Here is a 72,089-nt window from a genome sequence, read left to right as displayed (position 1 = left end):
TGCTTATAAGTTAATATGCTAGTTTGAATGATTGATCACCATTTAGGCTTGCATGTTAGCTATCTTGGTTTGAATTAAGAGTATACACCATGCTTTAATTCGAATTGAACTATGAATAGGAAGAGTATGTATGGACATTCGACAACAGGGATTAGATACATACTTGGTTGTTTAAAATGTTCTTCTATGCTTAATGGGTTCCTAATGCTTAATTTTAGGTTAGACAACAAATGATCAAATTAGGGAATTAGGAACACAAGGTTATGACCACACACCATGGCTTAATCATACTTTAGCTAGAATCAATCCATTAATCTAATTGAACTTGGGAACTTATTTGCTTGAGTTATTTCTTTTTTTCTTGTTGTATTTATTTCCTTTCTTTTTCATTTCTGTTTTGTGTAGGGAAACTAAATTGGATCATTCAATCACCAATCCCTGTGGAATCGACCTCGCACTTACATACGCTAAACTACCAACGGTTCGTGCACTTGCGAGTATCACAAGTTGAGGATGCAACTGAATCCATTTTGGTGCAGCTGTATAAACACAACAAGTTTTTGGCGCCGTTGCCGGGGATCGGTAACATTGTTTGATTCTATTTGGCTTTCCTACTTTATTTTTTTTCTTAACTGGACAATTTCAAGTTTTAAAGTTAATGACGTTAATGGACAAGTTGTGTTTGTAGTCCAACAGAAAAGGACAATTGCCCAACAAGCAAGAGAACTGGGTTTAAGTCCCAGCTTACACAACCCATTGGTGCTTGTTGCTTTGAAGCATGGAATTGGACGTGTGTTGATTTTTCCTTTTCATTTTTTAGTTTTTTTATATATTTCATAATCCTTTAATTCCGTTTCAAGTTTTTGTGTGTGTTTGTTTTAGCAATGTAAATAGCTCAATAAAAATGGAGAGAGATGGCAACTTCAAAGATAGGAAGTGTGGAGTAGTGGGAGAAGTCGCGACCTCCAAATGCATCACGCTCGACCTAATCGCTTCAAGGGGGAGCATTTCAATCCTTTCTCTTTACTTGTTATTATTTTAAATTTCTGTTTCTTTTTTTTATAAAAAATTAAAAAAATGAAAAATTTAAAAATTTAAAAAGATTTTTCATATGAGCTGACTTATGGTAACTCCAGTGAGCACTTCCGTCAATACAGTGTCTAGGAGTTCTTTAGGCGACACCTTCGGTGTCTAAGAAGTTTGGGTTTTAAGCGGGACCATTGTGACCCCTCCAACCTTCCCGGATCCCCTGGCTGTGTTTTCTGAGGCCCTTAACTGGTCATCCGTGAGTTGCTTATATATTCATTTTTTTTTTCTTTCTAAACCTTCTTCTTAACTTTTCCCCTTATCATTTACATGTTCTCAATCATCTTTACTTTGCTTTAACATTGAGGACAATGCTTTATTTAAGTTTGGGGGTGCTGGAAAGTTTTTAGCTTTTGTGTTTGTGTCTGAAAACGTAGGCTTCTTCATTGCTACAATTTTTTTTTTCTGCTACTGTTTTGAAAGTTTGGTCCACGTTGTGTTCTTCATTTTTTCATGCTGAATCCAACGACGTAAAGAACGTTAAATTTGACCAAGTGGTTTGAAAGTTACATGTCAAAACAGATTATATGTTGAAATTGAGCAGAACAGCAATTTGAAACCTCACGTTTTTCTTTTATGTTTCTTTTCTTTGAATCATTTTCAGTTTTCCTTCCCACACCAATGATAAATCTTGAGTCTAACTTCTAATATGGCTCTCAGGAATTTGATAAGCATTATGTTAGGTCTGAATCTTATTCTTTTGCTAGCTAAGTCTCACATAATTATTCTTGAGCTTTCTATGCACCTAAGCCATGACTATACACCTCTTGCATGTCTTACCCAATTGTATGCATTTTTTTTGCTTGTGTGATTCACTGGAATGTTAAGTTATAACTAAGATATGATTTAGGCCATCTTTGTTAAGCCTCTTTCTTTTTCCTCCATCAACCCATACAATACATATTCCATTGTAAACCCTTTTGTGCCCAAACACTTAGCCATTTCTTTCTATCACCTTATCATCCATTAAACATCCTATCATCTAGGGGACATGTAGGGTATGATTGTATTTGAGATTGTAATGTATTCAAGGCAATAAATGAGCTATAAAAATCAAAAGAAAAAGAGAAAAGAAGTGTGGCCAATGTAGTCACGACCCTAGGGTGATATAAGGAGAAATCAAGGTGATCTAGGGTAAAGAGCCGCAAAATTGGGCCAAATATTATACAAAGTGTGTAAATGTCAAAATCAAATTGTGAAGTGATTCAATTGCAAAATCTGGTGTTGTGAGCTTTTCAATTTATGTGCCTTACATTTCAAATGTCAATGATCTTGTTTATATGACATGCTCTACTTTGTTCCTTAGACTTTGTATTTCAATATCCATTCCTTTTCTAACCATTACATTACATCCATGAGTAAAGTCCTATTGATTTTGGTTTAGCTTGGCAAACTTGTGTTCATTCTTGTAGGAATTCATATCGTTGTTTGAGAAGCATGAGTTGTATCTTCATGGCTATTTCACACACACACCTTGAGCATGATTTTTTGTGAGATTGTGGTAGCACTTGAATAATGTTTGGAACTTCCTTAGTGCTTGTTTTGTTCCTTGTTGAGCCATGTCTATGAAGTTTAAAATTTCTGTTCGGTTGGAAGGTTAACGTTTTTGTTTTTGTTTTGTTTTTGTTTTTTGTTTTTCTTAAGGACTAACAAATCTATTAAGTTTTCTAACCACTTTGTTTTGTAGAGTCAGTAAAACGTTTGTGGGTATCGTATCTGTTAAACCCTCAGGAGACACAACTCCTCCTACTAGGGATGCCTAGAGGTTTAAAGGCTTGTTGCATACGCTCAATGCAATCGAGTTACCTACGAAAGTGGTCTAGTTAACTTCTTATTTTGTTTTATTTTTCTTCGTTTTCCTTTTGTTTTGCTTGAGGACTAGCAAAATCTAGGTTTGGGGGTATTTGATCGGTTCATAATTGTATATCATTTTGTACCCTTCTAGCTTATGATTTGGTTATGTTTTTGAGTTAAACTTGTGCTTTTAATCATTTTTGTGTTTATCTTTCAGTTCATTGAGTTTTAGGTAATAATGATGGATTTAGAGAGCATAATTCATGCAATTCAAGCATGTTAAGGCCTAATTTGGATGAATGGATGAAGAGCTTAAAGACAAACTCATTTTGGCTACAGCCCCCTGCCAGTCCAGTTCCGTAGGTCATATTGCAAGCTTTGTTTCAACAACCTACATAGCTCGAATGAGGCCACATTCTTCATGAAGGTTGTTCCAATTGGTGTGTACTATAACATATCCAAAATTCAGCCCCATTGGATAAATCTGGAGTCCGTTACCTAGCAAACACAGAACCATGCTCAGGATGGATCTTATCAGCGCGCAAAATGAGTTAGCAATTTGTTTTGGCCTTAACTTCCTCCTCCGACCTTGGATTGGCCCAAATGATATATGGCTGGAAAGAAGACATTCTGAACTTCAAGTTTGAGTGCTTAAAGTCTTAATTTGATTAATAGAAGCCCAAGTTGTAAGCCCTTGAAGTTGCTGGTCATGCTGACCTCAGCATGTGCTGGTTGGATGCTTGGTCATGGTGAGCTAGGTATGAGCTATCATTTCTGGTTGGAAGCTTGGTCATGGTGACATGAAGATGAGCTAGGGCTGCTGGTGGGATCTATTGGTGAAGTGCATCAACCAATTCAAGATTTTCTAATACAAGTGCATCACCAAATTTAGATTTTCTAATACAAGTGCATCAACCATTTCAGATTTTATAAAACAAGTGTAGTATGCATTAGCCATATTGAATTCAGATTTTCACTTCCCCTAGGCCTATAAATAGGGAAGTTCTCTAAGCTTGTAAACACACCCCAAGGGGGGGGAGCTCTCAAACACTTCTCTAGAGCTCCCTTCCCTTCTCTCCCTCAAATTCTCTTAGTTTCCTTTCAAGTTGTCAATTGTTGTAACAATAATGTTTTTACTAAATTTTCCTTCAAGTTTTCTTAGTTCCACTCTACTTTTCATTATGTAAATTCTTTTCTTAAGTTTTCAAGTTGAATTAGTTTTCAAGTTTCAATTATGGTTTTTGTTCTTATTCATTATGCTTATAAGTTAATATGCTAGTTTGAATGATTGATCACCATTTAGGCTTGCATGTTAGCTATCTTGGTTTGAATTAAGAGTATACACCATGCTTTAATTCGAATTGAACTATGAATAGGAAGAGTATGTATGGACATTCGACAACAGGGATTAGATACATACTTGGTTGTTTAAAATGTTCTTCTATGCTTAATGGGTTCCTAATGCTTAATTTTAGGTTAGACAACAAATGATCAAATTAGGGAATTAGGAACACAAGGTTATGACCACACACCATGGCTTAATCATACTTTAGCTAGAATCAATCCATTAATCTAATTGAACTTGGGAACTTATTTGCTTGAGTTATTTCTTTTTTTCTTGTTGTATTTATTTCCTTTCTTTTTCATTTCTGTTTTGTGTAGGGAAACTAAATTGGATCATTCAATCACCAATCCCTGTGGAATCGACCTCGCACTTACATACGCTAAACTACCAACGGTTCGTGCACTTGCGAGTATCACAAGTTGAGGATGCAACTGAATCCATTTTGGTGCAGCTGTATAAACACAACAGCCATCTTCTTTGCCTCAAATTTAGTTCCTTCTGGGTGAACAGATACTTCAGGCTCTTATGATCCTTGAAAATCCGGCACATTTCCCTATAAAGATAGTGTCGCTAAATCTTCAGAGTGAACACTACAGTGGCAAGTTCCAAATCATGAGTAGGATAGTTCAACTCATGCTTCTTAAGTTGCTTGGAAGCATAAGCGATTACCCTACCATGCTGCATCAGCACCCAACCTAATCCTTGTCGGGACGCATCATTGTATATTACGAAATTCCCCGTGTCGTCCAGAAGTGTTAATACCGGAGTGGTGGTCAACCTGGTTTTGAGTTCATTGAAACTCTCTTCACGCTCATCTGACCATTCGAACTTGACGCCTTTTCTTGTCAAACAAGTGAGAGGTGCAGCTATGGTGGAGAATCCTTCCACGAAGCGATGATAGTACCCGGCTAACCCAAGGAAACTCCATTTCTCAGTAACACTAGTTGGCCATGGCCAATTCACTACTGCCTCAACTTTCTAGAGATCCACATAAATACCCTCTGCAGAAATCACGTGCCCCAAGAAACTTACTCTGTCCAACCAAAACTGACACTTACTAAACTTGGCATACATATGTTTCCGCCTCAAAGTCTTCAGCACAATTTCCAAGTGCTTCATGTGCGCCCTTTGACTTTTGGAGTATACCAAGATGTCGTCTATGAACACAATCACAAAGCGATCCAAATAACGTTGGAACACTTTGTTCATGAGATCCATAAACGCAGCTGGCGCGTTAGTCAATCCAAATGGCATCACCAGGAACTCATAGTGCCCATACCTCGTCCGAAAAGCTATCTTAGGTACATCTTCCTCTCTAATGCGTAGCTGATGATAACTTGACCTCAAATCAATCTTAGAAAATACCTTGGCACCCTTCAGCTAATCAAATAAGTCGTCTATACATGGCAACGGGTACCTCACACCGTGACCTTATTCAGCTGCCTGTAGTCAATACACAATCTCATGGTGCCATCCTCCTTCTTAACAAACAATACTGGAGCGCCCCATGGTGAGAAACTGAGTCTTTAACTCCCTTAACTTTGCTAGTGCCATTTTGCACGGTGTCTGAGAAATGGGATTCGCACCAGGAACGAGCTCAATAGTGAACTCAATCTCTTGGTGAGGTGGTAAACCTTAAAGATCCTTCGGAAACACATCTGGGAATTCCTGTACCACCGGAATATTCTCCAACCTCAATCCACTATCCCGGGTGTTGATAACATGCACCAAATATCATGAACATCCTTTCCTAAGCAACCGTCTTGCCTTCATAGCTAAAATGAGGCAAGATGGAAGGACTCTGCGCTCACCATAAAATGTCACCTTAGGTCGTCCGGGACTACGGATCACGACCTCTTTCCTGAAACAGTCTACTGAGGCATGATGTTTGGCCAACCAATCCATACCCAGAATTACATCCAAGTCAACCATATCTAGCGGAATCAGATCCGCCTCCAGAAACACGTCTCCTACTAGCACCATACTAACTCTACACACTGAGGACGACCTCTCCTACTAGAACCTTATTGCAACTGTCTCCCAGCACTTCTAGCTATACTACCTCCAAAGCGGTTCCCAAAACTACCACTCTGGTTAGATCCTCCACTAGAACTACCTCCAGGTCAAAAACTTCCGTAACTGCGGCCACTAGATGATCCAGAACTAAAACTGCCTCTCTTGGATGACCCATAACTGGGACCACCCATCTCAAACTGTCGCCTACGAGAATCGCCCTGTCCTCGGACCATCATCTGGCTACTCTCAATCAGGGATGCTGACATGACCAAGTCCTCAAAGTTAGTCAGCCGCTGACTAATCATAATATCTTTAATAGACGCCTTCAACCCTCGGGTGAACAACTGACGTTTCTTTCTTACATCTTGCACCAATGGAATGCAATACTTGGATAACTCGTGAAACTTCTTTTTATACTCTAGTACAGTCATCAACCCCTGTTCCAACTGCAAGAATTCTTCCATCTTCATGTTCTGGTATGCGAGTGGATAGTACTTGGCTATCAAATGCTACTCGAAATACTTGCCATGTGATGGCTGATGGATCCCGACATTGCCTTCTAATTGACTCCCCTTAGTGTCTCGCATTCCTGGCTAAAAAGAAAGTGGCCAGGATCACTCTGCGATCCTGTGGAACAGCCATCAACTCCATGACTCGCTCCATCTTCTTAATCCACTCCTCAACTACTGCTGGGTCACCATCACCATCAAAATCGGTGGCCCCAATCCTCCTAGCCTAATCTGCATAACTCAAGGAGGGGTCTCTGGATTGCCCAGTCCTGGACAGAGCCTGAGTCAACATCTCCAAGGTCCGCTGGAAATTAGGGTCCAAATGTGGGAGAACCGCTGCCGGTGTGGCTCTTGTCTGACCTCCCACCTGAGACTGTTCTACTTGTTCTGGTTTAGGATGGGGATCCTGTCCTCTAAGTCGGGACGACTGTCTAGTCCCTCACCTAGTGCCACCACGTTTAGGGCCCATGATTCGGTCAAAAGAAACAGAAACTCATTAAAACTGGATTGCACCTAAAGTGCAAAGTCTACAGGAATTGAACCAAATGCTCTAATACCAAGTTGATAGGACCCGACCCAAATTCCACTTTGGAATCCGAGACAGACCTTGCGCGTGTCCGACACCTGGCAGGTTCCGAGCACAAAAGACCTAATTGCCCTTCTAGTCAAATTTCTAAGGGAGTTTCACTAAAACACCCAAAATGGGGGCTGAAAATAAAAAAACCCAACACCCAAAACACTTTATAAACACACCCAAAACCCATCATTACACACACTCAAAACCCATTTATAAACACACCCAAAAAATATACAATTGTTGATTTTGGGGTTGATTTTGGGTGTGTTTCTATGTTTAAATAGTGCGTGGGTTTGTTTCTATGTTTAAATACTATGGTTTGACTTCTGCCAAAAATTTGGCAGAGTCTCTCCTATAATTTGACCAATCCCAAAATTTCACCTGTCAACAAGCATACAAATATACACCAACTGCCAGCATGCAAATAATTACATTCCAACAGTTAGACATGCGTTCTAGGGCAATATTAGAGCATCTATATAGAATGGATTATAAGTATAATTTAATTATACAAATCCCTACGATGGAAAAAGACGTGGCAGAAGGTGAACTCGGCCCGGTGGTGGCGCACTAACGCACGACTACTGCCTGGGGGCACAAAACATTAAAAAGGGTGAGTGGACCAAAAACAAAGCTTTAGAAAATAGCATATGAACATACTAACCCCTCTGTAAAAACAGTTATAAGACTAAATCATTTTCTTATTTATACTCGTACTGAAATCAATGCATACATATTTATATTTATAGATTTAATCATACACTTTATCAAACATTAATTCCTTGAAAGCATTAAAACCACTTTAATCTACCACCTAGGTGTACCCATTTACTAGTCCGTCAATTCCCTGTAATCCGTCAATTCCTTTAGTTTCCGTCAATTCCATCCTCGTGCCACCGGAATGACACGTCCTAGCAGACCTCGAGAAACACAAAGTCACCCGAGCCGCAATCCTCGCGGAATTCAGGGGACACTTGGTCCATCTGAGCCGCGTTCCTCGCACCACACGGTTTGGGCGTCCCCGAAACTCGTGGGGCGGTGTCTAGCATGCTGACCTACCCGAAGGCAACTCGATGTCCGTCGACATCAATATAACTGAAGGCAACATAATTTTCATTCCGAAGGCAACCTTATTTTCGAGGCAACATTTATTATACTGAAGGCAACCTTGGGTACCTAAGTGGTTTCGCCTCTTAAGAGCAAACTTTTCTCAATCAATTTGAAGCTTACGTGCAGAAGGTAGTGTGGAGACATAGAGAATAAACAAAATTATTATAAGGATAAGAATATAGTGAAATTAAAAATGATATCAAACTTAATATCATTAATTATTTAACAAACTTACATAGAAGCAGAAAAGCAGTAGTGCTCAACAGAAGCTTCGCATAAGCAGCACTTGAAAAACCCTCAGAACACTCCAAAACACTCAAAAATACAAAGTTTATTTTACTTTAGAGGCGATGTTTTTTGGTGGTTCCCAATTGAGGAGGAGTCCTCCTTTTAAAGCCTCGGGGCTGTCGACGTGTCAATCAGAGACAGAAGATCACAAAGCAGCCTACAGTAGAGCGACATCTTCACTTTGATGATTCTGGCTGAACTTTCATGCAAACGGCCAAAAGAAAAAAGCAAACTTTTACAAAAGGAAAGTAAAAGCATAGTCAAAGCAGGAGCATCTTGCTTTTACCAGAGGAAAAGCAAAAGTAAAAGGCTTTATTGTAAATTACAGTGAGTACAAATTGTCTTCTTATCAGAAAAAGATATTACTGAGGCCTACCATAAAGATCCGGATGAAAGTGGTCAAGCATATCTTCATTAGCAAAAGGGTCCACCTCATCTTGAAGTTGAGTGGCAGAAGCTGATGCCATCGACTCATCATCTAGATCCAGGATCTCGAGGACTTTCTTTTTCAAATCTTCTTTTGATGAAGAAGAGCCTGACTGATCTATCAACATTTGTAACCTTTGTGAAACACATAAACTGGCAAAAGAAGTGGCCAAAGGATGAGCAGCAACAGGTTCAAAAGAGGGAATAATCGTTGGGGAGATCTTGGCAGGGACTAAGTGATCTCTAGTGAATTTATCCCACCAAAAAATTAAGATACTTCATACTAAGTTAGGAATATAAGTCCATTCCTCATCAACATCATCCGAAATAACATATTCCCATTTTAATATCCAAGGTAGTTCATACATCATCATGAATCACATGAACAAAGTCCTTTGATCAGGATGATTTTTATTCCATTTACAAAATTTCATTTGAAAAGACTCCTTAATTTCAGGAGGAAGGTATTCCATAGTAGGACCCTAGATAAGGACAAAGCTCTTGAACCAATTAGGGAGTTCTTTCAGAGCTCGAAGCTTAAACTGGATAAACCAAGTATGAGAATAATTTTGATTTTGAAAACATAATACATATTCCCATGCTTTTCTATAATCCCAGAAATTATATGAATATGGCCTAATTTCAGGATGGATGAATCTTCTGGCCCTTTCAGGGCTGGGACCCCATTCTTCCAAGGAAATGACATTTAGAATTTGGATTTTGGAGAATGCTATAGAGTTGGTATTTTCACCTCTATGGCAATGAACTATATTAACAGATTTAGTTTCAATTAGAAGAGTTTCATAGAATAGATGGGGCTTATTTAAGGGAGGAAGGTTATCCCTTAAATATTTTTCAGCTAGAAAATTCGGGTGTTTGTCCAGATCATTCATTTCAATTATTGCTATAGACATATTAATATATTCACGGAATGGATTCTCAGCAATCTACTTCTCCTTACCCTTATTATATGGAGAAGAAGTCATCAATGGCTTTGGATCATGCGGGGATGACCTAGTAAGGGCTGAAGAGCTCTTACTGGGAGTCATTTGTCCGGAACTTCTGGTTCGCACCCTGCAAGAATTCTCGAGTTAAGAAATCAGGTTGTGCGTTAGTTTCACCTTTAATAAATTCAATATCAAAATCGAAAGCAGAAAGTATTCCTTGCCATCTTGCAAAAATTTGTTTGGATGCTAAATTTTTTACATCTTTGAACAAAATGTCAGCCTTGCAATCCACTCTTATCAAGAATTTTTTATTTCAAAGATCACTTTCGAATTTAAAAACAGCATGGACAATAGCTAGCATTTCTTTCTTAACAGTAGAATAATTCTTTTGAGCTGGTTTCCAAACTCCAAAAGTGAATCTAACCAATTGTGAAGAATTATTAACCTTTTGTTTCAGGATTCCTCCGTACCCAATTTCTGAAGCATCTGTTTCTACTATTTTAAATGCTTCGGGGTTGGCTAAGGCTAAGCAAGGAAGTTCTTTAACTTTAATTTCAACCTCCTAACAGCCTTAGTGTGCTCCTCTGACAAGGGAATTGGGTTCTTTTTCAACCTTTGGTATAACAATTTCGAGTCTTGAGCCAAATCCTTATAAAAATCCTTTATGTAATTGAGACTTCCTAAAAATCCTTATTTCATCAGGGAACTTTTCAGCAAAGGATATTGCTCGATCAATCGGAACTATCAGTCTGTCCCAAAAAATGAATTTTTGAAGAAAATAATTTCATTTTCTTTGCCGAAACCACTAATCCTGCATGCTTTACAACTTTCAAGAAAATATTCAGATGTTTAAAGTGTTGGTCTAAAGAATTAGAATAAACCAGAACATCATCAATATACATAATGGTGAAGGCAGTGTAAGGATTAAATATATCATTCATAATATTTTGAAACTCAGCATGGGCGTTTTTCAATCCAAAAGGTAAAACATTCCATTTGTAATGTCCAAAGGGGACATTAAAGGCTGTTTTGTACCTGTCCTTTTCTACGATTTGAATTTGCCAATATCCTGATTTCATATCAAATTTAGAGAAAATTACTGCCTTATTCAATCTATCCAAAAGGTCCTTTTTATTAGGAATTGGATATCTAACCCATTTTAAGGCTTTATTAAGAGGTTTGTAATTTATTACCAATCTGGGTACCCCTCTTTCTAATTCTGTCGCGTTTTCTACATAAAAGGCAGAGTAGCTCCAAGGAGATGAGCTTTTCCTGATTAACTTTTTATTCAATAAATCTTGAATTTCAGATTTACAAATTTCCATTAGCCTAGGATTCATTTGAATTGGCCTAGCTTTTGTTGGGATTTTCTTTTCATCAAAATCAGGCTCATAGGGCAATTCAACTATGTGTTTTTTCCTATTCCAAAAAGCATTGGGTATTTCAGCACAAACTTGACTCTCGAACATCTTTTGAACTTCTTCTATTTTTTCTTTCATCTTACTGTCTTGCAGTTGCTCTTCTATTCTTTTGTACTGCATTTCTTCTTTCATATGATATAGATAATTCTCTTTCTTCTTTATCTTTTCTTGAATTTCATTAATATACTTATGCTTGGGTGGTTGAGAAAACCTAAAAACTATAGGTTGACCTTCTACCTCAGTTCTTATTCCTTCTTCATAAACAGAGAAAGGATAAAGCATATTAATGAAGGGGGTTCCTAATATCATAGACTAGTTTAAACCTTTCACCAAGACAAAAGGGGTTTCAAAACAAATACCATGATTAAGCACAGCAGCGTTAGATAATTTAAACTGAATTCCCATCCTTTGACTATTGACTGATGTGTGTAGAACCTGAGTAGTTTTCTGAAAATACCTCGTAGGTACAACACCTTCGTTTATACAGTTAAGATCGGCTCCTGTATCTATCAACCCTTCAACTGTAAACTTGTAGGTTTTATTATTCACAATAGTTATCATTGCATACCATTTCTGTGCTATCACTCTATCTATGCTATTGACGAATTTCATGGTATTAACCTATTCTTCATGTAGGGCTTCTCTTCTTACAGGTTCTATTTTTTCTTGAAATTCCTCCATTAGATTTTCAAACTCCAATTGCTTAGACTTTTCTTCTTTTGTTAAGACACAAATTCTAAGATCTTTAAATTGACAGGCGCACTCTTCCTCGCTATCTGAGCTAGTTTCAGTATCAGACTCAAATAATTCTTCGTTTTCTAGTTGAGCTAGTTCGTCATCACTATCTTGCTCAGAACCAGATGAATTAAGCATTATTTGGCAAAGTTGTTGCTTAAGATCTTCACTAATGAACCAGATTTATAATGTCCAACTTTTCCACACTTATAGCATGTTGGGACCGCTCCTTTCTTTCCTTTACTAGCCTTTTTGCTAGTCTCTCCTGGGTATCTTTTTTTCCTAAAAGTTCTGTATGGCTTCTTGGGTTCAGGCTTAGATTCATATTTCTTATATTTCTTAGTCTTATGGCCCCCAAATTTCTTTCCCTTCTTATATGTTTTATGTGAATATGATTTTATTGGTTCAAAACCAAATTGTTCACAAAAGTCACCTAATTCTTTTTTGCCTAGGGCCTTTTGCTTATCAAGCTATTTTCTTAATTTCATATATGTGCAAAGAGCTAATCCTTCTACGCAGATTTCAGACAACAATTCCCCATATGTGTAAGACCCATAAGGAATGACACCACCATTTTTCTCTTTGATTCTGTTCCTAACTTTTTCAGCAAATAGAAGTGGTAATCTTGAAAGAAATTTCTCTTTCCAAAAGTCAGCATTACAGTCTTGCCTAGTGAATACCTTAGAGTAAAACACGTCCTTATACGACCTAAAATGGGACAAGGTCTGACACTTAAGATTCATTAAGAGTTCTCTAGACCCGTCGTGCTGTAATTCTGTAGTTCCTACAAAATGTAGAGTGATTGTGTAAATTAGGGAATTTACTGCATCTTCCTGGTAAACGTTTTCACTTTTGATTAACCCAGTTGCAATTGCCACCTGAGCGTTTAGGATTTGGGTTCTTGCCGAGTCGCTTAGGTGGAAATCCCACCATCCTTTTAATTGATCGACAAAGCCTACGATGATAGCTTCAGCCACCCTCTTATCTCCATTTCCTTTGATCTTAGAGGCTGTAGCGTACATCATCATATGTTTCATTGCATTAATGATTTGATATTCTATCAGACCATCAATATTCCATTCAACTATGGAGCTTCCGTCATACTAAGCGGAACTCCACATTCTATCTTCCTCAAACTGTAAGTCTACTGGCGTGGGTCTAGGGTAGTAATTTTTTGTCTTAGCAATTTGAGTGAATTTCCTTTCATTCGTTAACCTATTAATTTTAGGTTGTTCTTCTTTAAACATAGTTTCAAGGTCATCTAATTCCCCTTCAGCGAGAACCGACACTTGAGAACCCTTTCCTTTGTCTGACAAATTTACTTCTGATAATTTCTCTGCCAGGATGTCAACAAAATTTTCATCTTCTGACAATGTTCTTCCCATCTTAAAGTTTTTATTATCTAAAGAGGGAGGTGGTTTAAAGAACACTTGACTCATTTCCTTGGTCTTTTTAGTTCCTAAGGGTCCCAGATCAAATTTTTGTTCCTTTGTAGAAACAGACATTTCAATCCTAGTGACTTACTTTCCTAGAGACTGCAGGAACAGGTTGGTGTAGTTGTTCTGCTGAATGACAGCACCTATATCTTCTTTACTAGCTGTACGAAAATTATTGGCGCTATCCTCAAGGAAAGTGGTTTCTTTGTAGGGAGCAGCTATCACATCCTTCTGCTTAATCACCATTTCGGGTGGATGTATGGCTTTTACTAACTTCCCATCTTTGGAAATGTAAGTCGAGAATGGGCACACCAATATTCTATATGACTCCTATATTCAGGAATGTTATATTTCTGAGCACACCAATCTAACCACGTAAAGAAGAAACAGTTGAATTTCTTTTCTTTCATAAAGGCGGTATGGGCTTTCCAGAGATGATCTTGCCTATGCTTTTGAAAGGCTGTTTCAAACCAGAGTCTTTTATTAGCATTTTCAATACTCAGATAATTCTTTTTTATCTTTTCGTGTTCTATTTCAAAGGATTTTAACATATTTATTTCGAATTCTACATCTGAAAAGGTAGGTTCAGGTTGAGGTGGATTTCTCCTAATTCCTATGTCTGGAAGGGTTTGTTCAAACCTATAGGCTAGCCTCTGTATTTGTTCTTGGGTTCTCCTAAGACCTGCCAAAACCATTTTGTCATGGTCTAGATCGTAAGCTCTATCAAAGGAGGTACTCGACCTGTGTGGTTCTAGGTTAGATCTAGAGGGTGCTAGATCATTCCTAGTTTTTCTAGCGCTGGAGAATTGTATTTCTACCTCTCCATCAGCTAATTGGGAGATTCAAGTAGGCTCCTGATTTTCAAGGGGCTTCTTTGGGGCTACCTCATCCAAAATCCACTTTTCTAGTAGGGTTATATCACTCCATTTTATCATTTTTGGGATTGGTACATTTGATTTTTCAAGGTTGGTTTGGAAAAAGGTAGTTTCACCTTTACTGTCTAAATCTTTAGCTTTGGGACAGACAATGTTCATAACCTTATATGAAACCCTATAAATGATTGCTAGATTTTGGGATCCTGGGTCCATATCATAACCCTGAGTTTGAATATTCAACATTAGAGCTTTCAAGATATTTATATAAGAAAGTGCAACAGAAAAGTTTGGAAAACAGTTAAAGTATATCGGGCCTTCCCCTAAGGTTGACTCGACTATTCCTAGCAAGGAATCTGTGAACTTTCTATGTCTTCCATCTCTTACACAAAGCACGATTGAACTGGGCAATCCTGTTCTGGTAAGTGGTTTCACCGCTACCAGCACCAATCCTATGTGCAAATAGTTATATTTTCTATCCAGATTCTGGTCGATTTGACGCTGGGTAAATAGCTGGAAACTATCATTTTTATCAATGACAAATATCGTTTTTTCAACAGTTTTTATCGCGTAGTCGGATCTGAACTTGAAAGATCCTTTATAGTATATATCAGTAATGGGTACTCTAGGAATATCCCAGTTGCACAACTCCTTTTCTACGTCCCGCATGGTTATTTCTTGAGAGTTTTTAACTCTTAGGGTTCTATGGCTAGAACTGCTACTAGAGCTTGCTTCTCCAAAAGAACGGGAAGACAAGATTCTCCTAAGGCTTGCCATTTTAATATTCTGGGTTTTATGCTTTCCTTCTGTTCTCCTCCTAATGCAAGGTTGCTAGTCCTTGCCTAGGTCTCTCAACGCCTTAAAGGAACCTATCTGATAACGGCTAAATAGCCTATCTGATAGCTAGACAACTCGATGACTAGTGAGTAAAGGAAACTTGATAGAAAACCCAGAAAATTAAACTTGCAAAACTTAGTTAGAACCTTAAACTTAACAACTCTTCTAGGGACTTTCGGCTCTGATACCAGGTACTGGCCTAGCTTCTTAATGTATATATATATATATATATACATTTTCTGAAAACAAACTAGAATTTTATAAAACTATGTCTTAATAAAACTTAAAGCCTACTGCCACTCAATCTGATAACTATCCCACTTTTTACTTTTCCTATCCTTTAAGGATTCTCAACTCGGTAGCAAATTAATAAATATACTTAAAACCAGCAAAGTCATGCTAGGAAAATATCAATTATTAAATACTTATTCAAGATCAAATAATGGAATTTAGTTGCATAAAATTATTTATAAAACAAACAGTCCACTCACATATGCTCTGAGCTAGTTGGACCCTTTGAAGGTCCCTCCTGCGGGTCACTTGGTGCCCGGGTGCCTGAATAACCATCACAATATTTTATTAATAACTCTGCTCAATAATATAATATTAAATTAAAAACCCTGACCCCTGGCTCCTAAAAGTGCATGTGTCACTTTAAAGAACATTCCTATGCCCACATTAGCTTTTCTCTCAATGGGCATGACTTAGAAGTAACTCGGGACTCAAAAATGATAAAGTCCCAAAAAGACAACCCGAGACCACGTGGGGTCCACGACCTCTAAATTCCGATCTGACAATTCCTAACGTTTCCAATATGTCTAGGACACAAGTCTCGAGAGTTTGATCTCGATCGGACGGTCGGATTGCTCATGATCGCACGATCGGTTGGACGAATGATTACCATAACTCTAGCCCTAGGATTGGCATTTTTGGAGTCTCTGGAACTCCGATTCACGATCCGTCGAATCCTACACGATCCTGAAATTACCTAGATCGACATATTCCAGTTTGACTACAATCCAACAATCTGAACGTATTGAACCCGGAAATCGCACAATATGCGAGATCCGTACGGGGTTCAAACGTTATCCAAATTGAGATCTGTAAATTCCTACACGCTCGTGAGGACACGAGGATCATTCTAGGACTAAGAGTGGTCCCCGACACCAAGGTCATGCGCCGCCCACACGCCGGCAGCGCATGGGTGTGCATAATAAATTCCAGCGGCCGGAAATCTCCAAACTGCCGGCCCAAACTCCTCGCCTAGGTAAAACACCTAATTTGCAACCACTTTTGTTCTTGGACTGTGGCCAAAAAATGACTGGAAGTGGCTGAAACCGAGCTCTCAAAACTAGCAGAATTTCAATTCGAAATTTAACCCTTCAAACCTCAAAATCTCTCAAAACCGACCCATCCATCAACTAGATTGTGAAAAATAGTCGAAAATCCATACCTTACTCTACTGATTTGGTGGCCGGAGGAGAGAGAAACGGACGATGGAAAATCTGTCAAAAATCCTACGGTTTCGCAGTAGATTCTGGTGGCTATTGCAACGGTTGGTGGCGGGGGTTGGCTGGGTTGAGTTGTTGTGGCGGTGGCGCTACTTTCTTGGGCGGTCTGGTGGGTTGGGGTGGGGTGGGGTGGTGGTTTGGAGGTGGCTGGAAGAGAAAAGAATAAAGGGGGGGGGGGGGGGCTAGTCACGTGGAGAAGAAAGGGAGAAGAAGAATCAGATTTTTCAAAAATCTGATCTTGCAAAATTACCAAATTGCCCCTCAACTTGTTTAGCTCGTAATTCCTTCATTACAAGTCCAATTCGAGTCCACTACGTGTCTACGGACTCGTTTCGTCATGCTCTACTCAATGGTACAAGTGGATTTCCAAAATTCCTTTCCGGTCAAAAAAGTCAACTTTGAACCTAATAAAATATTCTAAGGGTATAATTGTCTTTTCCTCTATTAAATTATTAATTAAATATTAATTAAGGTTTGGGTTATTACATAAATTGGTTGACTCTAAGACTGAGGTCTACTTGACTTCATGGACTAGGAGTAGAGAATTGTGTGGAGCCCAATTGTACACTGGCTAGGGTTTCGTTAGAGGTGTACGCAGGAGCGTACAAGCATGGCTACAAAGGAGGGAATGATTGAAGTTGTTCCAAATTTGGGCCAAAGTCGGTGGCCGCTGGATTGTCGTGATGGGAAGCTCCACCTTGTATGGCGGCAGTGCCATGGTGACGGCTAGATCCGGCTGCTAGGCCTTGCGGTTGCAAGGAAGTTCCGACAAAGATGCTGTGAGGTAGGGCGACGTCGGCCACGGGGCTGTGATGGAGATGGCTATAGGTTCGAGGGGTTGCGAAGTGACGACAGTGGCTACAAGGTTGTGTGGCTGCACGGCTGCAGCGCCATGGCGAGGTGCAACGTCAGCTGTGGTGATTCTAGCCACATGGAATTACGGTTGTGGCATGGTTCCAGCCACTGTGCCTTGTGGTTGCGACATGGCTCCAACCGTGGAGCTAGGTGGTGGTGCCACCATGTCAATCACACGATCGTGGTGGGAGTGGCTTTGGGCCATCGGGGATTGAGCCATTCTGGCGGTCTTGCTCCTCGTGTGTTTGCCTTCGACCATGGTTGTTCGGAGGGCTTTGATTGAATGAAAAAAGGAGGAAATAAATTCCTTTGATTCTAGAGCACGCGTTAAGTATAACTCATGCTCTCAATGAAAGCACCAAATTTTTGTGCAAATAATCTCTCGGAAGAATATTCACTTCTAGATCCTCCACCCTTTGAACTTCCTTCTCTCTCTTCCTTGATTCCTGTAAAAAGACTTGAGTAAATAGACCATACTCGGGGGGTGCTGGCCAAAGGCCCTCCGATGCCTAAGTTAGTTCGATTGAATATATGTGAAACAATAGCTCAAACAGAGTACAGAGATTTCTCAAGGGTGAGAACTGGGTGGCCAGAGCCTTGTGTGGTGGCCGGAGCCATGTGGAGAAAATATGGAGAGAGTAGAGCAACATGCCCGGCAGCGATGGAGTTGCCATCGGCTAGGAGAGAGGGGAGAGAGGTCTTGGGTATTTTTGCAAGGTTTCGGAGCTAGGTTTAGAGCTACCTCGAGTGTTGAATGAAATCATCTATATATAGGAGCCTCGGAGGCTAGGGTTTTGTAGAGAATAAAAATCTTATTAGGAAGGAGTTTATTATTTCCCCAAATTGAAGAGATTGAATCCATTAGGGATTTGATTGGGATCAAATCTCCTAATTTGACGATGATGATATCTAAATTAACGGTATTATCTTATTAAATAAAGATAATATCACATAATTAAGATATTATCTCAATTTTTAGAATTAATTAATTGGCCAAATAAATGGGCTCAATTAATTAATCTAAGGGGTATTTTTTTCTCATACACAGTTAATGTTTTTGAATTTGATCTATTTTTCCATCCAAAAATCACGTGACTTACTATTTGATTTTGTTTTTTGGTTCAAAAAAATTAAAATAGTTAGAAAATAGAAAAATGAAAAGAAAAAAAAAAGTGACTTACTGTAATAACCCAAACCTTAATTAATATTTAATTAATAATTAAATAGAGGAAAAGACAATTATACCCTTAGAATATTTTATTAGGTTTTAAGTTGACTTTTTGACCAGGGAAGCATTTCGAAATTTCGATTGTACGATTGCGTAGATCGTGTCGTAACGAGTCCGTTGACACGTAGTGGGCTCGAATCGGAGGTTTAACGAACAAAATAGGAGTAAAATAAGTTGAGGGGCAAATTGTTAATTTGACAGGTCAAATTAAAAAACCTAACTCCTTTTGTCTCTCCTCACTCTCCCTTCTTCCTCGCAAGAAAACCCCCTACTCTGTTATTCTTCCCGCACCCACACCCCACGCCACCACCGCCCGGACCCACCACCATCGACGCCGGCCAGCCCAGATCGGACCAGCAACTCCCCAGCCACCCAACCCGACGCTTCCCCGACCTACTGCTGCCCTGGTTTGGTCGGAAAACCCAAGTTTTCCGTCAGTTTTTTACAGAACTTGGACGGCCGGTTTCTTCCTCCTCTGGCCACCAATTTTGACGAGTAAGGTATGAATTTCTAGCTATTTTCCATGCTTTAGCTACCGGTTTTGCGTTGCTAATTTCAGCCACTTCCAACCATTTTTTGACCCTAGTCCAAGAACAAAAGTGGTTCCAAATTAGGTGTTTTACCTAGGGTAGGAGTTTGGGCCGGTGATTTAGAGGATTTCCTGCCGCCGGAATTTTCTATGCACACCCGGTGTGTGAGAGAGGTGTTGGGGACCATTTTTGGTCCTAGAATGATCCTCGTGTCCTCATGAGTGCATAGGAATTTACGGATCTCAATTCGGATAATGTTTGAACCCCAAACGGATCTCCCATATTGTGCGATTTTCGGGTTCAATACATTTGGACCGTTGGATCGTGGTCAAACTGGAATATGTCGTTCTAGGTAATTTTAGGATCGTGAAGGATTCAAGGGATCGCGAATCGGAGTCTCGGATACTCCGAAACTGCCAACCCTAGGGCTAGGGTTACGAAAATCGTTCGTCTTTCCGGTCGTGCGATCATGAGCAATCCAACCGTCCGATCGAGACCAAACTTTCGGGACATGTGTCCTAAGGATATTGGAACCTCTAGGAACTATCGAATCGGAATTTGGAGGTCGTGGACCCCACGGGGTCCCGGGCTGACTTTTTTTGGGACTTTATCGCTTTTGAGTCCCGAGTTACTTCTAAATCATGCCCCTTAAGAGAAAAGCTAATGTGGGCATAGGAATGACCTTTAAAAGGATGCACACACTTTTAGGAGCCGGGGGGCAGGGTTTTTAATTTAATATTATATTATTGAGCAGATTTATTAATAAAATATTGTGATGGTTATTCAGGCACTCGGGCACCAGTTGACCCGCAGAAGGGACCTTCAAAGGGTCCAGCTAGCTCAGATCATCAGTGAGTGGACTGTTTGTTTTCATAAATGGATTTATGCAATTTAATCTCATTATTTGATTGAATGAATTTATTCATCGATAAGAGTTTTAATAGCTTGATTTATTGCTTTTATATGTTTTATTTTATATGATGACCATTTGAGAGTGCCTAGAGATTATGGCATACCAGAATTTTAGATAATTAACAAATAAAATGGCAGCAGAGTTCAGGGATAAGTAAGAATTCATTTCATTTCTCATTAATTTTTTTGGAATTATATTATCTTAGAAACTACTATAGGTACCCAAGAATAATAAGGTTGCCTTCGGTCTATATGTGTTGCCTACGGATTAAATTGTTGCCTTCTGTTTTATCAGTTGCCTTCACATATGTCAGCATGCTTGACTTATGCCCCACGAGTCCTAGAGGTACATGGACCATGGGAGCGAGGTATGCGGGTCAGGTCGAATAAATGTCCCCTGAATCTTACGAGGATTGCTGCTCGGGTGACTTTGTGTTTCCTGAGGTCTGCGAGGACATGTCACTCTAGTGGCACGAGGATGGAATTGACGGAATAATAAATGGGTACACCTAGGTGGTAGATTAAAGTGATTTCAATGCTTTCAAGGAATTAATGTTTGATCAAGTGTAAGATTAATTCTATAGATATAAATATGAATGGATTGATTTCAGTACGAATATAAATAAGAAAATGATTTAGTTTTACCACTGTTTTTACAGTGGGGTTAGTACATTCTTATATATTTTCAGAAAGCTTTATTTTTGCTCCACTAACCTTTTTAATGTTTTGCGCCCCCGGGCTGTAATCGTGTGTCAGTGCGCCACCACCAAGCCGAGACCACCTTCCGTCACATCTTTTGCCAATGTAGGATCATGTATAATTAAATTATACTTGTAATCTATTCTGTGTAGATGCTCTGATATTGCCCTAGAACGTATGTTTAACTGTTAGCATGTAATTATTTGCATGCTAGCAGTTGGTGTATATATTTTTGTATGTATGTTTGACAGGGGTAATTTTGGGTTTGGTCAAGATGCAGGGGAGACTCTGCCAAATTTTTTGGCAAAAGTCAACCCAAGGTTTTACTAAAATTTTGACTAGAAGGGCAATTAGGTCATTTGTGCCCGGCACCTTCTAGGTGTCGGACACGCACAGGGTTCAGCTCGGATTCCAAAGTGGAATTTGGATCGGGTCTTGTCACTTACTCTTTCTCCCCATCTCTCTCTTCCCCCCCCCCCCCCCCCCCCCCCCAAAATCTCTTCCCCTCTCCCCCCCGTCTCTTTCTCTGATATGTTCCTTCCAAAGAACCCTCGAAACCAGAGTTACCTTACCCCTCCAATACCTAGATTACCCAGCCCCCAATTTGGATTTTCCAGTGAACCCCAGCCTCCTCCCTCCAAAACCCAGCCCTTGGATATTGTGATGCACGATCTTACGGGAGGTAGGCGAAGCCGCTCAAGATTTGCTTGCCCAAATCAGAGAAGGCCTTCTCGTTTTGGATGAGCTGGCCCTCCAACGAGCTACCCTAACTAGGACCCTAACCGAATTTAACCCCCTAAACTAAAAAGTCAGCCAATTGAACACATGAATTAATTAAAATGGCCAATATAGCGCTTGCCGTTAAGTTTTGGGAATTTCAACTCGGATAGGAACCAGATTTGCTGCAAGATCGAAATCCTCCATGACGTCACAACCCAACGTCATTAAGTGCCATGACATGTTTGACAACAACGACAAGATCGAGGTGCTGCTCGAGCTCATGGACAACACCTCGTTGGTGGGCCAGCTCATCTAGAACGAGAAGGCCCTCTCTAATTTGGGCAAGCAAATCTTGAGCAGCCTTGCCTACCTTAACATACGTAAGACCATGCATCACGATACAAGGGGTTGGGTTTTGGAGGGAGGAGGCTGGGGGTTGCTGGAAAATCCAAATTGGGGGCTGGGTAATCTAGGTTTCGAAGGGGCAAGGTTACTTGCGTTTCGAGGGTGCTTTTCTCCTTGGGAAGGAACATATAAGAGAAAGGGACGGGGGTAGAGGGAAAGAGACGAGGGGAGAGAGAGAGAAAAACAGATAGGGAAAATATTAACTTTTTTTTCTTTTTCATTTTTCTATTTTCTAATTATGTTAGTTTTTTTATATATAATAATTTTTAAAAATCAAATAGTAAGTCACGTGGATGACATGTGACTTTTTGGATGGAAAAATGGATGAAATTCAAAAAAATTAACAGCAAGGGCTAAATTGGCGATTTTAATTCATCCAGGGGCTAAATTGGCTAAGTTTTTAGTTTAGGGGGTTAATTTCTAAATGGGTCATAGTTCAGGGTGTAAAATGGCTAAAAATCCAAGTTAATATTTTCATTTAGAGAAATCAAGGGGTACATCCATATCATCTTGTAAAGAAGATTCCAACCAAGGTGGAACGTCCTCATCCCAAATTATAATATCCTTACATTTAATAGCATGGGTCGTAAGTTTTTGAGCTATAATATTACAACAAAAGTTGATCCCCTAGGTAGTTTGATTCTAATGGTATAGGTATTGTAGGGTGTTCGGAGAAACTTCTGTTGCAGGAAATTTCTCAAGACACCCACAGGATGCCGGTTACCAATGGCGAAGCATGGGCCACCTCGGATTTGGAATTGATTACCGTTTGACTATCGAACGGATATTACGCCTATAATGCGATATTCCTGTTCGATAGGTTCGTATCGTTTGATCGGTTTCAATGTCAAATATGGTGTTCTTGGTACCTCTAGAATCATGTAGGAACTTGCGGATCAAAAACCAAAGTCTCATATACTCCGAATCAATGATTCTAAGTTTAGGCGAAATGATTGCCATCCGATCGTGCGATTCTCTTAGATCCGACCGCTCAATCGAGATCAAACTTTCGAGACTTGTTTAATATACTTTGTTGGACTTATAGGAACTTTTGAATCGGAAATCGGAGGTCATGGCCCCCCGAGCCTAATTGACCTAGATGGTGGGCCTCACTGGCTCGATCAGGACCACAAGGTTTGGTTGTTTGATTTTAAAACGGTATTTTCCTATGAGAGTTTTATTAACTATTTATGAATTATTTTCTAAGAATGATATATCCATGTTTATTTTTATATATGTGTTAAATGGATTAATAATTGAATTGTGTTGTCTTCGGAAATATGGTTGCTTTCAGAGATATTGATGTCTTCAGACATCCTAGTTGCCTTCGAAAATATTGATGTCTACGGACATCCTGGTTGCCTTTGGAAATATTGATGTCTTCAGACATCCTGGATGCCTTTGGAAATTGTAATGTCTTCGGACAAACAGTTGCCTTCGGAATGTCTTCGGACATATGGTTGCCTTCGAATTGTCTTCAGACACTTTAGTTGCCTTCGAATTTTTCTACGTGCGTATGACATTGCCCCACGAGTATCGAGGTCGCCTAAACCGTGTGGTACTAGGATTTGTGTTCTCAGGTTGAGTATATCTCCCTAAGTTTTGTGAGGGGAATTGACGAATTATTTTGTGTTCTCAGGTTGAGTATATCTCCCTGAGTCCTGTGAGGGGAATTGACTGATTATTTTACGTTCTCAGGTTGAGTATATCTCCCTAAGTCCTGCGAAGGGAATTGACGGATTGTTTGCGTTCTCAGGTTGAGTACTGTTGTGAATTAGAACCAACTCACTCCCCTTTAGACCTTGTTGTTGATGGACTTTGGACAACACTCAATGATGGATGAATCTTATACACACACATAGAAAATAAATCAAGCACAAATGACACAAGTGTTTATAGAGGTTCAGCAATTTGCCTACATCCTCTTTGGTGATCCCCTTGAGAAATTTCACTAATGAAGATAGGTTACAACTTTGGTTTACACAGAAACCCCCTTAGAACACTACCCTCACAATCTGTTTCTCTCACACCCTTGCTCACACCTTGATACACTTGAGAATTCTCTGTTTTACTTGACTCACTAGTTTCCAACTACTTCTCCTCTCTCACTTTGTCTTGCTTCTTCTTCCCCTTTAATAGACAAGCCTTTGGACTTGAGAAAGGACTTCTTCTTTCCTCCCACGTTCTGCCCTTGGTTACTGTTTGTGCCTAATAAATCACGGCCATGAGCCGGCCGAAGGAGCCCCTTTTCTCGGCCCTGGCATTTGCTCGTAAAACTGGAATGCAGCGTTTCAACAGGGTGATTTGCCTTCCTGAAGACAAAGGAAGAATGCAAAGGCATGATCATCTCGGCCTCGAGTGCAGGCCGAGGCCGAGGCCGAACGAAATCACGGCCAGAGGCATTAAATGCGAATCATCACGTGACAATAGGGTCCCATGCTTCATTTAATGAAGTAGTGCCTGTTTAATGCAGCAAACCCACTGGCCACAAATAAGCATTTAATGCATGAGGGAAGGTGGGAAGTGATTGAAGTCAGGATTTGGTGATAAGGATCAGAGTGATTAGATGTAGACATTCTCACAAGAATTCTGGCAGCCAGCTTGAGATATTAGGTCACTAGGTATCAGAGCAATAAATGCGTTTCCACGGCCAGAAGCTCAGAACCCACAATCAGGGCGGCGCCCGAGATTCACCAGGATTTAAGGGATCACACCACCATGCTTCACGATCCCAAATATCGATTAGACACCCACTTGTTCTAATCAGGCTCCACCATGCGGGTTTTCAGCTTCGAGTACTCCTCCAAGAACTCTTCCTATAAATACAAGGCTCGAGCTACAGAAGACAGGTTCAAACACCAAACCAAAGCCTCCCACGGAGCAACTTATTTTTCCTGTAATGCACTTTCAATATCTTTACTTGCTTTCCTAGGAGTAGTGTTAGATTGTAAGGAAATCTCATTCATCAATATATCATACGACCCTTGATTTTCAAGGCGCCGGAGCACCATCCTTGTTGCCCGTTCACTCACCCCATATATCATACGACCGTCGCTCCCTGAGCAACGCGCCGGAGCACCGCCCTAAACCCACCACCAACACCATCACTCAACGGCCTTGTAGTTCAGGCCGTGAACCTAACAGCCGAGACTAGTTCCTCTCTCGGCTACAACCGTTTGATTAGAAGACGAGTTCAAATAGGCGCACCACTTAACCATTCTATCCCCATCAACCAACACGACGCACGGTAGACCGTGCTGGCACGCCCGCGCACAACCACATCGCACCCAAAAGCAGGAAACCGCGTGTCAACGCACATCCCCTCGGCCCGGAACCCCAGGCCGTGAGATTTGCGCAGCAGACGCTTTTGGCACGCCCGGTGGGATACTTGTCAAAAACTTATGGTGGAAACTAGGGCACAGGCAAAGCTCAAAAACAAAGCAGTCGAAATGACTTCTGAGACTCCTGAGTCCACTTCGCCAATCACTATCACCGAGACCGAACAAACGGTCACGATCTCGGCCGGCGTTCCAGTAACGACGGATCGCACGGCCGAGTCCATGCAGGAACAGGCAGTAGTGGAGGAGCTGATGTCTAAGCAGGCCTACAGGATAGAAACGTCCTTCATGGCCGCAATGGACAGGTTCTCTTCGGAACTGCGAACGCCTTTTCAGGAGAGGATGCCGGTAGCCTCGCCCGCGACACCTCCTAGAGCCGGACCGAGGAGCCAAGAGCGCGAGAGAATCGAGCCTTACGGTGAAAGTAGCAGCCTCGGCGTCTCGGCCCACACCCATCCGGCAAAAAAGGCATGCGGCCCACTACACGCCCTAGCCTATGTTGCACGGACACGGATACGGGAACACGGGAACGCGACACGGTGACACGGCGACACGGCGACACGGAATATCTAAAAAAGGTAGGACACGGATACGGCTAGGACATGACAATTAAAATAATAATTAATTCTCAATATTTCAAGACAGAGAAACAAGACTTTTATTAAAAATAAAAAACCAAATACAGATAAAATCATACAAAGATACAAAACACATCAAAACAGAGAAACAAAAGAAAACATGGTTCACATTCATTATGTCTAATAGTCTAATACCCAATTAATAAAACAAATTCAAATATACTCAACAACTAATAACAAGACTTTTATTAAAAATAAAAAAAGCTCCAAACAGATACAATCATACAAAATACCCACACACAAAAAACACAACAGAGAAACAAAATTAAAAATCTGTGAAGCCTAACCTGAGTTTGCAAGAAGGAATCGTCCTTCTTGGTCACGATTTGCAAGAAAAAATCGTCCTTCTTGTTGTGTTTCTCTTAAAAAAAAACAGAAGAAATAATCTTCACCTCACCACCAAATTCAACTCTTCTACTGCTGTGAAGAGGGAGATAAGAAAAGAAAATAGAGATAGAGAACATAAAAAAGGAATTTGAAAACAAAGGGAAAAATGTGGGATTCATTCAGGTTTAAAAAAGTCTTTTTCCACTTTTAACCCATCTTTTTAAAAATGTTTCAAATCAGTCCACTAAAGTTTCAAAAATCACATTTAGACCCCAACTTTTATTTTCAAAATTTCAATCTGGTCCCTGCCGTGTCTTGACCGTGTCCGAGCCGTGTCTTGACCGTGTCGGCGGCGTGTCTTGACCGTGTCCCAGCCTTTGACCATGTCCAACGCGTGTCGGAGGCGTGTCGGCGTGTCGGCTTGTCCGACACTCCAGCAGTTTGGAGTGTCGGTGCAACATAGCCAAAGCATTAGGGCGGGGTAGCCCCGCGTTGTCTACAGTCAAGCATCTCGGCCCAATCCATACTTCGGCCGACCAGGCACAGCCCGACCAGAACGGTGCGATTGGAGATTCACCACAGCCACGTGATCAGAATAGCTCAACCGCTACACTACTATTACAGATACGCAATCCGGCCACTCCAACGACGACGCAAACGCACCTAGGTTCCCATTATGACGCAGATCAACGGAACCAGGTGACCATACCTCGATGGCCGACGGATCGAGCTCATCTCGGCCAAACCCACGGCGCTCCTTTGAAACTACCCGGCTCGGTCGAAATGACCGAGCCCCGTGCTCAAAAGACCCAGCAGAAAAGGCCGCGAAAAAATGCGCAACAGGGCGAGCCTTTTCAAGGGTTTCAAATCGAAGACATCCGATCTATCTTGAAAGATGTTTCAATACAAGAGGAGCCGAGGGCGCTAGGGTGCACAAAGCCGTGCCTATTAAGCGAGCCCATGGTTCGGCGCAATTTATCTCCTAAAGTTTTTTGGGCACGCCGCGTTTCGAAGAACTCGGCCGTGGGTGTTGTTAATATTATGTTAACTCGCAATTGTATGGGGCAATTAGTAGTATAGCAAGACAAGTACGAGGTCGTACCCACGAAGACTGAGAAGTTAAAACTAGTTATGTACTTAGATTACCAAATTCAAGAAAGTAGGAGGTTATGTCTAAAACAGAATTTAAAACAAGAGTGGTTGTGATTGTTGAACAAAAGAAGCAAAATGAAATTGCAAACAAAAACAAGTAAACAAATGTAATAAAGAGTGGTTTTAAGAGTTGGAAAACAGATTTTGAGACTAGGGCATTCGAATCACCATAACAATTCAATTATGGGTTATAAAGATTCAAGTAACAAGTCTAATTCAGATTCAAAGATTGATTCTAGCTAAAGTATGATTAGGCCATGGTGTTTGGTCCTAACCTTGTGTTCCTAATTCCCTAATTTGATCATTTGTTGTCTAACCTAAAATTAAGCATTAGGAACCCATTAAGCATAGAAGAACATTTTAAACAACCAAGTATGTATCTAATCCCTGTTGTCGAATGTCCATACATACTCTTCCTATTCATAGTTCAATTCGAATTAAAGCATGGTGTATACTCTTAATTCAAACCAAGATAGTTAACAAACAAGTTCTAATGGTGATCAATCATTCAAACAAGCATGTTAACTTATAAGCATAATGAATAAGAACATGAATCATGAATCAAACTTGAAACTCCAAACTTATAAACCCAGAATATTCATGTTAGGTTACATCGAAGCCCTAGTTATGGATTTAGCTACTCATAATGGAAAAGAGACTTGAACAGAAATGAGAAAACATAATGAATGCAATAAGAGTAGAAAAACCCTTTTTCTGAAGTTCTTGTGGTGTCCAAGGCTTCTCCAAGTGCTTCTCCACTTCTAATGCTTCTCCAAGAGCTTCCCCACTTCTAGAAAGATGTATGAAGGATATGGAGGTGATTTGGGATGAGTTTGAGTGAGTGGTGATGGCTAAGGAAGATGAAATTCGTAGGGAAATGGAAGAGAAGTTTGCTGGAGTTGTTTTGGTGATTGTTGGAGTGTTTGGGATTGTGAGAGTGTTTGAGGATGGTTGGAGTGAATTGTGGGGTTGTGAATCCCAAGATTTGTTGTGTCTTGAATGTGGAATGGATGTGGTATTTATAGGGAGAGGGGAGTGATAAATCTGAATTCAATATGGCTAATGCATTCAACACTTGCATTATACAATCTAAATTGGTTGATGCACTTCACTAATGCATACAACACTTGCATTATAAAATCTGAATTGGTTGATGCACTTCACCAATAAATCCCACCAGCAGCCCTAGCTCATCTTCATGTCACCATGACCAAGCTTCCAACAAGCTCAATAGCTCATGCCTAGCTCACCATGACCAAGCTTCCAACCAGAAACAATAGCTCATCCTGAGGTCAGCATGACCAGAAACTTCAAGGGCTTACGAATTGGGCTTCCCTTAAGCAAATTAAGACTTTAAGCACTCAAAATTGAAGTTCAGAATGTCTTCTTTCCAGCTATATATCATTTGGGCCAATCCAAGGTCGGAGGAGGAAGTTAAGGCCAAAACAAATTGCTAACTCATTTTGCGCGCTGATAAAATCCATCCTGAGCATGGCTCTGTGTTTGCTAGGTAACAGACTCCATATTTATCCAATGGGGCTGAATTTTGGATATGTTATAGTACACACCCATTGGAACAACTTTCATGAAGAATGCTGCCTCATCCGAGCTGTGTAGGTTGCTGAAACAAAGCTTACAATATGACCCACGAAACTGGACTGGCAAGAGGCTGTAGGAAAAATGAGTTTGTCTTTAAGCTCTTCTTCCATTCATCCAAATTAGGCCTTAACATGCTTGAATTGCATGAATTATGCTCTCTTGCTCTATTGGCCTACAAAACACACAAAGGGAGGGAAATAACTTAGAATTATAGGAACTAAGCAAAAGAAGTAAGTAAATTGGGCATGTATATGTATGAAATTATGAGCTTAACAGTGGGCACATCTACTTATGTCTCGGCCAAGAGCCAAGACACTAGTAAGCTACTAAGGTTGACGGTTCGATTTCTTCGAGATATCAGGCAACACAACAAAAAGAAAGAGGACTGCTCGCGAATGATGCCCAGGAGTTCAGGGAGTTCAAAACAGTTGAAACTCGACACCTGCAACTCGGCGCAGGTTCAAAAGGATATGGCGCCGAGGAACTACGACAAAAAGGTCAAAAAGAAAAGGAAAGAATACATTTCGTTTTTCAGATAAGAAGGCCCTTGCCTTACATTTAGTTAAAAGGGGCATTACTTACAAAAAAGGACGGCTAGTCATGGCCGAATTAACATATACATGTATCTGTCTGTGATCGTAAACAAAGGAGAAAATATATGTGTAAATAAAATAAAATGTATGTGGTTATTTATTACATCCCAAAAGAAAAAACGGGGGGGGGGAAAGAAATAGTTAAAACAGTCGCTCATCGCCTGCCTAGACCCCTTCACTAAACATCCCCCAGATCAGGCAGGTGATCCTTCTCCAACCGATGTCCCCACCATCAATGTCCGCCTGCCACCTCGCTCGGATCAGCTTCCGCTCGGCCAGGGCCTTCTTCGTCTCGGTCGCGGTCTTGAGGATTCGCTTGGCCGAGGATTTCAGCTCGTTTCCGGTCGCGACCGCGCCATCTCGGCGCTGGAGTATGAGATCTCGGCGGGCCTGGAGTTCGGCAATCTGGGCCTCAACCTGCACATGCTCTTCATTCTCTCGTTGGACAACGAGGTCATTCTCTTTCAATCGGGCCATTGCAGGTTGGACTTGTTCTTTGATCACCTCCAGATCCTGCTCAAGCGAGCTCCCCTCGGACATCCTCGTGACGGCTTCAGCATACCGACCAATCATTTCCTCGCCTTCGGCTAGGCGGGCTTGCAGTTCATCCAACTGAGCCGAATCGAGCAGACCGAGCGCCATGGCCGTATCCAGGCAGGACCTGAACTCCATAATCGCTCCGGCAACGGTCATTTGTTGAACCCCAAGGAGTAGGAACTCTCGGAGCCGTTCAACGACGGTCTTGGAATCCTCGTCCAGGGGAGCCGAGGCTGAGCTACCTCCTTCCTCATGAAGGCTGGCGTATAGTTCCTCGAGATCATCGGAGGAGGTGGCTTCCTAGACATGAGAAGGAGTGTGGGTGAGAAACAATTAGCTAGGGCATAAAGGAATAAGAGGGGGCTGAATACTCACGGTAAGAGAAAGGTCGGTCATAACCGCCGAAGTAGTCCGCAGGAGACTCGGCACACCCACGACTGTGGCCCCAGTTACCGCTGGCTCAGCCACGACCATTGAGTCCGAGGACGACTGTGCAGGGGGGATGGTCGCAACAACCGTGGACAACGGCAGCGACGACTGGGGGGACTGGGAGCAAAAAAGAAAAGAATTCGGTCAGAAGTATAGTGAAAAATTCTAAGAAAGAGAACAGTTAAAGTCAGGCATAGGGAAAGAGAGCTCTTACCGAGCGGAAGACAATGCCGCTCGGATGGCGAGGAGTGGACGGCAATGGTTCAACAGGCACGTCCGAGGCGGCCTCTTCGACGGTTTCTTCAGCGGCCTCTTCAAGGGCCTCCTCGGTGTCCTCGTCGACAGCTTCTTCGGCGGCCTCCTCGGGGATCTCCTCAGAGGGCGGCACTTCTGCGGACGCGGTCCCAGCATCCGGCATTTCAACCACTTCATCAGCAGTGGCTGCCTCCTCAATCACCATCCCGCCCGCGGCCTCCTCTTCAACTACCATCTCGGTAGCAGTTGTTTCCTCGACCGGCACCTCGGCCGCAACCTCCTCCTCGACTATTGCCACGTCCTGGAAAAAAACCAGATTACCAAAATGCGCAAAAGGGAGAAGGGGGGTGACCTCAAAAATAAAGAAAGCAAAAAGGAGGCCAAGAAGAAATACTTACGGCCACAGGAGGGGTTTCACTCACGATCACAAGGGGGACTTCCCCCTCACCTCCGCCCGCCGAGGAAGCAAAGAGGGTCCTTTTTCTCGGCCTCTTCGGGGCTGCCGTCTCGGCCACGGCACTCTAGGCCGGTGCGGCCTCAACCGTTGCAGCCTCAATGCTGGGCGCCTCTCGGCCCCTCTTGCGACCTGGAGCTGCGCATACAAGAGAAGAAGTAAAAGAGAGGTGAGATGACCAAGGACAAAAGTAGCTTAAAGAGGCCGGCAAAGAAAAAGAGTAAATAAAATTAGCAGGGCTTACCAGCGGCAGCGGACGGTCGAGGCGGCGGGGAGGACGGCATGGTCCTGTGCGCCAGCGTCTTTCGTGCCCCCACCGCAGGCGTCGCCCTGGGAGCTAGGGCCGCGGTCGAAGATGGGGCCACGGTGGAGGCTACGGACGTTGTTCCAGCCGAAGGAGGGGTCGTCACTCTCGGTACGGCCGCAGCCGGGGTATGATCGGTGCATATTTACATATCATTTTGTACCCTTCTAGCTTATGATTTGGTTATGTTTTTGAGTTAAACTTGTGCTTTTAATCCTTTTTGTGTTTATCTTTCAGTTCATTGAGCTTTAGGTAATAATGAAGGCTTTGGATAGTAAATGATGCAATCCATGCATGTTAGGGCCTAATTTGGATGAATGGATGAAGAGCTTAAAGACAAACTCAATTTTGGCTACAGTCCCCTGCCAGCCCAGTTTCGTAGGTCATATTGCAAGCTTTGTTTCAGCAACCTACATAGCTCGGATGAGGCCACATTCTTCATGAAAGTTGTTCCAATGGGTGTGTAATATAACATATCCACAATTCAGCCCCATTGGATAAATATGGAGTCTGTTACCTAGCAAACACAGAGCCATGCTGAGGATGGATTTTATCAGCGCGCAAAATGAGTTAGCAATTTGTTTTGGCCTTAACTTCCTCCTCAGACCTTGGATTGGCCCAAATGATATATGGCTGGAAAGAAGACATTCTGAACTTCAAGTTTGAGTGCTTAAAGTCTTAATTTGCTTAAGGGAAGCCCAATTCGTAAGCCCTTGAAGTTGCTGGTCATGCTGACCTCAGGATGAGCTATTATTTCTGGTTGGAAGCTTGGTCATGGTGACATGAAAATGAGCTAGGGCTGCTGGTGGGATTTATTAGTGAAGTGCATCAACCATTTCAGATTTTATAATGGAAGTGTTGTATGCATTAGTGAAGTGCATCAACCATTTCAGATTTTATAAAACAAGTGTTGTATGCATTAGCCATACTTAATTCAGATTTTCAGCTTCCTTAGGCCTATATATAGTGAGGTTTCCCAAGCTTGTAAACACACCCCAAGGGGGGGAGCTCTCAAACACTTCTCTAGAGCTCCCTTCCCTTCTCTCCCTCAAATTCTCTTAATTTTGCTTTCTAGTTCTCAACTCTAGCTTTCCTTTTTCTTCTTAGTTGTAATTTATTTTTCTTTGTAATGTAAATTCTTTCCTTAAGTTTTCAAGTTGAATTAGTTTCCAAGTTTCAATTATGATTTTTGTTCTTATTCATTATGCTTATAAGTTAATATGCTAGTTTGAATGATTGATCACCATTTAGGCTTGCATGTTAACTATCTTGGTTTGAATTAAGAGTATACACCATGCTTTAATTCGAATTGAACTATGAATAGGAAGAGTATGTATGGACATTCGACAACAGGGATTAGATACATACTTGGTTGTTTAAAATGTTCTTCTATGCTTAATGGGTTCCTAATGCTTAATTTTAGGTTAGACAACAAATGATCAAATTAGGGAATTAGGAACACAAGGTTATGACCACACACCATGGCTTAATCATACTTTAGCTAGAATCAATCCATTAATCTAAATTGAACTTGGGAACTTATTTGCTTGAGTTACTTTCTTATTTTCTTCCTTCTTTCATGTTCTTTGTTTTTGTTTCTGTTTTGTGTAGGAAAACTGAATTGGATCATTCAATCACCAATCCCTGTGGAATCGACCTCGCACTTACATACGCTAAACTACCAACGGTTCGTGCACTTGCGAGTATCACAAGTTGAGGATGCAGCTTAATCCATTTTGGTGGAGCTGTATCTACGCAACAGGGTACTCGTCCGAGGGGGCCCGGCTGATGCCTTCTTCACCTTGCTTCCTTTAGGGGGGAGGGGGTCCCAATCTGCATTCTTCAGGGCCGCCCTCACGGCCTCTTCGACAAGCCGGATAAATCTGGCCGAGATGCACTCCTCGTACCAGACCCTTCCATCCTCATCATACGCGTTGTGACGCGACCAAGGCGTCAAAGTCAGGAAGGTCATTCCCCTTTGGAGCTGGAAGGTGATGCCAGCCACACCGTGCTGCTGGGAGACATCGGCCCTCCAGGAGGAAAGCCGGTTGGTTGACAGAGGGGGGAGTGGGGCCGTCTGGATCAGGCCGAACTGCCGCGCCACGAAGTTTGGCAGATAAACTTCGCCTCCGGCCTTAGACAAGCCGCAATGAAGGTCGCGCGAAACCAGGAAGGAGCCCCAGATCTCCTTCAGATCGTTCTCCGTCTCAACATCAGGGACGACGGAGAGGTCGTGAGTCAGGAACAGGGGGAACGGTCGAGTAAGGCAAGTTCGGAACTGCGTACCAGTTCTCTCGGCCAAGCCGTAGAAGAATTTGTAGCAGAAGGCCATGGCATTATGCTTCTTAGGGGCCCGGGCAAATGCGTTGGCCAGCGGCTCGGTGTCCTTGGGATCAGCCACCCCCCTCAGCTCTGGGAAGTAGGCCTGCAGCCAGAACTGGAAGGCCCACAGTGGACTGCCGTGCTTCAGCTTTATTCCATCAGTGACGATATCATGAAGCGTGCGGTAGATGTGGCCAAGAAGGAATGGGCCAAGTGCTAACCTTCCGCCTTGAGCAAGGTAATCGGCCAAGTGGGCGAACTCCACGGTGACTTTGTTCGCCTGGGTGCAGAAAACAAACTTGCACAGCCAGTACAGCAAAAAAACCGCATGCTCAACTTCGCCGAGGGGAGCGATGGCATCGTCTTCGGCGCTTTCCTCTACGCCGAAGTTGCTGTAGAAGCTGGAATAGTTGAGCATGTTCTTCGCCTTGCTCCCAGCGACCCTTGTAAGAGCGGGCCACATGGCTTTAAAGCTCCCTTCCACCTCAGGAGCAACGAGGGCGGCGTTTACTTCCACGCCGAGAGGGGACAGGCCGAACAAGGCGGCCATGTCTAGAACGGTCGGCGTCATCATGCCGAACCGAAAGTTCATGGTATTGGTGGCCGACGACCAAAAGCACAAGGCCGCGGCCAAGAGCGACCGATCCATGACGAGCGGCTGATCGAACAACTTGATCAAGTGGTAGATGCCTTGATCTTTCCATTGCTGACCGAAGAAGTGTTCCATCCTCGGCAACCATTTCTCCCAATCGGGAGTCACAGTGGGCCATTGTTGTTGCGGCCGGATAACGTTCCAATCCTGGAAGTCCCCACCGTCAAAGGCCGAGAGATCCACCAGATTGTTCTTCAAATGGGCTACAAGCCTCTCTGGCATTCCGCCATCAATGGAGGGGCCGAGAACGCAGGAATCAAGGGGGGCACCATCATTATCCGTCCAGGGCGCGATGATGTTGGGGAGGACTGAACCCTGGATGTCTCGGCAAATAGCCTCGAATTCAGTATGGAACTCCTGGGACCGAACTTCGACGGATGTGGAGGTACTGGAGGCCATTAGAGCAGGTTTGAGACGAGTGTTTAGGGGGGAAATGCAAAAGGTGATAGACGTGAAGAACGCTGGAAGAAAGTCCTGAAAAAGGGAGAGGGTTTGTAGGTTCTGGAAAGTCGCAAGCTCAGGAAGGATTCTCTGGTAAACTTGGAGGTTCGAGAGTTTGGTGGGTTTGAAGGTTTGAGAGAAGGGTTTTTTGACAAAGCTTGGGCGTTTGAGAATTCTGAAAGCGTAAGGAGAAAGCGAGGAAGTCTAGGTTTTTATATTGGCGCTGGAATTCGAAACAAAAGGGCGTGTCTCTCTCGAGAGACGTAACGTTCTATCAGCACGCTCAACAGGCGCGATGACGTGTCACAAGCCCAGAGGCCGTCGTTTCCTCCGACAAAACGAAGCGACGCCCTGGGCAATGATGGCCTACACGACGTGCTTGAGGCATTAAATGCGCCGACTGGCCTGCGCATTTAATGCCCCAGTTTTCAATCACTTCAGAAGGAATGCAAAGGGTCCATCCCTTGGAATCCATTCGGCCCCTACCCATGCCGAGGTCGAAGAATCCAGGGATGTGAGGGCAATGTTTTTGCCTAATAAATCACGGCCATGAGCCGGCCGAAGGAGCCCCTTTTCTCGGCCCTGGCATTTGCTCGTAAAACTGGAACGCAGCGTTTCAACAGGGTGCTTTGCCTTCCTGAAGACAAAGGAAGAATGCAAAGGCATGATCATCTCGGCCTCGAGTGCAGACCGAGGCCGAGGCCGAACGAAATCACGGCCAGAGGCATTAAATGCGAATCATCACGTGACAATAGGGTCCCATGCTTCATTTAATGAAGTAGTGCCTGTTTAATGCAGCAAACCCACTGGCCACAAATAAGCATTTAATGCATGAGGGAAGGTGGGAAGTGATTGAAGTCAGGATTTGGTGATAAGGATCAGAGTGATTAGATGTTGACATTCTCACAAGAATTCTGGCAGCCAGCTTGAGATATTAGGTCACTAGGTATCAGAGCAATAAATGCGTTTCCACGGCCAGAAGCTCAGAACCCACAATCAGGGCGGCGCCCGAGATTCACCAGGATTTTTCCTGTAATGCACTTTCAATATCTTTACTTGCTTTCCTAGGAGTAGTGTTAGAGTGTAAGGAAATCTCATTCATCAATATATCATACGACCCTTGATTTTCAAGGCGCCGGAGCACCATCCTTGTTGCCCGTTCACTCACCCCGTATATCATATGACCGTCGCTCCCTGAGCAACGCGCCGGAGCACCGCCCTAAACCCACCACCAACACCATCACTCAACGGCCTTGTAGTTTAGGCCGTGAACCTAACAGCCGAGACTAGTTCCTCTCTCGGCTACAACCGTTTGATTAGAAGACGAGTTCAAACAGGCGCACCACTTAACCATTCTATCCCCATCAACCAACTCGACGCACGGTAGACCGTGCTGGCACGCCCGCGCACAACCGCACCGCACCCAAAAGCAGGAAACCGCGTGTCAACGCACATCCCCTCGGCCCGGAACCCCAGGCCGTGAGATTTGCGTGGCAGACAGTTACCTGACTTGGACCACACTTGGGCAGACCAAAAGCTATACAATATAGGCTGCATGTTCAGCCACCCTATATAGAACCATAGGGTAGGTACTCTTTGAAACAAGTCAACAACTTTCCTTTAATTGCTCCCTCAACTTCCCAGCAGCTTGCCCCCTTTCATTTAAGTCTGGAGTGACCTAAAATGACCTTGCAAGTAGGTAGGAAGCGATAGCACCTGGACAGAGGAGTTGAGATTTCCCAAAAAACGAAACAGCACGTTCTAGGCGACCATTCGCCAGACGCTTTTGCTTCAAACTTCGACTCTGCCAAAAAACGACCGGTCGGCAACTCCATGCGACCGGTTTCTTTTAGGCAGGTTCTCCAACGACCGGTAGGTTGAAACTAGGAAACGGTCGCTTGCTGTTCTGTCTTTCAAACCTTGTATCCTTTATGCGAGCCTATTTTTCCAACAATCTCCACCTTGGCGAGCCTAAAGCTGATTGTGGACATCATTGCCTTCCAGGACATCTGTAATGTCTTGAGAATCGTCCGGATAACTCTCAAGAACTCCACCTCAATCTTTAGCATGGAACAAGATTGAGCAAGCTCAAACAATGCTTGAACTTTGCTGCTGTGACTGGGTTTGTTAGACAATCTGAAGCATTCTCGTTTGTATGAACCTTCCTTACGATGACTGATCAGTTCATAATTGTATATCATTTTGTACCCTTCTAGCTTATGATTTGGTTATGTTATTGAATTAAACTTGTGCTTTTAATCCATTTTCTGTTTTGATAAGTCCATAATTTCATACACTTGCTTGCCTTCTTTACTTAGTGATTTTGCTTAGTTTCTCTTTATTTTGAGTCACTTACCTCTGTTTGTGTGTTTTGTAGGTTAAGATAGCAAGAGATCACATTTGATGCAATCCATGCATGTTAAGGGCTGATTGGGATAAGAGCAAGAGCTTAAAGACAAAACCAAAGTTAGGCCACACTCCTTGTCAGTCCAGTTTCGTAAGTCACCTTGCAGGTCTCATTTCAGCAATTTGCACAACTCGGATGAGGAGACATTCTTCATAGAAGTTGTTCAATTGGGTGTCTAGTATAACATATCCAAACTTCAGCCCAATTGAACATATGTGGAGTCGTTAGACCGTCCAACACTGAACCATGCTCAGGAGGATTTGCAGCTGCCAGCTTTGAGCCTTGTCTCCTCCTTTAAGCCATGTGCCTCACCCATGCTGCAACTGACTTTGGATCCAACATAATGAGTGAAGTGGGGAGGCATTCCAGCTATGAAAGTCTAAAGGATCAAGTTGGTACATGTTGGAGCTATTATTGAGAAAGCATGTGCATGCATGGGAAGCAAAGAAAAAGAAGAGAGAGAAGAATGAGGAATGATGAGAGGCATTTTGCTTCAGCCTTTGAACATGGGAATCCATCATGATGTTCCTCCCTCTTAGCCCTATAAATAGAAAAGCCTTCAAGGTTCAAAACACACCCCAAGGGGGGGAGCTCTCAAACACTTCTCTAGAGCTCCCTTCCCTTCTCTCCCTCAAATTCTCTTAGTTTCCTTTCTAGTTTTCAATTGTTGTAATAAAATGAGTTTACTGAATTTTCCTTCAAGTTTTCTTAGTTCCACTTTACTTTTATTTGTAATGTACATTCTTTCTTAAGTATTCAAGTTTAATTAGTTTCCAAGTTTCAATTATGGTTTTTGTTCTTATTCATTATGCTTATAAGTTAATATGCTAGTTTGAATGATTGATCACCATTTAGGCTTGCATGTTAGCTATCTTGGTTTGAATTAAGAGTAGACACCACGCTTTAATTCGAATTGAACTATGAATAGGAAGAGTATGTATGGACATTCAACAACAGGGATTAGATACATGCTTGGTTGTTTAAATTGTTCTTCTATGCTTAATGGGTTCCTAATGCTTAATTTTAGGTTAGACAACAAATGATCAAATTAGGGAATTAGGAACACAAGGTTTTGACCAAACACCATGGCTTAATCATACTTTAGCTAGAATCAATCCGTTAATCTAATTGAACTTGGGAACTTATTTGCTTGAGTTATTTCATTCTTTCTTGTTTTATTTATTTTCTTTTTTCATTTCTATTTTGTGTAGGGGAAACAAATTGGATCATTCAATCACCAATCCTCGTGGAATCGACCTCGCACTTACATATGCTATACTACCAAACGGCTCGTGCACTTGCGAGTATCACAAGTTGAGGATGCAGTTGAAACCATTTTGGTGCAGCTGAATCGAAGCAACAAGTTTTTGTCCAAGGAACTCAAAATGTAAGAGCATAAAATAATTGTTTGCAAGACTTCGAATCATCACGGTTAGATTCTTTCTTTTACATGATCAAAACTCCTTATACCTTCATTTACATTGATTCATACTCCTTTCCTTTAATTGAACAAGCACCAATGAAACCCAAAAATAAATTTCAATCAACCACCACTTAATCACAACTTTTTTTTTTTTCTTTTCTTTCACCAATTGAGTGAAGTTTTTTTTTTTTTTTTTTTTTTCTTTATGTAATATCCCTTCCCAAACTTAGCATGAAAAACACATCCGAATTAGAGCTCATGAGTTCCTTAGAAAGGTAAATATTTGTTTTTCGGGCTAAGGCGAGGAAATATAATTGGTAAAATGAAAGAAAATGTTTACATGTAGGCTCAAAATGGTTAACAATGGAAAATCATGCTTAAGCATGCATAAGGTTAGCTTGAAAGGCACAAACGATCCAAAGAGGGCCTTAATATCACTTCTTAAATGTCATGAAATCAAATTGCATAAGAATGAATGACTTTTAAGTGTTTGGCATCCTTCTTGAGATCATATTAATGCAAGTTCTTCATCTTCCTATTTTGAGTTAACTCCTTTACGGTTTAACTCTAATCTCATGTTTATAACTGAGTGATGCATTGTAGCCCTCTTCTGAGTGATTCATTTGTGAGAGGACAACTTTGGTGAGATTTGAAGTTGCATTTGTGTTTGGTATGATTTTTGAAATTGTGTAAAAACTAAGATTGGGGAATTTGTTGCATTTGGCTATCACACTACTACACTTTGAGCATGTTGTGTTTTGAACTTTGCCACCTTGTAAATATTGTCTAAAAACTGAGCTTTTATTTTTGAGTCATGTGCATGAGTCATTTCTCTTCAGAAAATGTTCGGAAAGATTGTTTTGAGTTTTATTTTTATTTCTTTTATTTTTGTTTTTGTTTTTGTAATTATTTTTGTTTTTGTTTTTGTAATTATTTTTGTTTTTGTTTTTTGTAATATTTTGCTTAAGGACTAACAAATTTAGTAAGGTTTTCTAACCACTTTGTTTTGTAGAGTTAGTAAAACGTTTGTGGGTATCGTTTCTGTTAAACCCTCAGGAGACACAACTCCTCCTACTAGGGATGCCTAGAGGTTTAAAGGCTTGTTGCATATGCTCAATGCAATCGAGTTACCTGCGGAAGTGGTTTAGATAACTTCTTGTTTTGTTTTTATCTTTGTTTTCCTTTTGTTTTGCTCGAGGACTAGCAAAATCTAGGTTTGGGGGTATTTGATCAGTTCATAATTGTATATCATTTTGTACCCTTCTAGCTTATGATTTGGTTATGTTATTGAGTTAAACTTGTGCTTTTAATCCATTTTCTGTTTTGATAAGTCCATAATTTCATACACTTGCTTGCCTTCTTTACTTAGTGATTTTGCTTAGTTTCTCTTTATTTTGAGTCACTTACCTCTGTTTGTGTGTTTTGTAGGTTAAGATAGCAAGAGATCACATTTGATGCAATCCATGCATGTTAAAGGCTGATTGGGATAAGAGCAAGAGCTTAAAGACAAAACCAAAGTTGGGCCACACTCCTTGTCAGTCCAGTTTCGTAAGTCACCTTGCAGGTCTCATTTCAGCAATCTGCACAACTCGGATGAGGAGACATTCTTCATAGCAGTTGTTCAATTGGGTGTCTAGTATAACATATCCAAAATTCAGCCCAATTGAACATATGTGGAGTCCTTAGACCGTCCAACACTGAACCATGCTCAGGAGGATTTGCAGCTGCCAGCTTTGAGCCTTGTCTCCTCCTTTAAGCCATGTGCCTCACCCATGCTGCAACTGACTTTGGATCCAACATAATGAGTGAAGTGGGGAGGCATTCCAGTTATGAAAGTCTAAAGGATCAAGTTGGTACATGCTGGAGCTATTATTGAGAAAGCATGTGCATGCATGGGAAGCAAAGAAAAAGAAGAGAGAGAAGAATGAGGAATGATGAGAGGCATTTTGCTTCAGCCTTTGCACATAGGAATCCATCATGATGTTCCTCCCTCTTAGCCCTATAAATAGAGAAGCCTTCAAGGTTCAAAACACACCCCAAGGGGGGGAGCTCTCAAACACTTCTCTAGAGCTCCCTTCCCTTCTCTCCCTCAAATTATCTTAGTTTCCTTTCTAGTTTTCAATTGTTGTAATGAAATATTTGTGCTGAAATTCTTCTTAAGTTTTTCAAGTTCTACTTTACTTTTATTTGTAATGTACATTCTTTCTTAAGTATTCAAGTTTAATTAGTTTCCAAGTTTCAATTATGATTTTTGTTCTTATTCATTATGCTTATAAGTTAATATGCTAGTTTGAATGATTGATCACCATTTAGGCTTGCATGTTAGCTAAACCAAACACCATGGCTTAATCATACTTTAGCTAGAATCAATCCGTTAATCTAATTGAACTTGGGAACTTATTTGCTTGAGTTATTTCATTCTTTCTTGTTTTATTTATTTTCTTTTTTCATTTCTATTTTGTGTAGGGGAAACAAATTGGATCATTCAATCACCAATCCTCGTGGGATCGACCTCGCACTTACATATGCTATACTACCAAACGGCTCGTGCACTTGCGAGTATCACAAGTTGAGGATGCAGTTGAAACCATTTTGGTGCAGCTGAATCGAAGCAACAATGACGTCTCCATCGTTCACCCAATCCCTTATTCGGTGGCATCGTACATCAATGTGTTTGGATCTTCCATGGAACACTTGATTCTTCACTAAGTATATAGCACTTTGACTGTCACTTTGTATCACCACCAAGTCTTGGGCTAACCCGAATTCCTTTGCCAATATTTTCAACCATACTGCCTCCTTAGAAGCTTCCGTTAGCGCCATATACACCGCTTCTATAGTAGACAAGGCACTAACTGATTGTAGCACTGCTCTCCAACTAATCGGTCCTCCACCACAAATGAAGACATAACTTGTGGTGGATCTCCTCTTGTCTAAATCCCCTGCATTGTAACAACCCAAACCTTAATTATTATTTAACTATTAATTTAATAGAGGAAAAGACTAAACTACCATTAGAATAATTTATTAGGTTTTAAATTGACTTTTTGACCCGGAAAGAATTTGGAAAATCCGCTTGTACCATTGCGTAGAGCGCGACGAAACGAGTCCGTAGACACGTAGTGGACTCGAATCGAACTTGTAACGAAGAAAATACGAGCAAATTACGAAAATGGACAAAATTGTAATTTTGGAAAATCAGATTTTTAAAATCAGATTTCCCTTTCTCTCTCTCCTCACTCTCTTCTTCCTCACGATCAGATCCCCTCCCCTGTTTTTCTTCTTGCTCCAGCCGACACCCCAAACCACCATAATCACCTCCAGCCGCCACCACACCTCACCGGACTGGCCAAGGAAGCACCACCGCCACCTCTGCAACCCAGCCCAGCCTGCTCCGCCGTCCAGCCGCGACGAATCTGCCAGAAAAACCAGAAAATCAAGTCAGTTTTGACAGATTTTCAAAGCCTTCGTTCTCCTTCCTACGGCCACCAAATCGGATGAATTAGGTATGGGTTTTCAACTGATTTTCGTGTTCTAGCTGATGGTTGGGTAGGTTTTGAGAGATTTCAAGGTTTGAAGGGTTGATTTTGGAGTTGAAATTTTGCCATTTTTGCATCGCCGAGTTCAGCCATTTCCGGCCACTTTTTGGCCATAGTCCAAGAATAAAAGTGGTTCCAAATAGGGTGTATTACCTAGGATAGGAGTTTGGGCCGACGATTTGGAGTAAATTCGGCCACCGGAAATTGTTAGGCACACCCACGCGCTGCCGACACGTGGGCCAGGTAACAGGAGCCACTCTTGGTCCTAGAATAATCCTCGTGTCCTCACGAGTGCGTAGGATTTCGCGGATCTCAATTCGGCTAACATTTGAACCCCAAATGGATCTCGCATAGTGTGCGATTTTCGGGTTCAATACTTTTAGACCGTTGGATCGTAGTCAGACTGGAGTATGTCGATCTAGGTATTTTAAGGATTGTGTAGGATTTAACGGATCGTTAATCGGAGTCCCGGACATTTCGAAAAAGCCAACCCTAGGGCTAGGTTTACTAAAAATCGTTCGTCAGTCCGATCGTGCGATCATGAGCAATCCGACCGTTCGATCGAGACCAAACTTTCAGGACATGTGTCCTAAGCTTGTTGGAACCTCTAGGAATGATCGGATCGAAATTCTGAGGTCGTGGACCCCACGGGGTCCCGAGTTGACTTTTGGGGACTTTATCGCTTTTGAGTCCCGAGATATTTCTAAGTCATGCCGTTTGAGAGGAAAGTTAATTTGGGTATAGGAATGACCTTTAAAGTGATGCACGCACTTTTAGGAGTTGGGGGTCAGGGTTTTTAATTTAATATTATTTTACTGAGTAGAGTTTTTAATAAAATATTATGATGGTTATACAGGCACCCGGGCACCAGTTGTCCCGCAGGAGGGACCTTCAAAAGGTCCAGCTAGCTCAAAGCACCTGTGAGTGGACCTTTTTGTTTTCATAAATGAATTTATGCAATTTTATCTCATTATTTGATCTTGAATGAGTTTATTCATTGATCCGAGTTTTAATAGGTTGATTTATCGCTTTTAAATGTTTTTTTTTATAAATATTTTATATATATGCTGCCGAGTTGAGAGTGCCTAGAGACTATGGCATACTAGAGGTTTAGATATTTATCAGATAAAATAGCAGCAGAGTTAACAGATAAATAAGAATTTATTTATTTCTCGCTAAATTAATTCTGAAACTATATTTTCTTAGAAACCACCATAGGTACCCAAGATTAATTAAGGTTTCCTTCAATAAATATGTTGCCTTCGGATTTAAATGGTTGCCTTCAGTTATAATGATGTCGACGGACATCCTGTTGCCTTCGGTTAGGTCAGCATGCTTGACATTGCCCCTCGAGTTGCGGGGACGCCCGGACCGTGAGGTGCGAGATTGCGGATTAGGTTGACCTAGTGTCCCCTGAATCCTGCGAGATTGCGGTTTGGGTGGACCTTGCGTCACCGAGACCTGCGAGAATGTGTCACTCCGGTGGCACAAGAATGGAATTGACGGAACTAAGGAATTGATGGATTATATGGAATTGACGGAACAATAAATGGGTACACCTAGGTGGTAGATTTAAAGTTGTTCTTCAATGTTTTCAAGAACTTAATGTTTTAATCAAGTGTGTGATTGACGCTATACACATATATATATATATATAAATATGAATGCAGTGATTCCAGTACAAGTATATATATAAGAAATGATTTAATTTATATAACTGATTTTACAGTGGGGTTAGTATGTTCTTATACTATTTTTCTAAAGCTTTGTTTTTGGTCCACTCACCTTTTCAATGTTTTACGCCCCCAGGCAGTAGTCGTGCGTCAGTGCGCCACCACCGGGCCGAGTCCATCTTCCGTTACATTCCTTGACAACGTAGGGTCTTGTATAATTATTTTATACTTGTAATCTAATCTTTGTAGAGCTCTGATATTGCCCTAGTATACTTGTCTAACTGTTAGTATGTAAATTTTTGTATTCTGGCAGTTGGTGTATATTCTTTTACATGTTTGACAGGTGTAATCTTGTGATTGGTCTAATTGTAGGGGAGACTATTCTGAGTTTTTCGGCAAAAGTCAAACCCCAGTTTCAGTTGAAATTTGACTAGAAGGGCAATTAGGTCTTTTGTGCTCGGCACTTGCCAGGTGTCGGACACGCACAGGGTTCGGCTCGGATTCCAAAGTGGAATTTGGGTCGGGTCCTGTCATGCATAGTCGGAATCCACATAACCCGACACACATGCCTTTCCTTGTTGTCTTTCAAACAATATCCCAAGCCTCTTGGTGCCCTTCAAGTATCTGAGAATCCACTTTGCTGCTGTCCAATGTTGTTTTCCAGGATTCGCCATGTATCTCGACACCACACTTACGGCTTGGGCTAAGTCGGGGCGTGTGCACACCATTGCATACATGAGACACCCTACCAAGCTTGCATATGGAACTTTGCTCATTTCTTCCTTCTCTTCATCCGTAGAAGGACATTCTTGTGCACTTAACTTAAAATGCTCCGCCAAAGGAGTAGACACAGGGTTGCAATCCATCATATTGATTTTTTCAAGTACTTTGGAAATGTACTTACTTTGTGACAGCCATAGCTTGCCTGCATTTCTGTCTCTCCTTATCTCCATACCTAGGATCTTTTGTGCAGAACCAAGATCCTTCATGTCAAACTCCCTTCCAAGCAACGTCTTCAATTCCTAGATTTTTGACATCTCTTTACATGCAATTAGAATGTCATCAACATAAAGAGGCAGAAGGATGATATTACCATCCTTGAATGCATGAGTGTAAACACAGCAATCTGATTCACATCTTCTATACCCAATCTTTATCATGAAAGAATCGAAGTGCTTGTTCCATTGTCTTGGAGATTGCTTTAGCCCTTATAAAGACTTCTTCAACCCACAAACCAGATTTTCCTTGCTTGCTTCAATGAACCCTTGAGGTTGGCTCATGTAGATTTCTTCCTCTAAGTCCCCATGAAGAAAAGCAGTATTCATATCCATTTGCTCCACCTCCATGTTCTCTTGAGCTACTGTGGAGAGTAGTAGCCGTATAGAAGTATGTTTCACCACCGGAGAGAAGATTTCATCATAATCAACTTCCTCCTTTTGCAAGTATCCTTTGGCCACCAACCGAGCTTTGAATATGGTGGCTCCCTTCTCATGCATTTCTTCTTTCTTCCTAAACACCCATTTGCAGCCAATAACCTTGCGACCTTTGGGTTCATGAACTAACTGTTAATAAAATTGTAGAGCACGAAATCGTAGCAAAATAGTGTAGTGGTAAGTGAGTATCGTTCCGCAGAGCCTAAGACTAATTAACTGAGTACTGATTATGATTAATCTTAAACTTTATCTGGATGTTCGAATGGTGAGACTTTGATTTGAATTACGTAAGTAATTAACAAGAATTAACTAACATAAACACTAATAAAATTCGGCAAAACTGATGGTATGAGCACTAGGGTTCCGACTTCACCATAGCCAATTCTACCATATTCCTGTAGCCAGTTAATCCTAATTATTATCCATGTTAATGATAAATTTCCCTTAATTATTCAATATGACATGCCTGTCTATACCAAAAGTGTTCCTACAACCGTCCTACTCTATGTCTAGATGAAGAACTAAGAAGTAGAAACCCGTTAAGTTCTATGGAAATTTATGGAAATCACACAAGCCTCGATTAACCTTCCAGTTCACTCAAGTAACCTGTGGTATCAATTACTAGAAACAAAATCCTAAGTTGGATATTCCTATCGTCAACTCAAGCATCAAATCAATTAAGTGGTGATCAAGCACTCAAAGCATTAAGAACGGTAAAAGATACTTAACGTGGAAAATAATATCAAATTAACATAAACACAGAAATAAGGTATTCATGGCTAGGCTACATCGTAGCCCTAGCAAAAAGAAAATTAGAACATGATAAACTTATTGAGAATCACAGAGTGGTTGATGGTAGACATGAAGATGAACTCGAAAACTCCCAAAAAGCTCCGAGGTGGTTGGCGGCAGCAGGACTTCTCTTTTGCAAGAATTGGGTATTTTCGGGTAGTGAAAGTATGGATCCCTCTATGAGGCCAACCCTATGCTATTCATAATACACAAATCCTTAACCTAGTTACAATCAAATACTACCAAAAGTAGGTTTCCCAATATCTTTCCCAATATCTCTTTGATTGCTTCTCCAAATTCCACAAGGATTTGACCAAACTTCCTCCTTTAAGCTTTGACCGGTTGATTGCCTTCTAAGAAACATCTTCTTTGTCTCCAATTAATCCTTGCCGTATATTAAGGATCAACTATAAAATTCTCACAAAATACATTAAACCCAACAATTTAATCCAAGAAAATTAACAAATAAATAAGTAAAGGAGGCATAAAATATATGTAAAATATGGACTTATCAAATACCCCCAAACCTATCTTTTGCCAGTCCTCGAGCAAAACAAAAAGTAAAAAGAATAATTAAAACAAACAACCTAAACTACACCACTTTCGCAGGTAACCTCGATGGCACTTAGCATGTGCCACAAGCCTTTAAACCTCTAGGTGTCCCTAGTAGGAGGAGTTGTGTCTCCTGAGGGTTTACCAATCACGATACCCACAAATGCTCCTTGCAAAACAAATTTGTTAAAGCAATACTTCCAACAAACTAATAATAACCAATGAATGTCAATCACAATTCAAAAACTAAAGTTATGCCACTACAAATAAAATGCACCATAGTGTAAAGTGTAAAGCCAATACTCCAAGCATTCGAACTTAAAGATAACCACACTCGGTGTGTGTACAAATTCGCCTTGACTCTAGGCCTCACTGGATAACTCTCAATTTTCTCACAGAACCTAGGGTTGCACTCTTACCCCGCATATGTGAATGAAGTTAGGTGAAGAACTCAAAATGTAAGACACATATGCATCCAAATGAATAAAAGGCAATTTCTGAAAATAGATCTCATGGAAAGGAAATCAAATACTAAGAATCATAGATGAAGTACATACCTCCACTTTCGAGTAAGAAGTCCCCAAAGATCCATTAGGTATTTACTATGGTTGTAATGAAGGGCTAGGTTATGGGTCTTGAAAGAAAGGATAGAAAAACTAGAACTTGAGACATACCAAGGCATTTATCGCGCTATAAGGCTTGGCTCTTCAAATTTACTTCACAAAGGCATCCAGGATTTTTGATATACTTCACTTTTTTTTTCTTTTTTTTTTTAAATTTTTTTAAAATTTAATTTTCTTTCTCTTTTTCTTGAACTTTAAGTACATATTTCCTCGGTACAAGCCACCTCTTTTGTTGATGTAGAGCTTAACCTTCATCCTTGTCTTAATGTGCCATGGCATATCCCAAGTTATAGGGTATGGCTAAAAATAGGGTAAAAAAGGTAAGGAAATATTGTGGGTGATGAAAGAAAATGCTAAGTGTTTGGCTTCAAAAGGGTTGATGGCACACACAATGGGTAGGACATGATGCTTTATTTAGTGGTTAGAACATGCATAGCCTAACATCATCTCTCAAGGTCCATCTAACTCAAAAGTAAAAGCATAAGATGATTCATACAAAATAGAGATTAGTTCTTAGTATTCAACTCAAAAGTCTAATTGAGATCAATCTAAATTGAAAGAAATAAAATAGTGGATAAGAATAATCCCAAATACTCTCTCAATGAATGGCAATTTGGCTCAAGTATCTCACAATGGTAGTCTCCACTATTTCTCCACAATCATCCAAGTATAGCTACCTTGTCCATCAAAAGACTTGAAGCATGGCTATATGAAGTGCTCTAATTATGATGCATAAACTTTCATGGCAACACTCTAGTTAAAGAAATATGATCAAACAACACATATACATCACTATTTGTAAGAGAAAGTAAAAGCTTCAACAAATTTTTATTTTTTCAAAAGTTAAAGGAACTTTGTGTGTTTGAAAACAAATATGCATGAATTTATGAGTCCTAATTGCTTAAGAATAAAGAAATTTCATCAAAAGGAAGAGGACACACCTAGAATAGCTCATAGAAATCTCTTATTGCAAATGGAAAGGATTTGAAATGAGTTGGAATGAAATAAAAAAAATTCTGGAAAATTGACCTTTAGCGACGAAAAATCTGATGAACACCGTCGCAGAAACCCTTTAGCGACGAAAAATCTGATGAACACTGTCGCAGAAAAGTCAATTAGTGACGAAAAAGCTTCATATTCTGGGCAGATTGCAGCTAGCCTTTTTTGGGTTTTAGGCCACTTTTTTTAGCTTCAAATCTTCCTAAAATGTCATATAAACCACTTGAGACCCCCAAACCTGTTTCAAATCATCATAATAACCATTCTAAACATGTTAGTGGCTTCGAATTCCCCTGAAAAACATCAAAAAAGAAAAGATGCAGAAAATTTAATTTTGACCAAAATAAGAACATAATAACCTCTTTTGCTATTTTTTGGGTTTTAAAGTCATCTAATGACCAAAACAACTCTTGTAACACATCTGTAACATGTTGCAATCATCATGGGGTTTGAACCAATCAAAAAAACGTTCTTTGAAACACAAATTCCTTTCTTTGGGACATAAAATCTGTTTTTTTTTTCTTCTTTCTTTTCTTACTTTATGACTCAAAACTCAAATAACAACAAAAACAACAAAATTCCACACCCCCAAACCTAAACTAAGCATTGTCCTCAATGTGGAAAGTAAATGCATGTAATAATTAGTAAAGGCATAGAAGGATGGAAAATAAAGAGAAAACACAAAAATTAAGAACACGGAACGAAAGTACCTAGTTGGGTTGCCTCCCAACAAGCGCTTGGTTTATAGTCCTCGGCCCGACTTTTTGAAGATGATCACTTGGTGTCTCGGAAAGGGATTTGAGTTGGGGGTGGAATGGGGTCGGCTTCCAAGTACGGCTTCAAGCGTTGACCATTGACTGTGAACATAGTAGTTGTGGCTTCATTACAAATCTCAACGGCACCATAAGGAAAAACTTGAACAACTGTAAATGGGCCAGCCCATCGGGAGCGAAGCTTGCGGGGGTAGAGCTTGAGGCGCGAATTGAAGAGAAGGACTTTTTGACCAGCATGAAACTCCTTGCACACTATGTGTTTGTCATGCCATGCTTTTGTTCGCTCCTTATAAATCCTTGCATTCTCATATGCTTCGTTGCGAAATTCATCCATCTCATTTAATTGAAGCATCCTCTTCTCACCCGCAGCATCCATGTCAAAATTCAAGGTCTTGATTGCCCAATAGGCTTTATGCTCTAACTCCACTAGTAAGTGACATGCTTTTCCAAAAACTAGCCGATATGGTGACATTCCAATAGGAGTTTTAAATGCTGTACGATATGCCCAAAGTGCATCATCTAACTTTAGGGACCAATCTTTTCGTGAAGTTCCAACAGTCTTCTCCAAGATCTTTTTTAATTCTCGATTGGAAATTTCAACTTGCCCACTTGTTTGTAGATGATAAGGTGTAGAGACCTTATGTGTAATTCCATATTTGGCCAAAAGGGAATTGAATTGTCGGTTGCAAAAGTGCGTACCACCATCACTAATAATGGCCCGTGGAGTTCCAAAGCGAGTAAAAATATGTTTGCGTTGAAATTTCACCACCACCTTAGCATCATTAGTAGGTAGAGCCACGGCCTCCACCCATTTGGACACATAATCCACCGCAACCAAGATATATTTATTCGCCATAGATGCCGGAAAAGGTCCCATAAAATCTATACCCCAAACATCAAATAATTCGACTTCAAGAATATTATGTAATGGCATTTGATTTCGACTAGAAATATTACCTGTACGTTGGCAACGATCGCACGAGGATACGAAGGTATAGACATCCTTGAATAAAGTCGGCCAAAAGAAACCCGATTGGAGAACCTTTGCTGCAGTTTTGGTGCCTCCGAAATGCCCTCCACATGCAAGTGAGTGACAATGCCGCAAAATATTGTCCATCTCATTCTCGGGTACACATCTTCTAATGACTTGATCCGAGCAATGTTTCCACAAGTAGGGGTCGTCCCAAAAATAATGTTTCACCATGGAAAGAAATTTCTTTTTTTGAGGGGAAGAATCATAAGGAACGATGTTGCTGACCAAATAATTCACAAAATCAGCATACCATGGAGCATCAATGGTTTGGATGGTGAGAAGTTGTTCATCGGGGAATGTTTCTAGAATGGGGACAGCGGCAATAGTTCCTTCTTCCTCTTGGACCAGCCGTGATAGGTGGTCGACGACAACGTTTTCCGTTCCTTTCTTGTCACGAATTTCAAGATCGAATTCTTGTAGCAAGAGTATCCAACGGATCAACCTGGGTTTGGCCTCTTTCTTAGAAAGCAAATATTTCAGAGCAGCATGATCGGAATAAACAATCACTTTAGACCCAATCAAATAGGAGCGGAATTTATCCAATGCAAACACTACGGCAAGCAATTCTTTTTCTGTGGTGGAGTAATTTAACTAGGCATCGTTCAATGTTTGACTGGCATAAGAAATTACATGGAGTAATTTATTTTTTCTTTGACCCAAAACTGCGCCAACTGCATAGTCACTAGCATCACACATAATTTCAAATGGCAATTCCCAATCTGGGGCAACTATGATGGGTGCTGAGGTAAGCTTCTTCTTCAAAGTACTGAAAGCCTCCAAACATTCCGAAGTAAAATTAAATTTGGCATCCTTGAGCAATAAATTACAAAGGGGCTTTGTAATTTTGGAAAAATCTTGAATAAATCGACGGTAAAATCCGGCATGACCCAAGAAACTTCGAATGCCCTTGACTGTGGTGGGCGGTGGCAACTTAGCAATGGTGTCAATTTTCGCTTTGTCAACTTCTATAACTCTTGCTGAAATTTGATGCCCAAAAACAATTCCCTCTTGTACCATAAAATGGCATTTTTCCCAATTTAAAACTAAATTGGTTTCTTCACATCTTTGCAAAACTAAGGCCAAGTTATGTAGACATGAATCAAAGGAAGAGCCAAAGACAGAGAAGTCGTCCATGAATACCTCAATAAAACGTTCCACCATGTCGGAAAAAATGCTCATCATACACCGTTGGAAAGTGGCCGGTGCATTGCATAGGCCAAATGGCATACGTCGGTACGAAAAGGTGCCAAACGGGCATGTGAATGTGGTCTTCTCTTGATCTTCAGGAGCTATTGGTATTTGATTATACCTAGAATACCCATCCAAAAAGCAGTAGTGCGAATGCCCAGCTAATCTCTCCAACATTTGATCTATGAATGGAAGCGGGAAGTGATCTTTACGGGTTGCTGAATTTAATTTTCTGTAGTCAATGCAAACTATCCATCCAGTTGTAGTGTGGGTCGGCACCATCTCATTGTTTTCATTTTTGACAACAGTGATCCCTCCTTTTTTTTTGGCACAACGTGCACAGGGCTCACCCAACTACTATCAGATATAGGATAAATAATACCTGCATCTAGTAATTTAAGTACCTCAGTTCGGACAACGTCCTTCATGTTTGGATTGAGTCGGCGTTGATGCTCAATGGAAGGTCTGAAACTGTCCTCCAATAAAATGCGGTGCATACACTTGGAAGGGCTAATTCCCTTGATATCTGCAATTGTCCATCCTATGGCAGCTTTGTGCTGTCGCAAAATTTTTAACAGTTTCTCTTCCTCTACAGTGTTCAAATTAGCAGCAATAATGACAGGAAGAGTATTATTTTCACCCAAGAAAGCATACCTTAGATGTGATGGGAGAGGCTTTAAGACCAAGGAGGGGGCAACAATGGTGCTTGGTTGCAGCTTAGGGGGTGCTTCACCAAGTGGTTCGAATTCCGGCCACTTATCTTTAATTTTTGGCTTTGATGCATCCAAGTATTGTGCCATCTGAATAATTTCCTGATTTGCCGTCTCCTTGTTATTGTTGTGGACTAAACAAGCCTCTAATGGATCACATGGATGTTCTTTTTCAAAGTGGGAGGATATATCTCTTTCCAATGTGTCCATCAATATGCATGTTTCTTCACTTTCTGGATAGAGTAACGCTTTATACACATTGACTGCCACACTCTTGTCTGCTACCCTTAAAACCACAAGACCTTGTTCAACGTCAATTAGGGTCCTCCCAGTGAGTAAGAATGGCTGGCCCAAGATGATTGGTGTATCGCCATTGGTTTCCATATCTATGACAAGAAAATCTGCGGGAAAGACAAGGGTATCAACCTTAACAATCACATCTTCGATCATGCCTTTGGGTAGTGTAATTGATCTATTCGCCATCTGCAAAGAAACAGAAGTAGATTTAATTTCCTCCCCCAAACCCATTTTTCTAGCAATAGATAAGGGCATTAAATTAATGCTAGAACCTAAATCACACAGCGCTTTATCAAAATAAATAGAACCAATTGTGCAAGGTATATCGAAACTCCCTGGATCTTTCTTTTTCTCTGGCAGTTTTTGGCCTTGCAAGATGGCACTACATCTCTTGGACAGCTTTACTATGGGGTTGTTCCCCAATTTCTTCATTGAAGTTATGATATCTTTCATGAACTTGGCATATGTGGGCATTTGTTCCAGCGCATCAATGAAAGGAATATTGATCTCCAATTTCTTAAGAATGTACAAAAATTTCTCAAATTGCTCTTCAATTTTCTTGCTCTTTAAACGTTGTGGGAATGGAATTTCAGGGACATAGGATGTGGCTCTCAGTTGTCCAGTTGGACCATCTTGTTTGGCAGCTGCTGGAACAGCATTGGCCGCTGCTGGAACTTTCTTCTGCTGCTCCTTGCTTGCGGTAGGAAGCTCTCTAGCGTGCTCTTGTTCCAAATCAACGGTTGTCTTGATTGGTCGTCCGTTCCGCAATGTAATGGCCTTAGCTTGCTCCAAATTCTTTGGGTTTACTTCCGTTTGGCTGGGCAATGTACCTGACTCTCTCTCTGTCAAAACTTGAGCTAACTGCCCCATTTGAACTTCCAAATTTCTTATAGAGGCCGCTTGATTTTGTAATGTGGTCTTGGTTTTGCTCATAAATTGATTGGTGTTATTTGAGAGAGTACTCATATTTCTAGCAAGTTGAGTGAGTATGTCTTCTAACTCAACCTTTTTCTCTTGAAGTGGGAATCCTGGGGGTGGTTTCTGTGCATTCTGGTTATTACTCGAAGAGAAATTCGGGTGATTTTTCCATCTTGGGTTGTAGGTGTTGGAATATGGATTATTCCTTTGACGATTGAAATCTCCAACTTGGTTTACTTGCTCAAGTGCAGAAAATGGATTCCCATTGTTGCAATCAACGCTAGGGTGACTTCTTGCACAAAATTCACAAATAGCATTAGGGGTTTGAATAGCATTGACATTTAATGAACCAAGTTGTTTAGAGAGAGTAGAAATTTGTGCAGTTAATGCAGTTATTGCGTTGACGTCATGAACTCCAGCTTTCTTAGGCATTGCACGTTCACTAGGCCATTGATAGCTGTTGGATGCCATGGTCTCAAGCAACTCGTATGCTGCATCCTGCGTTTTGGCCATCAAGGCTCCTCTAGCTGCGGCATCAATGAGAGTTTTGCTAGTAGCGTCTAGCCCATTGTAGAATGTTTGGACTTGCATTCACTTTGGTAACTCATGGTATGGGCATTTGCAAAGCAGCTCCTTGTATCTCTCCCAACCTTCATACATCTGTTCCTTGTCGAATTGTACGAATGTCATGATTTCATTGCGGAGCCGTGCTGTCTTAGCTGGAGGAAAGAATTTAGCCAAAATTTTTGTAGCTAAATCATCCCATGTAGTGATTGAATTGGGTGGTTGAGAAGTCAACCACGATTTTGCTTTCTCCTTCAATGAGAATGGAAAAAGTCTCAGGCGAATGGCATCGCTAGAAACTCCATTAATCTTGAATGTATCGCATATCTCCAAAAAATTCGAAATATGGGTGTTGGGGTCCTCATGAGACAGGCCACAAAAGATGGAATTATGTTGGATCATGCTCAGGATTGCTGGCTTAATTTCAAAATTGTTGGCATCAATTGTGGGGCGGCGAATGCTCGTTGATCCGGCGGTGGGAGTGCCAAATTCTCTAACCTGCCTTTGCGCTTCAGCCATGGTGGCTGGTTTTGTCGGATTTTGCTGGGGTCTTGCTTGGTTAACTCGATTGCACTTGTGAAACGTCCTCTCGATTTCAGGGTCTAAAGGTATAAGGTTAGATGTCTGCGAACGTCTTCCAAAACTCATGCACTAACTAAGCAAGTACCTGTAGAAGAAAAAAAAAAAAAACAATTAACAAAATAAATAATATAAAATAAAAAAAATTCCAAAGTATAGTCCCCGGCAACGGCGCCAAAATTGTTAACGAAATCGTAGCAAAATAGTGTAGTGGTAAGTGAGTATTGTTCCGCAGAGACTAAGACTAATTAACTGAGTACTGATTATGATTAATCTTAAACTTTATCTGGATGTTCGAATGGTGAGACTTTGATTTGAATTACGTAAGTAATTAACAAGAATTAACTAACATAAACACTAATAAAATTCGGCAAAACTGATGGTATGAGCACTAGGGTTCCAACTTCACCATAGCCAATTCTACCATATTCCTGTAGCCAGTTAATCCTAATTATTATCCATGTTAATGATAAATTTCCCTTAATTATTCAATATGACATGCCTGTCTATACCAAAAGTGTTCCTACAACCGTCCCACTCTATGTCTAGATGAAGAACTAAGAAGTAGAAACCCGTTAAGCTCTATGGAAATTTAAGGAAATCACACAAGCCACGATTAACCTTTCAGTTCACTCAAGTAACCTGTGGTATCAATTACTAGAAGCAAAATCCTAAGTTGGATATTCCTATCATCAACTCAAGCATCAAATCAATTAAGTGGTGATCAAGCACTCAAAGCATTAAGAACGGTAAATGATACTTAATATGGAAAATAATATCAAATTAACATAAACACAGAAATAAGGTATTCATGGCTAGGCTACATCGTAGCCCTAGAAAAAAGGAAATTAGAACATGATAAACTTATTGAGAATCACATAGTGGTTGATGGTAGACATGAAGATGAACTTGAAAACTCCCAAAAAGCTCCGAGGTGGCTGGCGGCAGCAGGATTTCTCTTTTGCAAGAATTGGGTATTTTCGGGTAGTGAAAATATGGATCCCCTCTATGAGGCCAGCCCTATGCTATTTATAATACACAAATCCTTAACCTAATTACAATCAAATACTACCAAAAGTAGGTTTCCCAATAACTTTCCCAATATCTCTTTGATTGCTTCTCCAAATTCCACAAGGATTTGACCAAACTTCCTCCTTTAAGCTTTGACCGGTTGATTGCCTTCTAAGAAACATCTTCTTTGTCTCCAATTAATCCTTGCCGTATATTAGGGATCAATTCAAAAATTCTCACAAAATACATTAAACCCAACAATTTAATCCAAGAAAATTAACAAATAAATAATTAAAGGAGGCATAAAATATATGTAAAATATGGACTTATCATTAACTCCCAAACTGAGTTTTGGTGTAGAGATTCCATCTCTTGCATCATAGCTTCCATCCAACTTTTCCGTTCCTTGTTCTCAACAGCCTCTTGGAACGTAGTTGGTTCTTCTTCACTAGCATTCAAAGCATAGTGAACTGCATCCTTCTCCCATCCAAACCTTTGAGGTGGTTTGATGGTTCTCCTGGGCCTGGATTGAGCTATAGATGATGGCTCCACCTGTTCTTGAGCCTCTTCTTCTTCTTGAGTTTGTTGTTGCTATTGCCCAGCATCTTCCTCCTCAAAGTCAGACTCCACCTCCTCCTGAACGTCTTCAGTTGTCTGCTCTTGTGAAGTTTTCTTTGACAAATTCTTGAGTGGAACTTCAATGGTTGTTTCTTTCTCAACAACATCCTCCTTTGCCTCTGAATTCTTGAACTTGTTCATAGGCATGGTCTTCTCATCAAACACAACATCCTTGCTGAGTATCTTCTTTTGGTTAATTGGATCCCATAGTTTGTAGCCCTTCACACCACTCTCAAAGCCGAGGAAAATGCATTCAAGAGACTCTGGCTTCAACTTGGATCTTTCATCACTAGGAATAAGTGCATATGCACTGCATCCAAACACCTTAAGATTAGTATAATCAATTGACTTATTACACCATACCTCCTCTGCACATTTGAACTCAAGATTTCTTGAAGGCGATCGGTTAACCAAATAGGCAGCGTGGTTAACTGACTCTGCCCAAAATGACTCGGGCAATCCTGCATGAATTCTTATACATCTCTCACGCTCCATGAGAGGTCTATTCATCCTCTCCGCAGCTCCATTTTGTTGGGGCGTCTTCTTCACGGTAAAGTGCCTCTTAATGCCTTCATTCCTGCAAAACTCAAGGAACTTGCTGTCTTTATATTCACCACCATTGTCACTCTTTAGGATCTTGATCTTTCTTCCGGTTAGGTTCTCCACTTCTGCCTTCCACTCTTTGAATTTGGTGAAGACCTCAGATTTCTCCTTCATGAAGTAGACCCAAACCTTCCTGGAAAAATCATCCAAGAAAGTCACAAAATAGCGAGCTCCACCCTTTGATTTAACCGGTGATGGCCCCCATACATCTGTGTGAATATAATCTAGCACCCCTGTGCTACCTTCCTCTTTGTTTCGCTACTTGAAAGCTACTTTCGATTGCTTTCACATGATACAAAATTTGCAGAACTCAAGCTTGCAACTTTGAACACCTTTCAACAACTTTCTGTTGTGTAGTTCCTGCATACTCCTTTCACTCATGTGCCCTAGCCTCAAATGCCAAAGCTGAGTTTCATCTTCCGAGTCCTTGCTTGTGGATACAGCTGCTCCACCTGTAATTGTTGTACCACACAATCTATATAGACAATTAGGTTGAACCTCTCCCTTCATAACCACAAGTGAACCTTTTGAGATTATGAGTTTCCCTCCATTAGCTTTAAACGAATAACCATTCTTATCAAGAGTTCCAAGGGAAATGAGATTCTTACGCAACTTTGGAATGTGCCTTACCATTCCAAGCATCCTAATAGCCACATCATGCATCTTCACCTTGATTGTACCAGTGCCTTTGACTCTACAAATTGAGCCATCCCCCATCATAACTTCACTACCTTCTTCTTTTTCATATGTGTCAAACCACTCCTTGTTTGAGCATCCGGAATCCAAAATCCAATAAGAAGAGGAACACCTTGAAGAATTAGCAAATGCATTAGTTTTAACATTTCTATTAACACATAAAAGCTCACCATCACTTTCTTTGACTTCCTCAGCTGTGTTTGCTGCATTCTTTCTTTTGTTCTTCTTCTCCTTCCATATGGGGCAATTCTTTTTTCCAATGCTTCTTTGACCCACACTCGAAACAACCTTCTTTTGCCTTAGATTTGGACTTTCCTCTGTTGCCTTTCTTGCCTTCACGTCTCTTTGAACGGCTTCTCTCCCCAGTCTTAGCAACTAGACCTTCACCTTGAGAGTTTTCTCCTGAACGTTGGGCCATCCTATGGTGTGTCATGATGTCTTGCACCACAGGCTCAAAATCCAGAGTAACCTTCTCGAACATAAGTGTGGTTCGAAAGTGTTTATAGGACGGAGGTAAGGATGTCAATAACATAAGAGCCTTATCCTCCGGACTATACTTAACATCCATTCTCTGCAAGTCAGCAACACATCTATTGAAACTACTTAAATGTTCCATTAGATTACCTCCCTCCTCCATCTTAAGATTTAGGAGTTCTTCCTGGAGGAAGAGTTTGTTGGACAGCGACTTCCTTGCAAACATCTCTTCGAGCTTCTCCCATGTTTGCTTCAATGTATCCTTCATCACATTGATGAGTACCTCATCGGAGAGGTAGTTTTCGATGGCTCCTCTAGCTAACTCGTCAAGTACACCCCATTCATCATCTGTCATGCTTGTTGGCTTCTTCTCCTTGCCTGCCAACACAACATAGAGATGTTGTTGTGTAAGAGCTGACTTCATCCTTCGTTGCCAAAGAGTGAAGTTCTCCTTACTTGTGAAAGGCTTTAACTCCACCTTCATGCTTGCTGCCTGTGGTTGCTTTAGCTGCCGTGAACTGCTACCACTTGTTGTGAATTAGAACCAACTCACTCCCCTTTAGACCTTGTTGTTGATGGACTTTGGACAGCACTCAATGATGGATGAATCTTACACACACACACACAAAATAAATCAAGCACAAATGACACAAGTGTTTATAGAGGTTCAGCAATTTGCCTACATCCTCTTTGGTGATCCCCTTGTGAAATTTCACTAATGAAGATAGGTTACAACTTTAGTTTACACAGAAACCCCCTTAGAACACTACCCTCACAATCTGTTTCTCTCACACCCTTGCTCACACCTTGATACACTTGAGAATTCTCTATTTTACTTGACTCACTAGTTTCCAGCTACTTCTCCTCTCTCACTTTGTCTTGCTTCTTCTTCCCCTTTAATAGACAAGCCTTTGGACTTGAGAAAGGACTTCTTCTTTCCTCCCACGTTCTGCCCTTGGTTACCTGACTTGGACCACACTTGGGCAGACCAAAAGCTATACAATATAGGCTGCTTGTTCAGCCAACCTATATAGAACCATAGGGTAGGTACTCTTTGAAACAAGTCAACAACTGTCCTTTAATTGCTCCCTCAACTTCCCAGCAACTTGCCCCCTTTCATTTAAGTCTGGAGTGACCTAAAATGACATTGCAAGTATGTAGGAAGCGATAGCACCCGGACAGAGGAGTTGAGATTTCCCAAAAAATGAAATAGCACATTCTGGGTGACCGGTCGTTATAGGCTGGCTACCGGTCGCTAGATGCTTTTGCTCCAGACTTCGACTCTGCCAAAAAATGACCAGTCGCCAACTCCATGCGACCGGTCGCTTTTAGGCAGGTTCTCCAGCAACCGGTCGGTTGAAACTGGCGACCGGTCGCTTGCTGTTCTGTCTTTCAAACCTTGTATCCTTTATGCGAGCCAATTTTTCCAACAAGTACATCTCCCTGAGTTTTGCAAGGATTTGCGTTCTTAGGTTGAGTATATCTCCTTAAGTTCTGCAAAGAATGTGTCTCAGGGCGACCATGTGTCCCCTAAGTTCTACGAGGAATAGCCTCAGGCAAACCTCGTGTCCCCCGAGTTCAGCAAGGAGGCATCACACAGGTGGCCACATGTGTGGTACTTGGAATTGACGGATTATGTTTGAGGTACATTTATGTGGAGAATAGTGTAGTACCAACGTGTGGTACAGTTAAAGGATATTCTTCGCCACCCTGCTCAAGTTATTTGCATAGGGTTGCCTAGGATCCCTAGCCACCTGCCTGACTTATCTACATTGGTGGTTAGCTAGTTTCCCCTTCCCCTATTGCCTTCGGATTTGATGGTATTACCATATACCCCTTGGTGGGTGATTACAGGACATAGACACTATGCAGATGGTTGCAGGTATGGCTTTCAGATAAAAAGGCTTGGTTATGCAAGTATATTTGGATGTACAATGATATACTAATTGAATAGTTAGGTACATAATTTCATGGCATGATATTCAATTATATAACGTGTTGAAATCAAGTTAAGGAATGATTCTAGAATTTCATCGTTGGTTTCACTTTGAATATTTCTGTACTATTCTAATTGTGATTCATAGTAGAAAGAACTACGTATGGCTTGATCCCTCAGTCCGTGTATGTAGGCAACCTAGGCTAACCTAGGTGCAGCCGCAAGTTTATGATTTGTTTGTTATGTTCAGTTTTGTAAAGTGATTTGTTGACTTTCTTATGTTGGTAAAGGGGGGCCTGAAGCTCATTGAAACTTTTGCTAATTTGTGTGTGGTTTATACCTTGTGCTTGCTGAACGCTTGGGAAATAATTGAATTTGTTGTGTAGGTACATTTTTGGGTTTTGAGCCTTTTTCAAGGGAGACTTTGGCGGTTTTTCGATATAAGTCAAACCCTAGAGCAATTTTTGGGATTAGGGGCAAGAAGGGTATTTTTGGTCATTCGTGTCCGACACCTGCCAGGTGTTGGACATGCACAGGGTTTGACAAGGATTCCAAAGTGGAATTTCGGTCCTTTCATATATGCCCTTAGATAATGCAAATTAGTCCTTAGACCAGAGACATTTACAGTTGTCTTGTGTATGGGTTGTTTGTCTTTGAGAGCACCATACAGTCGTATCAAAAGGATGTGACTTAAAGGTGTTCCTCAGGATACTCAGCATATGCACAGAGGCATGAGAATGTATAACAAAGAATCTCTTCTCTTAGTAAGAAGAGGTTTAGGATTTAGGCCAAAGTACAGGATGAGAATTGAAACAAGAGCGTTTGCAATTGCATCCAAGTGAATCATATAACCTAGAGATGTCATGTTAGGGATTTGACACAAGTTAACCATATCCCAACAACACGACATAGAGTATTGTAACAGAGAAGGATCGAATTGCATTGTAATCCCAAACTAACTACGTTCTCCAAATGAATTCTATTTAGCTTGGGTAGCCATGACATACTGCTAGGTGTCACTCATGGTTTGTGGAAGCCTTGTAAGGACTAATTACAATTAGCCTTCGCCAATAGGGAGAATTGTATAAAGGGATACAATTCAGAATCGGGGTATAAGTAATCATTCTTACCCACTGCCTCACTAATTAGAACCTATAAGATCGCACACCGAAAATATATAGATCGAGAATTGAAAAGAGAATAAATGATTTTGCAGTTTGGTCAAAGTCAAAGTCAAAATCAAACGTCAAACTATTGACCCGAGACTTGACACAGTCAACAAAAGGTTGACTAAGACCAATACTTGTTAGACAAGTTAGTGATTTAATTAGTTAAGTCGTTAAATCAATTAAACTAATTAATTTAGCTTAATGAATTAATTAAAGTTATAGAACTTTAGTTTTGGTCATGCATGACTTAAACATTTATAGGAAATGTTCCTTATAGACTTAGGCAATGTGTGACACATTATAAGATTAATGTGGTGCACCAAAGTAGCCCAAAAAGGCCAAAGGAGAGGAGCTTGCGGCACATGGGTCTTTAGTGGCACATGTGTGACAATGTCTTTGTATAATCGTAGCCATAACACAACACCTCCTTAGGGTTTTATGTTAGGCATTTAGGAAATGAGGAAAATACCAGCCTCCTCCCTAGTCTCCCTTGGCCGGCCACCATAGAGAAGAAAAGGCTAGCACCACCTTTCTTCTCTTGGTTCCTTATTCTCCTATTCTCATTCTACCTTGGTGAAGATACTTTGGGGAGACAACCTCATTATGCCTATTTGGAGAACAAAATGAAGAATCAACAACCAAAGGATCATTCCCTCTACTACTTGAATACCACTTTGAATTCAAGATTTGCTATAAGGGTAAGCTCACTTTCTATCCTCTCTTTAATATGTGATATTAGTGTCAACGGTGCAAACTTTCATAAACCTATAAAGATTGGGGCCTAAGTTGAGACTTGCATGAATCTCTAGCTATTTTTTTACTTTCGCTTTATTTGATTTCATATTTGATATGCATAGGTGATAAGTCCTTAAATTTACACATTTATGTACTCTTTATACTTAGTTTTTGTAGGAGAATTTGATTTAAAAAGGACTTATTACTTTATTTTCTCAATTTTCAGCTTTCCAGAGCAAGTAATTTGTTTTCAATGGAAATATGACTTTTTGGTGGAGTTTTAGTACGAGACCAGTTGGAGATGAAAGCTAAGATCTTGAAGATGATTTTGGAATTTTTCTAGAATTTTCGGAGCAGCCAATGATAGCAGTCTTTGAAGTTAAGTCAGCATATGATGCAATCCCGTCAAAACTGTGCTGCTGTGGAAGAATGACTATTTGAAGACTTTCCTGATTTTTCCTCAAGGTGTGCGATATATGGATGGAAAGATAAGACAAAAATCTACAATTTACATATTTTTCCCGAATTTCCTTGGAGGAGGAACAACCCCAAACATGCATGGAAAGTAACTGACGTGTTATCCCAGTTCAAGTAGGAAGAGGAGTCAATTACTTACCCATTTTGGATTTATGTTTCAATTAGGTTTTTCTTTATTGTTGGGCTGCTGTAAAAGCCCAGCGAGGGTAGGAATAGACGTGTGGTGTTTTATTTAAGCATGAGAAACAACTCCTTAGGAAGGGGGATGCAAAGACTAGGAGAAATTGGAGACGCCGGAAGAGTACCGCAATTGGCTAAGTTTGATTGTTTCTTCCTTATGTTTTTGTTTATGTCGAATTATAAGATTATGTGTAACTAATTTTCTTTTTCTAGGGCTTGATGTAGCCCTAGTATGATAATCTAGTTTTCTTATTTTACCTATCTATTGATTGCCGTTTGCTGTTAGATTCTTAATCACTGTGCTTAATAACTTGGTTGATTATCTCGATGCTTGATCACCATCTAGACTTTTAATTAAGTTAATCGGATGCAAATTAGAGTAAATACCAAACTTAATTTGAGGCTTGCTTCTTGTGATTAGGATTTGTAATTCGTCTAGGGTAAATTCCATACTCCTAGGGTTTACATGCTTGTTCGAGGTTTTCACTAATCTTAATGAGTTTCTATGTGTTGATATTTGACCTAAATACCATAGGCGAATTGCATGTAGGAATATACGAGTTAGCCTAAATACCATAGGTAATTCATGAAAAAGTAAAACTAAGCAGCAACATCAAATGGTTAGCAAATAGGTAGGTGAATAAGAGGCTGGATCGGATTACTAGTGGTGAATTCATTGTCCTAGTGCTTCTATCAATTTGAATTTCTCATCCCTGTGTTTCGTGACTTTCTACTTATTTTGTTTTGTCTTTTAATTTCGTTGTTAATTAAATCATTCTTTCAAAAACCCCTTATGTGTTTACGTGAGTATGCTACATGTTTAATTTCTTGTTTATATAATTAGAGTAGTTAAAGTATTGTGTGAAGTAAATTAGGTTAGACTAATTGGAAGTTGAACTCAATCCTCGTGGGAATGACCTCATATTTGCCATACTATATTACGATTGACCTTGTGCACTTGCGAGTATAATTTGTGTTTAGACTAATCTTTATAATCTCCATTTTTCAGGTTGTCTAAAATTTACAACAATAGGCTAGATGATTTGTTCTCTCATAGCTTTATGGGATTTTAGAAATCCCTACCCATAATTTTCCCATAAATCATACCAAACAAGGCCCAAGGTGAGGATGCTATATAAAGTTAAATTTACACCACAATGAGGTAATTCTTCAAAACCCTAAAGAAGGCTACACGCCACTCTCTCTCTGGCTCTCATGCCACCCCCCTCTCTCTCCCTGAGAGAACACTGATTTCCTTTCAGAATTACTTGCATCTCCTTGAGACCGTGTTATGACTTAGGCATTGGATGGCCCTTGGCCAACACCACACTGGTGTTCTCTGATTAATCGTTCTTATTTTGTAGGGGATCTTGGAAGAACGCATTTAAGAGGTGTGAGGATCTTCTCCCAATCTACCGAGAGGAAATTTGCAAACACAAATTGGTGCTTTCATTGAAAGGTTCGAAATATACTCAAAGCGAAGCTCTAAAAAATTTCAACAAGGTAATCTATTTCCTTTCCATCAATCAATTTCATCCGAGGCCTTCAAACCACCATGGTTAGAAGCATTGTTATGAGAAGCAAGGCCGCCAGGAATTCGCTAATCGAGAATCGGAGTCCCGAATGCTCCGATTCAATGACTTAAAGTTTGCGTAAAATGATAACCGTCAAATCGTGCAATCACGAGCGATCCAACCATTTGATTCGGACCAAACTTGCAAGACATGTTTAATAAACCTTGTTGACCCATAGGAACTTTCGAATCGAAAATTAGAGCTAATGGGCCCACGGGCCAGGTTGACCAAATTTGGAAAGTTTGACCACTCAGTCGACTAGCGTCTTTCAAGGTTATTCCACCATTTGAAACACGTAGTTGGACCTTAGAAACTCCTCATTCGTCATTCACAAACTTTGAATCCCGGGAAAAATTAGGAATTTATTTTAAAGTTCTCGTTTGAAGCGCTTTATCTTAATCTAGTCCTTGTGTCTTTAAATAGGTACTCCGACCCAGTGTGCACAGAAGGCGGGACCCTCTCAAGGTCAAGCAGCGTGGGACTATTTGTGAGTGGACTTTGTTTTAAATAATATTCATTATTTTTAAAGATGGAAAATTATGCATAATGAGTTCTTTGAATTATTTTTTAATATAATATTTTTATGAAATTATTGGAAGTATATTTGGACTTTGCAGATTTTGATTATATTGAATTGATATATGCTTTTCTTGAGAATTTCTATCTATATTTGGCTATGTGTGGGGTACATGGGTTTGTTGGTAATGAGATTATGGAATGAGAGTGGATTGTAGAGAATCCGATTGAATCCTTATGTCAATACTCCTTATTCACATTATTAGATCATGGAATCCGATTGTCAATATCCTAAAATGAATCATTCCTTTTATATGATTATCCTGGTAAGATTTGAAGACTTATTCTTTCAAGTCTTATCCATTACTCTACGCAGAGATTTGACTGATCATAACTTGGAGTATTCTCTCTCCTTTACTGAGAGTAGAGATTCCTTGTTGCACATTCATTTGCTTCCATGACTCTATTGAGAATCTTGATGAGCACCTTTTAAGCTATGCCTCATTCAGCATGACCGTATAGTAACCTCAAAGATTAACAACATGGCCACAAAACATCTATGATGCCTCAGGTCTAAGGATTAGTTTGCACCATTGCAATTTATGAGTTCCAGCTTGACATGTGAGTAAAGACTTCCATGCTGTAACTCATGTGTTGGATCGCGCTCAGTGTACTTTTTCTTCTACAAGCACCTACACACATATTGATGTGTCTCCACACTTAATGACTGGAGACCTTGCCATTCCCTACATATAGAGACGATATTCTGTGTACTGGTCTTTGTGGAATATTAACGCCCAATCAATATTTCTATGTCCGGGAACATATTCAGGATTTAGGGATGATGAGAAGTCTCCATGTATGCAATCTCATTACATAGCTCTCATATCCACTTGTGTATTCCTTGGACTGTGGTTGTTCTACATATTGAAAGATAATATAGGATGATTTAATGTATAAAACAACCTTTGTTACCCATTGATAACATAATATGTCTTTTATCAAAGATGTCCTTAACTCTAACTATTTCATAATTAGTTGGCTTTAAGGGCATATTTCTAACAATCTCCTACTTGCACTTTAAAGCCAATCTAACATGTATCTAATTTCCATCTTCTCCATATGTCGGTCTAGATAAAGCTGACTCATAGGCTTTGTGAGTGGATCTGTTATATTGTCTGCCGAAGCCACCTTAAGCACGCTAATATCTCCATTAGCAATATATTCCCTGATTAAGTGATAGCGCCTCTGAATGTGCTTGGATCTTTGATGAGACCTTGGTTCCTTGGCTTGTGCTATATCCCCATTGTTGTCACAGTATAAAATGACTGGTGACTCAATGCTTGGCACCACTCCAAGTTCAGTAATGGACTTCCCCATCCAAATCGCTTTCGTTGCTGCTTCCGAAGCAGTTATGTACTTGATGGGTATATTTTATATTATTTATTTAACCCCATTCTTAGCATATTTTGGTTGATATTTTGGAAGAATTTTGATACTTTGAATTATATTTCCAATATAGGACTTTCGACTTCCTTTGGAGCAAAACATAATCAAATGGACGAATTTTGGAGTAATTCTAGTTGGAGGACATTCGTGAGCCACTTAGCTTGATCGTATCAAAATTTCAGATTTTTCTACCAAGCAGTTATTCTCTGGCAATAAAATAAAGGAGCAGTGCGTGGTGCTGGAATAGTGACGTTTTGGGGCTTTTATTGCGTTTTTAGAGCCCAAGCTGACCTCAGATGGGTTCATGGCCTTCTGGAGATGTGTTCAGAATATTTTTATCTTTAAAACAAGCTATCTTGGGCCAGATTTGGAGGAGATTTGAGCCCAAAACGTGGCTGGGCAGATTGTGGGCAGATTCTCCTAGTCCAATTTGGACTTTATGTCCTGTTATTATTTTATTTTATTTAGTTTCCTTGTGGGGATAGAAAAGCTGGACGTGGGCAGCTTGTTTGTAGGAGGTATTTAAGTTCTTTTTTATAGTAATCTTTGGACTTCTTTTTGGTTTTTGAACGTGACATTATGGAGAGCAATTGTTAGGGTTTTGGAGTTTTTGCGACTTTAAAGGTGTTTTCATTATTTTCTTTCTTAATGATATTTTTCATGATTTCAGTTATGAATATGCGTAACTAATTTTATTTTGCTAGGGTGAAGCCTTGAACCTTAGCATGAATATTTAATTTTTATTTAATTGCATGCATACTTTGAATTGTTAATCACTATTTTAAACTATCTAATTGTCTTAAGGCCTGATCACCATTAGGATCTTTAGAAAAGTAATTGCATGCAATTTTGGTCGGAAGGTTCCCTAAAATTGACGCTGGCTTCTTGTGATTAATAATTGTAATTTCACTTAAGATGAACATCACGTCTTAAGGGTTGCATGGTTTTTCAAAGGGTTTTCACACACTACAAAAAAAAGGCAAAAGACGACGGGAATTCACCGTCGTGACTTTGGTTTTCAAACCGTCGTAAAATCGATCGACGTCTTTTGCAAAGTAAAACCACGACGCGAAATCACCGTCGTTGTTATGACAAACAACGTCATTAACAAAAAAACAACCGACGTCTGTATACTGAAAAATGAACCAAAAAATTGTCCAGGAGAAGAATAGACGACCTATTTTATAAAACCACCGTCGTGTAAAAGAATACAATACGTCTTTAAATAAATAAAATATGACGTTATTAAATCATACGACGTCTAATATATTTATATAACCGTCGTGCAATAGTAATGCCACTTCGTTTTTTCCATTAATAATGACGTGGAAATAGCGGTTAGGGTAAATCACCGTCGTTGTTGTAACAAACAACGTCAATTACAAAACAAAACCGACGTCTGTACACTGAAAAATGAACCAAAAAATTGTCCAAGAGAAGAATAGACGACCTATTTTATACAACATACGTCGTATAAAAGAATACAATACGTCTTTAAATAAATAAAATATGACGTTATTAAATCATACGACGTCTAATATATTTATATAACCGTCGTGCAATAGTAATGCCACTTCGTTTTTTCCATTAATATTGACGTGGAAATAGCGGTTAGGGTAAATCACCGTCGTTGTTGTAACAAACAACGTCATCTACAAAAACAACCGACGTCTGTACACTGAAAAATGAACAAAAAAATTGTCTTGGAGAAGAATAGACGACCTATTTTATACAACAAACGTCGTGTACAATAATACAATACGTCTTTAAATAAATAAAATGTGACGTTATTAAAACATACGACGTCCAATATATTTATATAACCGTCGTGCAATAGTATTGCCACTTCGTTTTTTCCATTAATATTGACGTGGAAATAGCGGTTAGGGTAAATCACCGACGTTGTTGTAACAAATAACGTCATTTAAAAAAACAACCGACGTTTGTACGCTGATAAATGAACCAAAAAAATTGTCATGGAGAAGAATAGACGACCTATTTTATACAATGTCCGTCGTGTAAAAGAAAACACTACGTCTTTAAATAAATAAAATATGACGTTATTAAACCATACGACGTCCAATATATTTATATAACCGTCGTGAAATAGTATTGTTACTTCAGTTTTTCCATTAATATTGATGTAGAAATAGCGGTTAAGGTAAATCATCGTCGTTGTTGTAATAAACAACGTCATTTACAAAAAAAAACCGACGTCTGTATACTGAAAAATGAACCAAAAAATTTTCATGGAGAAGAATAGACGACCAATTTTATACAAACAAAGTCGTGTGTATATATATACTACGTCTTTAAATAAATAAAATACGACGTTATTAATATTTACTACGTCTTATATATTTACATAACCGACGTGGAAAATATGTTAGGCTAATGACTTACGACATATTTATTTCTATAAACGACGTAGTATATTATATACAACGTCGTGATTATGTAAAAGACAGCCGTGTTTCTCCATTTATACGTCGTCTTTAGTAAAATAATAGTCGTCTAATCCATCCAAGACGTCGTCTTTTGTAACGTTCAGGTTGGATATCTGTCCTTTTAGACGTCGGTATTATTTTACTGAAGTCGTGTTATTTGTAATTACATGTCGGCTCTTTATCCTTCGCCGACGTGATATCTGTCCTTTTAGACGTCGGTAAATTCAATGTCGTCGTTGAATGCTCCAAAACGTCGTTTTTTATTGACAATTTTATGACAACAGACGTCTGTTTTTCACAGTTTTATAAGGACCGTCGTTTTATAATACTGAACCAGTATTTTATGTAGTGATTGTTTTGTGTCCAAAACCTGCATAATGAAAGTGAAGAAAACACATTACAATTTATTACAAAATTAATGTCATACAGTAGTGCTGTTTAGGGCATAAATAATTTCATAAATTACAAGAGCATCATTCAATCCATATATCTTCACATCCATCTCGAATATTTTGACTCCCAAACTCACCCACTAGTTCATCAAATGTGTCAACATTTGGCATCCCTCTAGTAAATGGCTCACACTCAATTCTCACATCACCTAAGACATCATCACCAATAACATCATCATTATATTCTCTATTAGGCGCTGATAACACTACCGACCAACCATGATGCATCGGGTCGTCAACAAAAAATACTTGTTTGACTTGAGAAGCCAAAACAAATTGGTCATTCCTATGTCCAATTTTACTCAAATCTACAAGGGTAAATCCAAGTTCGTCGACTACAAGGCCGGAAGTACTATCTATCCAATCACACCTAAAGACTGGGATTGTAAACTTTTGGTAGTCAAGGTCCCAAATTTCTTGAATGACACCATAAAAACCCATATTTGAGAGAATTGGGTTTTTATCCTTGGCACTAGCAACTTGCATGGTATGTGTAAGTAAATAAACTCCACTATTTTGAACTGTCCGCACATCATCTTGTGCCTTGATGTTAAATTTAACACCTTTAATAAGATAGCTCCTAGATAATGGCACTGCCATGTTTGGACCAGCTGCTAGCCACCTTAAATTTTCTGATACCCCATGATTGCCTCCCTCATCAAGTTCACTTTGAACCTGCAAATTAATCATATCTTAATTCAATCTAACATAGAAAGAAGAAAATTAAAAGTCCAATATGTTATTGAATAACATATACCCTGAAGTGTAGCCATTGAATGAAAGTGCTATTGTGCTTATCTTGCAGCCACTTTGTTCTCTTTCTAAATTTTGGATAAGCGGCCTTGATGTGGATCATATGTTCCCTACATGACACGAAAAATTCAAGCATTACGGTCCCAAACATATAAGATAAACATAAGGAATAATTTAAAATGGAAACTTAAGGAATAAAACTCATACTCGATATAAGGTAGAACTTCCTCCGTATTCTCCAAGACATATAGATGTGCTTGGTTCAACAGGTCCCGATCAACTAAGCTCACTGTGCAACCTGATAATGGCTTTGAAACTCCTATCTTCTGACTTGATGGCACTCCAATTGTACTAATATCAGATAAATGTTCAGTGCAATATTCTACAGCTTCTTCAGCTATATAACGCTCCGCAATGCAACCTTCGGGATGAGTACGGTTCTGAACATACCCCTTTAGAACTTTCATATATCTTTCGAACGAATACATCCATCTAAAATAAACTGGCCCACATAGACGAACTTCTCTGACAAGATGTACTACTAGATGAACCATGATATCGAAGAATGAAGGTGGAAAGTATTTTTCAAGCAAACACAAAGTAACTACTACATCTTCTTCCAACTTATCTAGCTTGGAAACATCAACCGTCTTTGCACATATAGCATTGAAGAAGAAGCACAAACGAGTTATTGCATACCTTGCAGGCTTCTCCAAAACAGAACGAATTGCCACAGGGAGCAATTGTTGCATTAAGGTATGACATCATGTGATTTAAGGCCAAGAAGTCTTGAATCTTGTAAAGATACAAGATTTTTTATATTTGAAGAATAACCTTCAGGGACCTTCATACCATAGAAAGAATTGCAAACCGCTCTCTTCTCTGCTCTTGACAAATTCCAAGGCCCTGGAGGCAAACGAGTACTTCTTTCTCCATACTCGGGTTGCAAATCAGTTTTGACCCCCATGTTCAATAAATCTAACCGAGCAGCAATCCCATCTTTATTCTTTCCAGGGATCTCCAGCAATGTACCAATGATACTATCACAAACATTCTTCTCAATGTGCATAACATCGAGGACATGCCTCACTGGAAGGTATTTCCAATACTCAAGATCAAAGAATTTTGATTTCTTCTTCCAACAAACTCTGTCACCATCATTTTCACCTCCACCTCCCCCTTTTTTCGATCCCCATATGTAATTAATATCTTCAACCATATGCAGCACTTCTTCTCCCCTTAATGGCTCCAGAGGCGTGCCATATTCAGGTTTCCCATTAAAAGCTGCACGTTGCCTCCTATATGGATGATTAATTGGTAACCATTTTCTATGCCCAATGTAACAAATTTTGTGGCCATTTTTCAACCTGTGACTAGGTGTATCATCGCCGCATATTGGACAAGCTTTATATCCTTTAACAACACAACCAGATAAGTTTCCATAGGCGGGAAAATCATTAATGGTCCACAGTAATGCAGCTCTGAGTGTAAAATATTCTCCTATGTGTGCATCATACACTCCTCTAATCCCATCCCACAAAGATTTTAAATCATCAATCAAAGGCTCCAAGTAGAGTCTATATCATTTCCGGGTTGTTTAGGACCGGAAATCAATAAAGTCAACATCATAAACTTTCGTTTCATGCACAGCCATGGTGGGAGATTATATGTAACTAAGATAACTGGCCAGCAACTATATCTGCTACTTAGAGAACTGTGGGGATTGAATCCATCAGATGAAAGAGCCAATCTCAAGTTTCTCGGCTCATTACCAAACTCGGGCCATTTATCATCAACAAGTTTCCAAGACGGGGAATCCGCCGGATGAGACATCTGACCGTCAATTGATTTTCTAGCAGCATGCCAAGTCAAATTCTTAGCTGTCTCATGTGATTGAAACATCCTTTTAAACCTTGGAATTGGAGGAAAATACCACAACACCTTCGCTGCCACACCCTCTTTCAAGAATCCATCTTTGGTTTCCTTCCACCTTGAGATACCACAAGTAGGACAATTAGTTGAATCTTCATACTCCTTCCTATACAAGATGCAATCATTGGGGCATGCGTGGATTTTCTCATAACTCAGCCCCAATGCACACAAAGTCTTTTTTGCCTCATACAAAGAGGCCGGTATTGTATTTCCTTCTGGAAGCAACTCGCCCTGAAGTATCAATAATTCTGTAAAACATACATC

General features: G+C 40.4%; 1 long non-coding RNA gene across 1 annotated transcript; it reads left to right on the top strand.

The window, feature by feature from the left end:
• Positions 1–42,388: 42,388 nt before the first annotated feature.
• LOC148294250 (uncharacterized) lies at positions 42,389–44,588 on the top strand. Its single transcript, XR_015835807.1, has 3 exons — positions 42,389–42,636; positions 43,526–43,589; positions 44,479–44,588. It is a non-coding gene; the product is annotated as an uncharacterized LOC148294250 (long non-coding RNA).
• Positions 44,589–72,089: the final 27,501 nt, after the last annotated feature.

Source organism: Prunus avium, chromosome 5, assembly GCF_965620075.1.
Source record: "Prunus avium chromosome 5, drPruAviu1.hap1.1, whole genome shotgun sequence".
Taxonomy (NCBI): domain Eukaryota; kingdom Viridiplantae; phylum Streptophyta; class Magnoliopsida; order Rosales; family Rosaceae; genus Prunus; species Prunus avium.
This window is presented reverse-complemented; position numbering and strand designations above follow the sequence as displayed.